General features: G+C 30.6%; 2 protein-coding genes and 1 pseudogene across 4 annotated transcripts; 2 read left to right on the forward strand and 1 right to left on the reverse strand.

Annotated features, from left to right (window-relative positions):
* Positions 1 to 37,590: 37,590 nt before the first annotated feature.
* Positions 37,591 to 40,615, reverse strand: LOC147812556 (uncharacterized; annotated as a pseudogene). The gene is made up of 2 exons (XR_015433418.1): positions 38,535 to 40,615; positions 37,591 to 38,412 (listed from the first exon to the last, which is right to left on the reverse strand). The product of XR_015433418.1 is annotated as an uncharacterized LOC147812556 (transcript).
* A 3,790-nt stretch (positions 40,616 to 44,405) lies between these two features.
* Positions 44,406 to 49,455, forward strand: LOC147812557 (uncharacterized). 2 transcript variants are annotated; one of them, XM_087161916.1, is made up of 8 exons: positions 44,407 to 45,402; positions 45,521 to 45,715; positions 46,812 to 46,914; positions 47,735 to 47,821; positions 48,100 to 48,186; positions 48,467 to 48,550; positions 48,911 to 48,981; positions 49,404 to 49,455. In XM_087161916.1, the coding sequence occupies exons 2-7, from the start codon at positions 45,713 to 45,715 to the stop codon at positions 48,916 to 48,918; spliced, it is 372 nt and encodes a 123-aa protein (XP_087018042.1). In that variant the 5' UTR covers positions 44,407 to 45,402; positions 45,521 to 45,712; the 3' UTR covers positions 48,919 to 48,981; positions 49,404 to 49,455. The 2 variants fall into 2 exon arrangements, with proteins under 2 accessions (XP_087018041.1, XP_087018042.1); XM_087161915.1 differs by lacking the exons at positions 48,911 to 48,981; positions 49,404 to 49,455 and having other exon boundaries at positions 44,406 to 45,402; positions 48,467 to 48,701.
* On the forward strand, positions 49,331 to 50,761 carry LOC147812558 (BEN domain-containing protein 5-like). Its single transcript, XM_087161914.1, has 2 exons — positions 49,331 to 49,629; positions 50,577 to 50,761. Exons 1-2 carry the CDS (start codon positions 49,404 to 49,406, stop codon positions 50,741 to 50,743), a joined length of 393 nt encoding a protein of 130 aa, XP_087018040.1. The 5' UTR covers positions 49,331 to 49,403; the 3' UTR covers positions 50,744 to 50,761.
* Positions 50,762 to 72,089: the final 21,328 nt, after the last annotated feature.

Here is a 72,089-nt window from a genome sequence, read left to right on the forward strand (position 1 = left end):
ATGAAATTAAAGGTAGAAGAATTAAAATATAATGGGATTTCTAAGGATTTAATTACAATGTTGGATTTCACCTGAATTTTCTAAAAAAGTAAACGATGTTGTAATTAATTATTATGCTAATGAATTTAATGATAATGATAAACTTCAAAAGAAATTAGATATAATAAAAATTAAAATGAATGACTTAAAAATAAAAAATGAAAAACATCTCAACCTCATGTTTACAATAATAGAAAAGAATAAAAATGATTCTGATTATCATTATTATGTTATTAGAGGTTTATATAATAAAACTATACGAGATTTAAAATTTAGATAAAAATAGCTCATGAAATTCAATATAATCCGAATGCTATTAATTTATTTAACAGAATAAAAGAAAATATTATACTAAATTTAATAATTTAAAATTAAAAGATTATGATATTGAAAGATTTAAAAATGATTCCTAAATTAGAATAATATTTTTTTCATCTATCCAACTATTAAATTCTTCAGGGTAACCAACCCATTTCACTAATAATTTATTTCCTTTCTTTCTTATTATTTTTTCAATCTTATATGTTTCATTTTTCTTATTATATTTTACTAATTCCTTTTCATAATAAGTTCCTTTAATTTCTTCACCATTTAAATCTTTCACTCTATAAGTTATAGGATCTGTTTTCAATATTTCAGATATTATAAAAATTTCTTCTGTAAATGTAGGATGATAACCTCTGGTAAATGTTTCTTTATATTTTGAAATTCTAACTTTATCGCCTATTTTAAACTTTGGTTTCTTTATTTCTTTTTTAGAAAATAAATTATTGTATACGATACTTTCATTTTCTGTCCGACTGGCTTGTGAGGGTGTCATTTTAATAGATCGATGATAAGAATTATTATAATTACAAACTAATTTATCTAGTACTTCTAAGTATTTATTTGTATTATTTGCTGCCATATATTTTCTTATTTTTCCATTAATTGTTTGATTAAATCTTTCAACAATAGAACATTTTATTTCAACATTTTCAGTAGTAAACCAATGAATATTATTATCTTTGAATAATTTTTGAGTATCTTTATTTATAAATTCCGTACCTTTATCCGTTTGTAGTTTCTCTGGAATTCGTTCTTTAAATATTAACTTGAAAGCATTTGATACTTCTTCGCCTGTTTTTCTTTTTATTGGAATAACCCAAGCATATTTACTAAACATATCAATAACTGTTAAAATATAATTAACTCCACTATTATATTTACTAAATGGTTTTATAAATAATAAATCCGCTTGCCATTGATCATCAATATGTGAAACATAACATCTCCTTCTTCTAAATTTACGAATAATTGGTTTATATCTAGTATAAACATCTTGTTCATGTAAAAAATCTGTAATTTGTTTTTGAGATAAACCTGTTTTTCTTTTTAATTCATTGATACCACAATAACCTTTTTCGGGATCATAATAAACTGTTTTTATGACCCCGTTTTCTTTAAAAAAGTACTTTTTTTAGATCCACAAACTTCACATATACCTTTCCTCGTCAATCTTCCATTTTTAGAAGTTTCTTCATAAACATCTTTAGTATTAGTAAAATTTTTACATTTTAAACAATAAATCATACCCATACCAAATGTTCTTTTGGCTTTGATAATAGGTTTAACAATTCCTCTTTCTATTCTTTCCCTGATTGTAGGATTTGGAATTGTATTTAACTCTTCTATCATATTTTTATCACATACATCATTTCTAGTTTTAGTATCTTTATTTTTAAGGTAACAAACATCATGTTTATATGCAATTTCATCTACTCTGTTAATGGGCTTACTCCATTCTTTATATGTTAAATCATCGTTTAATCTTTTCTTTCCATGTAATAATTGTGTTCCAGGTCCTGTAAATTGATGTCCTGGTAAATGCATTTCAAAGGGTAAATTATTAATTGTTGAATTGATAAAGCCAGATCCTTTTTGACCACATTCTTTACAACAAAACTTGAACTTTCCGTCTTTACTTAATTTTCCAACTTTGAATATATTACTTTTACACGTCATTTATAGGTAATAAAAAATTATATGTATTTGTAGCCATTCAATTGAGTTTTTTTAACGTATTTCTCTAAAGGAAAATATTTCAAACTTTGAATAAAATCAGCCTCTTTTTTATGAATTTCTTCTTCAGTTAATGTATTAGCTTTAAACAAATTCAGTAGTTGTTTATAAAATTTGTAAGTATATTTATACTCTTCTTTTCTTTCGGATATATTTAAAGATCTGTCAACCACTTCAATAACACCAGCTCCTAAACTCAAAGCTGATAAAGGGATTAAAATAAAACCAGATAAGCCAGACGCACTAAATAAAAACTTACTCATAGATAGTGCGATACTAATCTTTTGATAGAAATTATAACTTTTTCTGTGAATAAAAATTCTTTTCTCTAAATATTCTTCCATTACATAAATTCTTTATTTCGGTACCTCATATTAGGATTGACTAAGTCTAAAACTAAAAAATCATATGGTTTTTTGATACAGTTCTTATACATTTTATTAAATTCTTCTTTTGTTAATTGACCATCTATTTCTCGTATTATTTGTTTAATTTCTTTTTGTTTCATATCGAAAAATATAAAATAATTGCTGTTACTTCTGATGGTTATAGGTATTTTATAATAGTACTGACTTATATAGATAAGGGATGTATTTTTCTTTCTTCCTCGTATAAAAAATTCTTCTATAGATTGTTGATCTTTTTCACATATACAATCATCAAATACAACTAAATTCATATAGGAAGGATCCAAGTCATCTACGGTAATAAAATCATCTAGTTTGGAAGAAAACAAAACTTGATCTTTTTTAAATTTTTTATATTCTTTCAAAACTTCTTTTTTATTCTTTAAGCCTTTACATTTTTGAATATCTTCTAATTCTACATCTGTAAATTGAATGTATTTTTCTTGTAATTTTTCATACTTAGATTCAAATATGTCTTTTGTACACATGTAAAGTCTATCAAAGTGTAAATAGTCATAAATTAAATTGATTAATAAGTTCGATTTTCCACTGTTGGAAGAACCATTTATGATTAATCTAAAGGGATGTATAGGCAATAGAGGATGTTGATTTGGATCTTTAAATTCATCTGGTTCATTATAGTCTTTAATTACAATTTTAGAATACATTTATTAATTAAAAAATAATCTACTACGAGTAAAAAATAATCTACTGCGAGTAAAAAACTATTATTAAAATAAAAATATTTTTTTTAAAATAATTTATTCTTTTAATGGTTCATATAGCGGTACTCGTGTATTATGACAAATTTCAGCAAGAAGTATACAAACTATCTTTTCTTTGTTTGAATTATAAAATTCTTCTGGTAATATATTACTTTTATTTTTTATTAAAAGACAGAAATCTATTTTAGAAACAAATTCTATTACAAAGTCTTTATCAATATCTTGATACTGTATAATATAATCCCAATTTACATAATCTTGAAATTTTCTTATAAGGTTCATTGATAATTTTTGATATCTAGATACAACATTCATATTTAAACGGTCAGAATAATTTTCTATAAATCTTAAATCCAATTTTTGGAATCTTGATATTTCATACCAAGTCACTTTATCTAAATGTCTCTCAATAAAACGGATAGATAAGGTTTGGTATCTACATATTTTTTCCCAATCTACATCAGAGGCATGTTTTTCAATAAAAGGTTCATTGAGTTTTTGATATTGAGAAATAATATACCAATCATTTGGCTGCACATATCGTTCGATTAAAACTTCAGATAATTCAGAAAATTGAAACACATATTCCCATTTTAAATAATCTGCTAAACTTATAATTACATCTTCTGAAAGTTTCTTTCTAGAAAAGTCGTTCCAATTAATTTCATTGGCCATTTATTAAGAAGAAAAATTTATCTTTTCAATATGTAAATAAGGCTTTAATTTACAACCTCCTCCTGTTAGCACTGATAATGTTAAAACTTCATTTAACTTTCCATACGCAAACATAGTTATTGAATCTTCATTAACATTTATCTCTTTATCAAGAAGTACTTCTTTCACTTTTTCTAAACGTATTTTAGGCTTTTCATTCATTTTGTCACAGGCTAAAAAGATGGTAATTTTCATATACATGTTTTGTGATAATTTTAAGTTTGAATCTAAAAGTTTTGAAGTAGTTTCGTTGAATTCAAAAGTCTTGTAACCCACACCTGTAAACTGAACAAGTCTATCTGTGGTAGCGCAAAAAGTTTTATTATCAACGTAATATTTATTAGCAACGTCAGTATCATTTATGGGCCATTTTACACTCGATATTCTTTCGTTGTGAGCATAATAACTTATATTAATTTTATCCCACAGTATACAATAATAATCAAGATGTTTTTTGGTAACCACATCGCCTTCTTTTTCAGGTTCTTTTACATTTGATATGATTTTATTTTTAGCATCAAAATTATTTTCATCATGTATTAAACTTTTGTCATCGACATATTTTTTAGTTGAAGCATCATTGTCCTCTAGTGGAGTAGCTATATTTCTAATACATTTATTTCTAGCATTAAAATAACCGTTATTACGAATCAAACACTTATTTTTTAAATCATCTACATATTTTTTAGTTGAAGAATCATTATCTTCCTGAGGATGTAAAACATTCTTTAAAAGTTTACTTTCCATATCATAATTACCATCATTCGTTAATTTAAATCCTACACCTGGTGGTCCTAAAGGTCCTTCTTTTATTTCATTGTCGTAAAGTGGATAATAAGCAGCCATTTATTAAAATAGAAAAAATCCTTTATGTTTTCAGAGTTTTAATCATTTTTATATCCTGAGTTGACATATTCAAGGAGCATTTGTTTCTCTCTTTCAAAATAAAGTAAAAAACATAATTTTTAGTAGTATTATTTCTCAACCTCCAATTGAATTCAATCATTAAATTACTCAAGTTCGTATAATTTTCATGGTTTGCCAAGTTGAAACAAATTATAGGATACTTACTGAAATTTGAATAGTTTATCATACAACCAGTTTCAGAATTTATATTATTCATTCCTGATTCTAAAAGAGCATAATATAATCGATTATAATCATTTTTATTAAAGTCCATCATATAACTTACAGTGGGAACTTTAATGTTATTAATCATTAACCAACATTCTATCATATCCAAGTGATCAAACATCATATTATTTTGATTCATGTTTTCATTTCTTTCATCATATTGAGGAATGACATATAAACTCAAAACTTCATCAGATGTAGCAGGAATAGAATAAGACCCACTGGAATTTTTATAAAATACATTTGATTTGATAATGTTATAATGATCCCAATTTATTTCTATAGGACTATTTGATAATTTTAATTCATTGAATTTTACAGATGCGGAATTTTTAAATCTAACATAAGGTAACCAAAGTGATAAATCTTCAACAAGAACCTTAAAATCTGGATTTTGAATATCTGTATACAACATATTTTTACTATCATTTCTTTGAATTTCTATTTTAACTTGGAAACCTGTCATTACTTTTTTATATTCGTTAAAGAAATCAAATATATACTTTAAAGGAATCCATATTTTTACTGTTTGACTATTTTTAGTAAATTTACATCTTTTTGAAAATCCTTCGTTAAAACTTTCATTTAGTTTAAGGTTTTTAAAAAAATCAGTTATTTTGGTAGTATCTATCAGAGTTCCATTATATTTGAAATTGTTTCTATCTACAGAATCAGTTGTATCTACATAAAAGAACATGTTAGTAGCTTCCGATGTTGAATAATCAGGGGTGAAGTGTATCATCCCTAATACTTGATTCATAATGGCTTTATAATTTATAGTGGATTCAACTTCAGTATTTCCTATAATCAACCTGTTTGAATTAATGAGACCTCCTCCATTCACTAGAGTAACATTTTCATTACTTATTACACCTCCATCTCCTTTTACAATTTTTAATTCTTGTTGCAGATATCCCGCAGAATATAAAATATTAGCATTTGTATCATTGATAAAGAAATTATATGTAGCATTTTCATGAATATTATTTCTATTTTCACTTTTTAATTCTCTATATTCAAAACTTTCGACGTCGTTATTATAATAATAACTAGTGTCTTTCAAATCGTAAATTTTATCCATTTATTTAGGAATAAAAAATTTCAATCCAGTACCATGTTTTTTATTTTTAGAAAATATTTCATTCAATTTTTCTCTCACAAATTCCTTAGATTTATCTTCTACAATAGGACTTATAAAGTCTGAAAAGAAGCCTCTTCCTTGTATTTTTTTACTCTTTCTGTACAATCTTTGTTTATTCATTTATTTAGCAATAAATTTGCACTGTACTTCTTGTTTATTTAAATCAATTAGTTCACCTCTATGATTTGTAATTCTCATTCTAATTCGATTAATAGAATCAGATTTAACCGGAAAAAATATTAGTTTATCAAATTCTTTAGCATATAAACTTCCAGGAGGATTTGATGATGTAAAAGAATAAATAACTTGAGATTGAAACTGATTTATATAAGCACCATCCACTATATCACAGTGAATATAAATATTATCATTACCATTAGCTATATCCGCAATAAATTTACCTTCTTGCTCTTCCTCTTCATATATTTTAGGTTCAAAGCCTAAAATTTTGTACAATTCACTTTTAGATAAATCAATTTTATAATTCTTCTCGAGTTTAATACTAAACCTTTGTCTTTCTTCTATTATTCCAAATAATATAGGTGAATCATTTCTAAAATATTTTACCATATAACGATTCAAACCTCTTATATTGTAATGACCATGAGGAATAATGAAATCTGTCCATTTGACTCCATCAAAATATGAAAATTTATTGTTTTTCTCCGTAATATTATTCCATGAAATATACATTGAAAAAGACTGAAGAGCTATCTCTGTAAAATGAAAAGGTCTCGAATACTCAATGGTGAAATCTTCAGATTTATCCAAGTTTTTCGAATCTAATATAATATACTTCATTTATAAAGAACAATTTTTTCATTTAATTTACTAGGTTCTTGAGTAAATGAATATAAAACTTCAATAGGAGATTTATTTTTATTTCTTTCAGTTATATATTTCATACAATAGAAACCACATCTTACAGAACTCGGACTTTGTAAAAAACTATCGTTATATCTAATTTCTTTTCCAGAAGTATTTAAATAACTTAGTATGTTTTGAGGAAGAAAATCATTTTTTATTATTCTATTGTTATATTTGTATTCTCCAAAAGTATCAAAATATTCAACAAAATTATATTTTGGATCATTATAATAACAAACCCAATGAGTTCCAGGACCTGTAGATACATCTAAATTTATAATTCCGTTTTCAAATTTTCTTATCTTTTTAGGTAACATATCTATAGTAAATATACCTCTAAATCCTTTTTCATTTTTCATATTGTTTTCAATCATTTTGTTGGATATTCCCATGGCTGATAGACTCCCTTTCCACAAGGTTTTTTTTTTTTACCTGATCCAGAAATTTTGTCCAATACTTTTTTAGTACCCCAGCCAGCTGCTCCACTAGCTGCTCCTAATGCTAAAGTAGAAAGTAAAGGTACTAAAAATGGTAAAAACCCTCCATTCTTTTTCAGTTGAGTCTTTGATATTTTAATTCTTTTACCTTTATCAATTTGGTTAATTTGTGTAGCTGTTAAATGTAAATCAAAATTGGGTGTTTTACTTTTATCTATTTGTAAACTAAGTTCTTCACCATTTTTATAAGCTGATTTCAATTTAGAAATCTGACTGTCGCTCAAGTATACTTTTTTTACAATATAATTACTCATTTATATACTAAGAAATTTTCCATAGTATTCCTTTACCTGATCGTTTGTCATAGTTCCCTCTCTTAAAAGTAAATCCAACAAATCTACAGTTTTATTATACAATTTTTTACTTTTAGAACCTTTACAAATTTTATCTGTCAAATCAACTAAGATATTCAGTTTATCTTCTAAACCTTTTCCTGTGTAATGTCTACCTTGTTTAATAGCTGATAAAGCTTCTAAATATCTTTTCATCATATTCATTTTATAATCAGCATTATCAATCCTTTTCTGATACTCATCTTTGTTGTTTGTTAAATTTCTATTTTTGGTTTCATTTCCTTTTTCTCTTTTAAATTGATCTCTTTTTGCTTTTGCCCTTTTAATAACTTCTTCAATATCTTCATCCGTTTTATTCCACATTATTGAAGGTAATTCAAATTCTAATTCTTCTAATAATTCTTTATCTAAATTTTTGTCTATATCTATTTTTAAAAACATACTTCCTACATCTTCAGTATAATCTTCCTCTGACTGATTCTCTATCTGAGGTAAAGATCTATAGGTCTCATTCATAGTGAAAGATAAATTATCAACAGCATCTTTTATACCTAGCAAGTTTTGTTGTCTAGAAGTTCCTAGTTTTTCCATTTGATGAAGTACAGGTTCGTGGAAATCGGCCAATGATTTTTGTATTCCTATATCTTCTTCTAATTTTATTTCATTATTTTTCCTAATTTCTGATTGTAGTTTAACTAATCTTAGATCATTTTTTAATTGCTCTAACAACTTTTTATTTCTCTCTTTTTCAATACTTTCCATTTATAGGTAGTAAAATGTTCGTTATACAAGTGTATGTATTATAGAAATTATATTACAAAAAATGTTTCTAAATAAATGGAAGAATTTAATGACCTCAAACGATTTCCTGAAACATACAAATTAAATGAACTCGAGATAGGTAAATATAATTTAATATCACTGAGAAAAATAAATACAAAATACGGTGACTCTATTATAGCTAGATTAGAAGTAGACAATGATGAGAAAGATTTTTATCTCTCGAAATGTCATGGTGAATTATCTGATAAAACTATAAGAAAAATTAATAGTGGAAAATATATTTTTGATTTTAAAGGTAAAAATAAATATTACGATTATGAATTACATGTAAAATAAAAAACGATATTTTCAATAAGGTTTTAATAAAATAAAAATTATTAATATAAAAATAAGAATTTTTAAATATGCTGATTTTGTTAAATATTTCATAAAAAATGTAAAATATAGGCCTATTTTAATTTTTTTTAATATAAAAATAGGAAATCAATAGTAGTATATGGAAAGGGCAAAAGTGTCCTCTAGCCCCCCCCCCCCCATATACTACTTCTAAGTACGAAAATCTTCTGAATTTTTCAAAGTCAAAACCGTTTGAAAATATTACTAAGTTTGAAATACCATAAAATATTTCTAAGTACGAAAATCTTCTGAAATTTTCAAAGTCAAAACCGTTTGAAAATATTACTAAGTTTGAAATACCATGAAATATTTCGAAATACGAAAACCTTCTGAATTTTTCCAAGTCAAAAGAGTTTGAAAATATTACTTAGTTTGAAATACCATGAAATATTTCTAAGTACGCAAATCTTCGGAATTTTTTAAAGTCAAAACCGTTTGAAAATATTACTAAGTTTGAAATACCATAAAATATTTCTAAGGACGAAAATCTTCTGAATTTTTCAAAGTCAATATTGCTTGAAAATATTTCTAAGTTTGAAATACCATGAAATATTTCTAAGTACGAAAATCTTCTGAATTTTTCAAAGTCAATACCGCTTGAAAATATTACTAAGTTTGAAATACCATGAAATATTTCTAAGTACGAAAATCTTCTGAATTCCCGCACAAAGTTCATTTTCCAAGCGAAGAATTTTTCTCCCGGGCTGTGGCCGTCGACGTCCGCATCCCCGGCCTCTCGCCGAGGAAATTTAAATTTGAACGGCAAACTCATATTGGCCTTTCCGGCCTCGCTCGGGTTTCGTCTCAGACTTCCCGTCGCCGGACTTAGAAGAATTTCCACAATTTTCGAGACTTAGAAAAATTTCGGAAAAAATTGGACTTTGACAAAAAAACACTCTAAAACTAATTAAAAAAAATGTAACTAAAAATTATTATTACATAATTATAATTGAAAATATTATTTATATACATTTATCATATTATATAAATTTCATATTAAAATAATTTAAAATAATTAAAAAAAAAATAACACAAAATTATTATTATATAATTATATTATCAAATTTATATTATATAACTATTATTAAAAATTATATTTTTATACATTATATTATATACATTTTTTATTAAAATATTTTAAAATTTAACTATTATTATACATCTTTTAAAACCAATTTTGATAATAAACACATTGTTTTATATTATAAAGTTTCTTCATTAGTACAATGTCAATAACTAATGTTTTTAGGCAACAATGTTACGATATTTGAAGGGTTTCCGTCTGGTCTAACAGATCTTTCGAGTTTCTTTGCATAAGTGCTTTTAATTGCTTAATTTGCTTTTTTTTTATTTCTAAGTACGAAAATCTTCTGAATTATTCAAAGTCAAAACCGTTTGAAAATATTACTAAGTTTGAAATACCATAAAATATTTCTAAGTACGAAAATCTTCTGAAATTTTCAAGGTCAAAACCATTTGAAAATATTACTAAGTTTGAAATACCATGAAATATTTCTAAGTACGAAAATCTTCTGAATTTTTCAAAGTCAAAACCGTTTGAAAATATTAATAAGTTTGAAATACCACGAAATATTTCTAAATACGAAAATCTTCTGAATTTTTCATAGTCAAAACCGTTTGAAAATATTACTAAGTTTGAAATACCATGAAATATTTCTAAGTACGAAAATCTTCTCAATTTTTCAAAATCAAAACAGTTTAAAAATATTACTAAGTTTGAAATACCATGAAATATTTCGAAAAACGAAAACCTTCTGAATTTTTCCAAGTCAAAACCGTTTGAAAATATTACTAAGTTTGAAATACCATGAAATATTTCTAAGTACGAAAATCTTCTGAATTTTTCAAAGTCAAAACCGTTTGAAAATATTAATAAGTTTGAAATACCATGAAATATTTCTAAGTACGAAAATCTTCGGAATTTTTTAAAGTCAAAACCTTTTGAAAATATTACTAAGATTGAAATACCATAAAATATTTCTAAGGACGAAAATCTTCTGAATTTTTCAAAGTCAATACTGCTTGAAAATATTTCTAAGTTTGAAATACCATAAAATATTTCTAAGTACGAAAATCTTCAGAAATTTTCAAAGTCAAAACCGTTTGAAAATATTACTAAGTTTGAAATACCATGAAATATTTCTAAGTACGAAAATCTTCTGAATTTTTCAAAGTCAAAACCGTTTGAAAATATTAATAAGTTTGAAATACCATGAAATATTTCTAAATACGAAAATCTTCTGAATTTTTCAAAATCAAAACAGTTTAAAAATATTTCTAAGTTTGAAATACCATGAAATATTTCTAAGTACAAAAATCTTCGGAATTTTTCAAAGTCAAAACCGTTTAAAAATATTACTAAGTTTGAAATACCATGAAATATTTCTAAGTACGAAAATCTTCTGAATTTTTCAAAGTCAAAACCGTTTGAAAATATTACTAAGTTTGACATACCATGAAATATTTCTAAGTACGAAAATCTTCTGAATTTTTCAAAGTCAAAACCGTTTGAAAATATTGCTAAGTTTGAAATACCATGAAATATTTCTAAGTACGAAAATCTTCTGAATTCCCGCACAAAGTTCTTTTTCCAAGCGAAGAATTTTTCTCCCGGGCTGTGGCCGTCGACATCCGCATCCCCGGCCTCTCACCGAGGAAATTTAAATTTGAACGGCAAACGCATATTGGCCTTTCCGGCCTCGCTCGGGTTTCGTCTCAGACTTCCCGTCGCCGGACTTAGAAGAATTTCCACAATTTTCGAGACTTAGAAAAATTTCGTAAAAAATTGGACTTTGACAAAAAAACACTCTAAAACTAATTAAAAAAAAGGTAACTAAAAATTATTATTACATAATTATAATTAAAAATATTATTTATATACATTTATCATATTATATAAATTTCATATTAAAATAATTTAAAATAATTAAAAAAAAATAACACAAAATTATTATTATATAATTATATTATCAAATTTATATTATATAACTATTATTAAAAATTATATTTTTATACATTATATTATATACATTTTTTATTAAAATATTTTAAAATTTAACTATTATTATACATCTTTTAAAACCAATTTTGATAATAAACACATTGTTTTATATTATAAAGTTTCTTCATTAGTACAATGTCAATAACTAATGTTTTTAGGCAACAATGTTACGATATTTGAAGTGTTTACGTCTGGTCTAACAGATCTTTCGAGTTTCTTTGCATAAGTGCTTTTAATTGCTTAATTTGCTTTTTTTTTATTTCTAAGTACGAAAATCTTCTGAATTTTTCAAAGTCAAAACCGTTTGAAAATATTACTAAGTTTGAAATACCATAAAATATTTCTAAGTACGAAAATCTTCTGAAATTTGCAAAGTCAAAACCGTTTGAAAATATTACTAAGTTTGAAATACCATGAAATATTTCTCAGTACGAAAATCTTTTGAATTTTTCAAAGTCAAAACCGTTTGAAAATATTAATAAGTTTGAAATACCATGAAATATTTCTAAGTACGAAAATCTTCTTAATTTTTCAAAATCAAAACCGTGTGAAAATATTACTAAGTTTGAAATACCATGAAATATTTCTAAGTACGAAAATCTTCGGAATTTTTCAAAGTCAAAACCGTTTGAAAATATTACTAAGTTTGAAATACCATGAAATATTTCTAAGTACGAAAATCTTCGGAATTTTTTAAAGTCAAAACCTTTTGAAAATATTACTAAGTTTGAAATACCATGAAATATTTCTAAGTACGAAAATCTTCTCAATTTTTCAAAATCAAAACAGTTTAAAAATATTACTAAGTTTGAAATACCATGAAATATTTCGAAAAACGAAAACCTTCTGAATTTTTCTAAGTCAAAACCGTTTGAAAATATTAATAAGTTTGAAATACCATGAAATATTTCTAAATACGAAAATCTTCTGAATTTTTCATAGTCAAAACCGTTTGAAAATATTACTAAGTTTGAAATACCATGAAATATTTCTAAGTACGAAAATCTTCTGAATCCCCGCACAAAGTTCATTTTCCAAGCGAAGAATTTTTCTCCCGGGCTGTGGCCGTCGACATCCGCATCCCCGGCCTCTCGCCGAGGAAATTTAAATTTGAACGGAAAACGCATATCGGCCTTTCCGGCCTCGCTCGGGCTTCGTCTCAGACTTCCCGTCGCCGGACTTAGAAGAATTTCCACAATTTTCGAGACTTAGAAAAATTTCGGAAAAAATTGGACTTTGACAAAAAAACACTCTAAAACTAATTAAAAAAAATGTAACTAAAAATTTTTATTACATAATTATAATTAAAAATATTATTTATATACATTTATCATATTATATAAATTTGATATTAAAATAATTTAAAATAATTAAAAAAAAATAACACAAAATTATTATTATATAATTATATTATCAAATTTATATTATATAACTATTATTAAAAATTATATTTTTATACATTATATTATATACATTTTTTATTAAAATATTTTAAAATTTAACTATTATTATACATCTTTTAAAACCAATTTTGATAATAAACACATTGTTTTATATTATAAAGTTTCTTCATTAGTACAATGTCAATAACTAATGTTTTTAGGCAACAATGTTACGATATTTGAAGTGTTTACGTCTGGTCTAACGGGTCTTTCGAGTTTCTTTGCATAAGTGCTTTTAATTGCTTAATTTGCTTTTTTTTTATTTCTAAGTACGAAAATCTTCTGAATTTTTCAAAGTCAAAACCGTTTGAAAATATTACTAAGTTTGAAATACCATAAAATATTTCTAAGTACGAAAATCTTCTGAAATTTTCAAAGTCAAAACCGTTTGAAAATATTACTAAGTTTGAAATACCATGAAATATTTCTAAGTACGAAAATCTTCTCAATTTTTCAAAATCAAAACTGTTTAAAAGTATTACTAAGTTTGAAATCCCATGAAATATTTCGAAATACGAAAACCTTCTGAATTTTTCCAAGTCAAAACCGTTTGAAAATATTACTTAGTTTGAAATACCATGAAATATTTCTAAGTACGAAAATCTTCGGAATTTTTTAAAGTCAAAACCGTTTGAAAATATTACTAAGTTTGAAATACCATAAAATATTTCTAAGGACGAAAATCTTCTGAATTTTTCAAAGTCAATACTGCTTGAAAATATTTCTAAGTTTGAAATACCATGAAATATTTCTAAGTACGAAAATCTTCGGAATTTTTCAAAGTCAAAACCGTTTGAAAATATTACTAAGTTTGAAATACCATGAAATATTTCTAAGTACGAAAATCTTCTGAATTTTTCAAAGTCAAAACCGTTTGAAAATATTACTAAGTTTGAAATACCATGAAATATTTCTAAGTACGAAAATCTTCGGAATTTTTTAAAGTCAAAACCGTTTGAAAATATTACTAAGTTTGAAATACCATAAAATATTTCTAAGGACGAAAATCTTCTGAATTTTTCAAAGTCAATACTGCTTGAAAATATTTCTAAGTTTGAAATACCATGAAATATTTCTAAGTACGAAAATCTTCTGAATTTTTCAAAGTCAATACCGCTTGAAAATATTTCTAAGTTAGAAATACCATGAAATATTTCTAAGTACAAAAATCTTCGGAATTTTTCAAAGTCAAAACCGTTTGAAAATATTACTAAGTTTGAAATACCATGAAATATTTCTAAGTACGAAAATCTTTTGAATTTTTCAAAGTCAAAAACGTTTGAAAATATTACTAAGTTTAAAATACCATGAAATATTTCTAACTACGAAAATCTTCTGAATTTTTCATAGTCAAAACCGTTTGAAAATATTACTAAGTTTGAAATACCATGAAATATTTCTAAGTACGAAAATCTTCTGAATTCCCGCACAAAGTTCATTTTCCAAGGGAAGAATTTTTCTCCCGGGCTGTGGCCGTCGACGTCCGCATCCCCGGCCTCTCGCCGAGGAAATTTAAATTTGAACGGCAAACGCATATTGGCCTTTCCGGCCTCGCTCGGGCTTCGTCTCAGACTTCCCGTCGCCGGACTTAGAAGAATTTCCACAATTTTCGAGACTTAGAAAAATTTCGGAAAAAATTGGACTTTGACAAAAAAACACTCTAAAACTAATTAAAAAAAATTTAACTAAAAATTATTATTACATAATTATAATTAAAAATATTATTTATATACATTTATCATATTATATAAATTTCATATTAAAATAATTTAAAATAATTAAAAAAAAATAACACAAAATTATTATTATATAATTATATTATCAAATTTATATTATATAACTATTATTAAAAATTATATTTTTATGCATTATATTATATACATTTTTTATTAAAATATTTTAAAATTTAACTATTATTATACATCTTTTAAAACCAATTTTGATAATAAACACATTGTTTTATATTATAAAGTTTCTTCATTAGTACAATGTCAATAACTAATGTTTTTAGGCAACAATGTTACGATATTTGAAGGGTTTGCGTCTGGTCTAACAGATCTTTCGAGTTTCTTTGCATAAGTGCTTTTAATGGCTTAATTTGCTTTTTTTTTATTTCTAAGTACGAAAATCTTCTGAATTATTCAAAGTCAAAACCGTTTGAAAATATTACTAAGTTTGAAATACCATAAAATATTTCTAAGTACGAAAATCTTCTGAAATTTTCAAGGTCAAAACCATTTGAAAATATTACTAAGTTTGAAATACCATGAAATATTTCTAAGTACGAAAATCTTCTGAATTTTTCAAAGTCAAAACCGTTTGAAAATATTAATAAGTTTGAAATACCACGAAATATTTCTAAATACGAAAATCTTCTGAATTTTTCATAGTCAAGAATTTCCGATGTTTTCGGTACTTAGAAGATTTCTGCCTTTTTCGGTACTTTGAAAAGACTCAGAAGTTTTCAGTACTTAGAAAATTTCTGACGTTTTCGATACTTAGAAAATTTCTGACGTTTTCGGTACTTAGAAAAATTCTGCCGATTTCGGTACTTAGAAAAATTCTGTTGATTTTGGTACTTAGAAAATTCTGACGATTTCGGTATTTAGAAAAATTCTGATAATTTCGGTACTTAGAAAATTTCTGACTTTTTCGGTACTTAGAAAATTTCTGACCTTTTCGGTACTTAGAAAAATTCCGACGATTTCGGTACTTAGAAAAATTCCGACGATTTCGGTACTTAGAAAATTTCTGCCGATCTCGGTTCTTAGAAAAATTCTGTTGATTTCGGTACTTAGAAAAATTCTGTTGATTTTGGTACTTAGAAAACATTAATAAGTCTTCGGTACTTAGAAAATTTCTGACGTTTTCGGTACTTGGAAAAATTCTTACGATTTCGATACTTATTAAACATTCAGAAGTTTTCGGTACTTAGAAAAATTCTGCCGATTTCGGTACTTAGAAAACTTCTGTTGATTTCGGTACTTAGAAAAATTCTGATGATTTCGGTACTTAGAAAATTTCTGACCTTTTCGGTATTTAGAAAATTTCAAACGATTTCGGTACTTAGAAAAATTCAGACGATTTCGGTACTTAGAAAAATTCTGCCGATTTCGGTACTTAGAAAATTCTGACGATTTCGGTACTTGGAAAATTTCTGACCTTTTCGGTACTTAGAAATTTTCTGACCTTTTCGGTACTTAGAAAACATTCCGACGATTTCGGTAGTTAGATAATTCTGACGATTTCGGTTCTTGGAAAATTTCTGTCGATTTCGGTACTTCGAAAAATTCTGCCGATTTCGGTACTTAGAAAATTCTGACGATTTCTGTTCTTGGAAAATTTCTGACCTTTTCGGTACTTAGAAAATTTCTGACCTTTACGGTACTTAGAAAAATTCTGACGATTTCGGTACTTAGAAAACAATCAGAAGTTTTTGGTACTAAAAAAATTTCTGTCGTTTTCGGTACTTAGAAAACTTCTGTTGATTTCGGTACTTAGAAAAATTCTGATGATTTCGGTACTTAGAAAATTTCTGACCTTTTCGGTATTTAGAAAATTTCAAACGATTTCGGTACTTAGAAAAATTCAGACGATTTCGGTACCTAGAAAAATTCCGACGATTTCGGTACTTAGAAAAATTCTGGTGATTTCGGAACTTAGAAATATTCTGTTGATTTCGGTACTTAGAAAAATTCTGCCGATTTCGGTACTTAGAAAATTCTGACGATTTCGGTACTTGGAAAATTTCTGACCTTTTCGGTACTTAGAAATTTTCTGACCTTTTCGGTACTTAGAAAACATTCCGACGATTTCGGTAGTTAGATAATTCTGACGATTTCGGTTCTTGGAAAATTTCTGTCGATTTCGGTACTTCGAAAAATTCTGCCGATTTCGGTACTTAGAAAATTCTGACGATTTCTGTTCTTGGAAAATTTCTGACCTTTTCGGTACTTAGAAAATTTCTGACCTTTACGGTACTTAGAAAAATTCTGACGATTTCGGTACTTAGAAAACAATCAGAAGTTTTTGGTACTAAAAAAATTTCTGTCGTTTTCGGTACTTAGAAAAATTCTGATGATTTCGGTACTTAGAAAAATTCTGTTGATTTCGGTTCTTAGAAAACATAAGAAGTCTTCGGTACTTAGAAAATTTCTGACGTTTTCGGTACTTAGAAAAATTCTTACGATTTCGATACTTATTAAACATTCAGAAGTTTTCGGTACTTAGAAAAATTCTGACGTTTCGGTACTTAGAAAAATTCTGATGATTTCGGTACTTAGAAAACAATCAGAAGTTTTTGGTACTAAGAAAATTTCTGTCGTTTTCGGTACTTAGAAAAATTCTGATGATTTCGGTACTTAGAAAAATTCTGTTGATTTTGGTACTTAGAAAATTTCTGACCTTTTCGGTACTTAGAAAACATTCAGAAGTCTTCGGTGCTTAGAAAATTTCTGACGTTTTTGGTACTTAGAAAAATTATTACGATTTCTATACTTATTAAACATTCAGAAGTTTTCAGTACTTAGAAAAATTCTGCCGATTTCGATTCTTAGAAAAATTCTGTTGATTTCGGTACTTAGAAAAATTCTGTCGATTTCGGTACTTAGAAAATTCTGACGATTTCGGTATTTAGAAAAATTCTGATAATTTCGGTACTTAGAAAATTTCTGACCTTTTCGGTACTTAGAAAATTTCTGACCTTTACGGTACTTAGAAAAATTCGGACGATTTCGGTACTTAGAAAACAATCAGAAGTTTTTGGTACTAAGAAAATTTCTGTCGTTTTCGGTACTTAGAAAAATTCTGATGATTTCGGTACTTAGAAAAATTGTGTTGATTTCGGTACTTAGAAAATTTCTGACCTTTTCGGTACTTAGAAAATATCTGACGTTTTCGGTACTTAGAAAAATTCAGTCGATTTCGGTACTTAGAAAACATTAAGAAGTCTTCGGTACTTAGAAAATTTCTGACGTTTTCGTACTTAGAAAAATTCTTACGATTTCGATACTTATTAAACATTCAGAAGTTTTCGGTACTTAGAAAAATTCTGCCGATTTCGGTACTTAGAAAACTTCTGTTGATTTCGGTACTTAGAAAAATTCTGTCTATTTCGGTACTTAGAAAATTTCTGACTTTTTCGGTACTTAGAAAAATTCTGATGATTTCGGTAGTTAGAAAATTTCTGACCTTTTCGGTATTTAGAAAATTTCAAACGATTTCGGTACTTAGAAAAATTCAGACGATTTCGGTACCTAGAAAAATTCCGACGATTTCGGTACTTAGAAAAATTCTGGTGATTTCGGAACTTAGAAATATTCTGTTGATTTCGGTACTTGGAAAAATTCTGCCGATTTCGGTACTTAGAAAATTCTGACGATTTCGGTACTTAGAAATTTTCTGACCTTTTCGGTACTTAGAAAACATTCCGACGATTTCGAAGTTAGAAAATTCTGACGATTTCGGTTCTTGGAAAATTTCTGTCGATTTCGATACTTCGAAAAATTCTGCCGATTTCGGTACTTAGAAAATTCTGACGATTTCTGTTCTTGGAAAATTTCTGACCTTTTCGGTACTTAGAAAATTTCTGACCTTTACGGTACTTAGAAAAATTCTGACGATTTCGGTACTTAGAAAACAATCAGAAGTTTTTGGTACAAAAAAAATTTCTGTCGTTTTCGGTACTTAGAAAAATTCTGATGATTTCGGTACTTAGAAAAATTCTGTTGATTTCGGTACTTAGAAAACATAAGAAGTCTTCGGTACTTAGAAAATTTCTGACGTTTTCGGTACTTAGAAAAATTCTTACGATTTCGATACTTATTAAACATTCAGAAGTTTTCGGTACATAGAAAAATTCTGCCGATTTCGGTACTTAGAAAAATTCTGTCTATTTCGGTACTTAGAAAAGACTCAGAAGTCTTCGGTGCTTAGAAAATTTCTGACGTTTTTGGTACTTAGAAAAATTATTACGATTTCTATACTTATTAAACATTCAGAAGTTTTCAGTACTTAGAAAAATTCTGCCGATTTCGGTTCTTAGAAAAATTCTGTTGATTTCGGTACTTAGAAAAATTCTGTCGATTTCGGTACTTAGAAAAGACTCGGAAGTTTTCGGTACTTATAAAATTTCTGACGTTTTCGGTACTTAGAAAAATTCTGATGATTTCGGTACTTAGAAAAATTCTGTTGATTTCGGTACTTAGAAAATTTCTGCCTTTTTCGGTACTTTTAAAAGACTCGGAAGTTTTCGGTACTTAGTAAATTTCTGACGTTCTGCCTTTTTCGGTACTTTGAAAAGACTCAGAAGTTTTCGGTATTTAGGAAATTTCAGACGATTTCGGTACATAGAAAAATTCAGACGATTTCGGTGCTTAGAAAATTTCGGCCTTTTTCGGTACTTAGAAAGCATTCAGAAGTTATTTGAACTTAGAAAAATTCTGTAGATTTCGGTACTTGGAAAATTTCTGCCTTTTTTGGTATTTAGAAAAATTCTGATAATTTCGGTACTTAGAAAATTTCTGACCTTTTCGGTACTTAGAAAATTTCTGACCTTTACGGTACTTAGAAAAATTCTGATGATTTCGGTACTTAGAAAAATTCTGTTGATTTCGGTACTTAGAAAATTTCTGACCTTTTCGGTACTTAGAAAATATCGGACTTTTTCGGTACTTAGAAAAATTCAGTCGATTTCGGTGCTTAGAAAACATTAAGAAGTCTTCGGTACTTAGAAAAATTCTGACGTTTTCGGTACTTAGAAGACTTCTGTTGATTTCGGTACTTAGAAAAATTCTGTCTATTTCGGTACTTAGAAAATTTCTAACGTTTTCGGTACTTAGAAAAATTCAGACGATTTCGGTACTTAGAAAAATTCCGACGATTTCGATACTTAGAAAAATTCTGGTGATTTCGGAACTTAGAAATATTGTGTTGATTTCGGTACTTAGAAAAATTCTGCCGATTTCGGTACTTAGAAAATTCTGACGATTTCGGTACTTGGAAAATTTCTGACCTTTTCGGTACTTAGAAATTTTCTGACCTTTTCGGTACTCAGAAAACATTCCGACGATTTCGGTAGTTAGAAAATTCTGACGATTTCGGTTCTTGGAAAATTTCTGTCGATTTCGGTACTTCGAAAAATGCTGCCGATTTCGGTTCTTAGAAAATTCTGACGATTTCTGTTCTTGGAAAATTTCTGACCTTTTCGGTACTTAGAAAATTTCTGACCTTTACGGTACTTAGAAAAATTCTGACGATTTCGGTACTTAGAAAACAATCAGAAGTTTTTGGTACTAAAAAAATTTCTGTCGTTTTCGGTACTTAGAAAAATTCTGATGATTTCGGTACTTAGAAAAATTCTGTTGATTTCGGTACTTAGAAAATTTCTGACCTTTTCGGTACTTAGAAAATATCTGACGTTTTCGGTACTTAGAAAAATTCTGTCGATTTCGGTACTTAGAAAACATTAAGAAGTCTTCGGTACTTAAAAAATTTCTGACGTTTCGGTACTTAGAAATATTCTGATGATTTCGGTACTTAGAAAACAATCAGAAGTTTTTGGTACTAAGAAAATTTCTGTCGTTTTCGGTACTTAGAAAAATTCTGATGATTTCGGTACTTAGAAAAATTCTGTTGATTTCGGTACTTAGAAAACATTAAGAAGTCTTCGGTACTTAGAAATTTTCTGACGTTTTCGGTACTTAGAAAAATTCTTACGATTTCGATACTTATTAAACATTCAGAAGTTTTCGGTACTTAGAAAAATTCCGCCGATTTCGGTACTTAGAAAACTTCTGTTGATTTCGGTACTTAGAAAAATTCTGTCTATTTCGGTACTTAGAAAATTTCTGACGTTTTCGGTACTTAGAAAAATTCTGATGATTTCGGTACTTAGAAAATTTCTGACCTTTTCGGTATTTAGAAAATTTCTGACCTTTTCGGTACTTAGAAAATATCTGACGTTTTCGGTACTTAGAAAAATTCTGCCGATTTCGGTGCTTAGAAAACTATCAGAAGTTTTCGATACTTAGATAATTTCTGACGTTTCCGTTACTTAGAAAAATTCTGCCGATTTCGGTACTTAGAAAATTTCTGTCGATTTGGGTACTTCGAAAAATTCTGACGATTTCGGTACTTAGAAAATTCTGACGATTTCGGTTCTTGGAAAATTTCTGACCTTTTCGGTACTTCGAAAATTTCTGACCTTTTCGGTGCTTAGAAAAATTTTGACGAATTCGGTACTTAGAAAACATTCAGAAGTTATCGATACTGAGAAATTTTCTGCCTTTTTCGGTACTTAGGAAAATTCCGCCGATTTCGGTACTTAGAAAAATTCTAATGATTTCGGTACTTAGAAAAATTCTGACGATTTCGGTACTTAGAAAATTTCTGACCTTTTTGGTACTTGGAAAATTTCTGACCTTTACGGTACTTGGAAAATTTCTGACCTTTTCGGTACTTAGAAAATTTCTGACCTTTACGGTACTTAGAAAAATTCTGACGATTTCGGTACTTAGAAAACAATCAGAAGTTTTTGGTACTAAAAAAATTTCTGTCGTTTTCGGTACTTAGAAAAATTCTGATGATTTCGGTACTTAGAAAAATTCTGTTGATTTCGGTACTTAGAAAATTTCTGACCTTTTCGGTACTTAGAAAATATCTGACGTTTTCGGTACTTAGAAAAATTCTTACGATTTCGATACTTATTAAACATTCAGAAGTTTTCGGTACTTAGAAAAATTCTGCCGATTTCGGTACTTAGAAAAATTCTGTCTATTTCGGTACTTAGAAAAGACTCGGAAGTTTTCGGTGCTTAGAAAACAATCAGAAGTTTTCGGTACTTAGATAATTTCTGACGTTTCCGTTACTTAGAAAAATTCTGCCGATTTCGGTACTTAGAAAATTTCTGTCGTTTTCGGTACTTCGAAAAATTCTGCCGATTTCGGTACTTAGAAAATTCTGACGATTTCGGTTCTTGGAAAATTTCTGACCTTTTCGGTACTTAGAAAATTTCTGACCTTTTCGGTACTTAGAAAAATTCTGACGAATTCGGTACTTAGAAAACATTCTGAAGTTATCGATACTTAGAAAATTTCTGACTTTTTCGGTACTTAGGAAAATTCTGCCGATTTCGGTACTTAGATAAATTCTAATGATTTCGGTACTTAGAAAAATTCTGACGATTTCGGTACTTAGAAAATTTCCGACCTTTTCGGTACTTGGAAAATTTCTGACCTTTTCGGTACTTAGAAAATTTCTGACCTTTACGGTACTTAGAAAAATTCTGACGATTTCGGTACTTAGAAAACAATCAGAAGTTTTTGGTACTAAGAAAATTTCTGACCTTTTCGGTACTTAGAAAATATCTGACGTTTTCGGTACTTAGAAAAATTCTGTCGATTTCGGTACTTAGAAAACATTCAGAAGTCTTCGGTACTTAGAAAATTTCGGACGTTTTCGGTACTTAGAAAAATTCTTACGATTTCGATACTTATTAAACATCCAGAAGTTTTCGGTACTTAGAAAAATTCTGCCGATTTCGGTACTTAGAAAAATTCTGTTGATTTCGGTACTTAGAAAAATTCTGTCGATTTCGGTACTTAGAATAATTCTGTCGATTTCGGTACTTAGAAAATTTCTGTTGATTTCGGAACTTAGAAAAATTCTGTTGATTTTGGTACTTTGAAAAATTCTGATAATTTCGGTACTTTATTTCGGTACTTTATAATCTCGGTACTGTTACTTTAGTGAAGAGTACTTTATTTTAATTGTATGTTTGTTTAGCTTCACGGAGTGCAAATTCATTTATAGTGAAGAGTCGGCTAGGCATCTTAAGGAGTATAATATTGAGTAATAATCTATATTTTTGTATGTTTCCATTGATTTATCTTCTAATTAAATAATACAAAGAATAAACCAAAGAAAAAATAGTTTTACTTTGAATAAATTGAAATTAAAAAAAAAAAAGGTTTTCAGCTCTTTTCAAAAGGTGTCCTGTAGCGCCGCCCACTTTTAAAAACTATGCTTTTTGACTGTACTTTCAGTGAGTTCTATCATTTAATAACAATTAAATAACAACAATATTTGTTGCTAAAAATGCACATGACACAGATTCAAATTTGAAGCAATAAAATAATAATCCTTGCCTAAGTTAATTTAATAAATAAAATGAAAATCTCCAATGAATGGAAAAAGACGGTCACCCTCCCAAATACTGACCGCGCCCGATGATGCGCTTCGGTGATCCTTAAGTCCAAGCTTTATATATACTTTACTAAAGTTTTACACTTATTGAATTAAAAAGTTACATTAAATAAGATCTATTCCAAGCATTTAATCAATAATTTCTTTCTATTTATTCAAAATTAAATAATGCTAAAAATATCGAGTCAAGAATGCGTGATGTCAAAGCGCCCCCCCCTGCCCCAAAAAGCTTTGCAATGAAAGCGATGGCGGAACGCGTTTATTGCCAACACTAAAGTGTTTTATAAGCAAACCCCGATTTTTTTTTAAATATTGTGTGTACGAAATAAAAAGTTTTTTTTACTTACTTGTGCAAGAAAGGAACTGCATTTTGAAATCAAAATTATTCAAAGGCCCCCAAAACTCCACAAAAGCGTCAATGTTCGAAATTCGCACACACGATCAAATACTGTTCGAAATTCGCACACACGATCAAATACCGTTCGAAATTCGCACACACGATCAAATACCGTTCGAAATTCGCACACACGATCAAATATTGTCTTTTAAAATAAAAAAAAATTTTACTTAATGATTCGAAAGACTCGATTCAAAGTACGAAATTCGCACACACGATCAAATAAGGTCTTAAAAAAAATTTTTTTTAAAGGTTTTAAAGCTTGAATGAAGCTTTACAAACCTTCCAGTCAGAGGACGAGTCTCAATAGATCGCAGTATGGTAGCTGCTCTACTACGTACAACACCCAGACTAGTACCTAAGTCGTCTACAGACGATTTGGCACCCGTGCATCACACCCACAGGGTTGGGCTCGGAGCCGAGAGCGCGCGGTCTAGGCGCCCCCTAGAGTGCTCCAAATCGAACAGGCCTCGTCGCCGGGGTATTCCGCCCGCAAGGGGCGGTAGTACGCCCCGGCTAACTTTGCCCATCGACGCGACGGATGCGAATGGTATCGTTGCAGTGACTAGACGGGATTCTGAGTTAGAGGCCTTCAGTCATTATCCCACAGATGGTATCTTCGTACCACTGTTCATTCGACCACATCATGTACCAAATGTACCCACACATGTACCAAATGTACCCACACTTTTCCACAAAGGCGAGCCCTCGCCCTTGTCGAGACGAGAGCGTTGCGTTTCTTGAGACACGCTCACTGTGCCTCACATGTATAGTCCAGCACAAAGTTCATGTTCCAAGCGAAAGATTTTTCTCCCAGGCGGTGGCCGTCGACGTCCGCATCCCCGGCCTCTCGCCGAGGAAATTTAAATTTGAACAGAAAACGCATATCGGCCTTTTCGGCCTCGCTCGGGCTTCGTCTCAGACTTCCCGTCGCCGGACTTAGAAGAATTTCCACAATTTTCGAGACTTAGAAAAATTTCGGAAAAAATTGGACTTTGAAGAAAAAACACTCTAAAACTAATTAAAAAAAATGTAACTAAAAATTATTATTACATAATTATAATTAAAAATATTATTTATATACATTTATCATATTATATAAATTTCATATTAAAATAATTAAAAAAAAATAACATAAAATTATTATTATATAATTATATTATCAAATTTATATTATATAACTATTATTAAAAATTATATTTTTATACATTATATTATATACATTTTTCATTATAATATTTTAAAATTTAACTATTATTATACATTTTTTAAAACCAATTTTGATAATAAACACATTGTTGCGAACAACATTATATTTATATTATAATATAAAGTTTCTTCATAAGTACAATGTCAATAAATAATGTTTTTAGGCAACAATGTTACGATATTTGAAGTGTTTGCGTCTGGTCTAACAGATCTTTCGAGTTTCTTTGCATAAGTGCTTTTAATTGCTTAATTTGCTTTTTTTTATTTAAATTATCTAAATGCAATTTTTTTTAAGAATAATGTCTTTTTCAATAAATATTCAATTAAAAACCAAAAAAAATTTTTTTTTTGAATATTTCGGCAAATGAGTGCCAGCGTAATCGGGAACTTTAAATAATTAAATATAATACAAAATATGAGTGTTGACACGATCTGAGCATCGCACGGTGACCAGAGAGAGCTGTTATACCAGTTTAGACACGTCAAAAAATTTTCCCGTTTTCGAAAGTTAGCGATGAAATTCATTTGCATTAAATTGCATGCTAAAATGTAATATTTAGATAGGGACAGAAGGGAATCTCGTTACCCCATTCTTGCGCATCACTAATTAGTTCAGGAGACATCTGGAATCCTAAAGACATTCATAGTATCTCCCGCCGTTAACAAAATTACACGTCCATGCAATCCAACTAGAGGCGAAACGGAGTCTCGTAACTTTTTTTTAAATTAGCCAATAAATGCAATTTTTTTAGAAGCAAGTGAAAGAAATAATCTCTTTTCATTTAATATATATTAAATTAAAAACTAAAAGAAAAAAAAATTTTTTTCTCGAGATTTTTGGCAAATGAGGGCCAGCGTAGTCGAGAACTTTAAATTATTAAATATAAGACAAACTATACAGATTTCCATGATTTGAGCATCGTTTGGTAACCATAGAGATTCCTTATTAGGTTTTTTCATTCCTTATTATTTTTTCTTTCATTTTTAAAAGCTAAAAATAAGAATCTAAAATTTATTATGATTTAAATAATTGTGTGATATTTGCCTCAAAATAATAAATTTAAAATGAAATGAATGAAGAAAGAAAAAAATTTAGAAATTGTCACACACGATCTCAAAACCGTTTAAAAATATTACTAAGTCTGAAATACCATGAAACAATTCTAAGTACGAAAATCTTCTGAATTTTTCAAAGTCAAAACCGTTTGAAAATATTACTAAGTTTGAAATATCATGAAATATTTCTAAGAACGAAAATCTTCTGAATTTTTCAAAACATTCTGCTGATTTCGGTACTTAGAAAAATTCTGACGATTTCGGTTTTTAGAAAAATTCTGGTGATTTCGGATCTTAGAAAATTTCTGACCTTTTCAGTACTTAGAAAATATCTGACGTTTTCGGTACTTAGAAAAATTCTGTCAATTTCGGTTCTTAGAAAACATTCAGAAGTCTTCGGTACTTAAAACATTTCTGACGTTTTAGGTACTTAGAAAAATTCTTACGATTTCGATACTTATTAAACATTCAGAAGTTTTCGGTACTTAGAAAAATTCTGCCGATTTCGGTACTCAGAAAAATTCTGTCGATTTCGGTACTTAGAAAATTTCTGCCTTTTTCGGTACTTTTAAAAGACTCTGAAGCTTTCGGTACTTAGTAAATTTCTGACGTTCTGCCTTTTTCGGTACTTTGAAAAGACTCAGAAGTTTTCGGTACTTAGAAAATTTCTGATGTTTTCGGTACTTAGAAGAATTCTGATGATTTCGGTACTTAGAAAATTTCTGACCTTTTTGGTATTTAGAAAATTTCAGACGATTTCGGTACTTAGAAAAATTCAGACGATTTCGGTACTTAGAAAACATTAAGAAGTCTTCGGTACTTAGAAAATTTCTGACGTTTTCGGTACTTAGAAAAATTCTTACGATTTCGATACTTATTAAACATTCAGAAGTTTTCGGTACATAGAAAAATTCTGCCGATTTCAGTACTTAGAAAAATTCTGTCTATTTCGGTACTTAGAAAAGACTCGGAAGTTTTCGGTACTTAGAAAATTTCTGACGTTTTCGGTACTTAGAAAAATTCTGATGATTTCGGTACTTAGAAAATTTCTGACCTTTTCGGTATTAAGAAAATTTCAAACGATTTCGGTACTTAGAAAAATTCAGACGATTTCGGTACTTAGAAGAATTCTGGTGATTTCGGTACTTAGAAAAATTCTGCCGATTTCGGTACTTAGAAAATTCTGACGATTTCGGTACTTGGAAAATTTCTGACGATTTCGGTACTTGGAAAATTTCTGACCTTTTCGGTACTTAAAAAATTTCTGACCTTTTCGGTACTTAGAAAAACTCGGACGATTTCGGTACTTAGGAAAATTCTGTCGATTTCGGTACTTAGAAAAATTCTGTTGATTTTGGTACTTAGAAAAATCTGACGATTTCTTTACTTAGAAAAATTCCGACGATTTCGGTGCTTAAAAAACAATCAGAAGTTTTCGGTACTTAGATAATTTCTGACGTTTCCGTTACTTAGAAAAATTCTGACGATTTCGGTACTTAGAAAACAATCAGAAGTTTTTGGTACTAAAAAAATTTCTGTCGTTTTCGGTACTTAGAAAAATTCTGATGATTTCGGTACTTAGAAAAATTCTGTTGATTTCGTTACTTAGAAAATTTCTGACCTTTTCGGTACTTAGAAAATATCTGACGTTTTCGGTACTTAGAAAAATTCTGTCGATTTCGGTACTTAGAAAACATTAAGAAGTCTTCGGTACTTAGAAAAATTCTGCCGATTTCGGTACTTAGAAAAATTCTGTCTATTTCGGTACTTAGAAAAGACTCGGAAGTTTTCGGTACTTAGAAAAATTCTGTCGATTTCGGTACTTAGAAAAATTCTGTTGATTTTGGTACTTAGAAAAATCTGACGATTTCTTTACTTAGAAAAATTCCGACGATTTCGGTGCTTAGAAAACAATCAGAAGTTTTCGGTACTTAGATAATTTCTGACGTTTCCGTTACTTAGAAAAATTCTGCTGATTTCGGTACTTAGAAAAATTCTGTTGATTTCGGTACTTAGAAAATTTCTGTCGTTTTCGGTACTTCGAAAAATTCTGCCGATTTCGGTACTTAGAAAATTCTGACGATTTCGGTTCTTGGAAAATTTCTGACCTTTTCGGTACTTAGAAAATTTCTGACCTTTTCGGTACTTGGAAAAATTCTGACGAATTCGGTACTTAGAAAACATTCTGAAGTTATCGATACTTAGAAAATTTCTGACTTTTTCGGTACTTAGGAAAATTCTGCCGATTTCGGAACTTATAAAAATTCTAATGATTTCGGTACTTAGAAAAATTCTGACGATTGCGGTACTCAGAAAATTTCTGACCTTTTCGGTACTTGGTAAATTTCTGACCTTTTCGGTACTTAGAAAATTTCTGACCTTTACGTTCTTTTTCGGTACTTAGAAAATATCTGACGTTTTCGGTACTTAGAAAAATTCTGTCGATTTCGGTACTTAGAAAACATTCAGAAGTCTTCGGTACTTAGAAAAATTCAGACGATTTCGGTGCTTAGAAAATTTCGGCCTTTTTCGGTATTTAGAAAACATTCAACTTACCTAAAGTTTACTATGTATGCCTATGTCAAATAAAGTGTTCTGAGAAGCTTAAAATGAAGAAATAAGACTTCGAAAATGCTTTAAAAATTCAATGACATCTTTTAATGGTTAACTAACGCAACTCGCGATATCAGACCTTAATATTGACCTATAATTTTTTAGTTGGACCAGGTATTATATTACAGGTTAATAGTGTACCCTACTTCGGGAAATATTTAAAGGTCTATTAGGGGGTACACAGCGTGACCCTAAAGTTTACTATGTATGCTTATGTCACATAAAGTGATCTGAGAAGCTTCAAATGACGAAATAAGCCATCTAAGAAGCTTTAAAAATTCAAAGACATTTTACTATGTTAACTAACGGCACGGTATCGGACCTTAATATTGACCTATTATATTTAAGTAGGACCACATATTATATTACATGGTAATAGTGTACCCTACCACGGGAAATATTTATAGGTCAATTAGGGGGTACACATCGTGACCCTAAAGTTTACTATGTATGCCTATGTCAAATAAAGTGTTCTGAGTAGCTTAAAATGAAGAAATAAGACTTCTAAAATGCTTTAAAAATTCAAAGACATCTTTCAATGGTTAACTAACGCAAGGCGCGATTTCAGACCTTAATATTGACCTATAATTTTTTAGTTGGACCAGGTATTATATTACAGGTTAATAGTGTACCCTACCACGTGAAATATTTATAGGTCTATTAGGGGGTACACAGCGTGACCCTAAAGTTTACTATGTATGCCTATGTGAAATAAAGTGTTCTGAGAAGCTTAAAATGAAGAAATAAGCCTTCCAAAATGTTTTAAAAATTCAAAGACATTTTTCTATGTTAACTAGCGAAACGGTATGGTACCTTAATATTGACCCATAACATTTAAATTGGACCAGGTATTATATTACCGGGCAATAGTGTACCCTACCACAGGAAATAATTATAGGTCAATTAGGGGATACACAGCGTGACCCTAAACTTTACTGTGTATGCCTATGTCAAATAAAGTGTTCTGAGAAGCTTAAAATGAAGAAATAAGACTTCTAAAATGCTTTAAAAATTCAAATACATCTTTCAATTGTTAACTAACGCAAGTATGTACTATGTATGTACTACTTTACTTCGGTACTTCGGTAGTTTTCGGTACTAAGTCCCTCTTCACTGTTAGCCCGATTTCGCACCTTAATATTGATCTATAATATTTAAGTTGGACCACATATTATATTACAGCGTAATAGTGAACCCTACCACAGGAAATAATTATAGGTGAATTAGGGGGTTCACTATGTGTATTTAAAATAGTGCCTTAAAACAAGGAAATACGAAGACTCTTTTCAATGCTAACTAACGGCACTGTATCGGATCTTAATATTGACCTATGAAATTTTAGTTGGACCAGGTATTATATTACAAGGTAATAGTGTGCCCTACCCCTGGAAATAATTATAGGTCAATTAGGGGGTACAGAGCGTGACCCTAAAGATCACTATGCCTATGTCAAATAAAGTGTTCTGAGAAGCTTAAAATGTAGAAATAAGCCTTCTAAAAAGCTTTAAAAATTAAAGGACATTTTTCTATGTTAACTAACGGCACGGTATCGGACCTTAATATTGACCTATAATTTTTAAATTGAACGAGGTAATATATTACAGGGTAATAGTGTAATCTGCCACAGGATATAATTATAGGTCAGTTAGGAGGTACACAGCGTGACCCTAAAGTTTACTATGTATGCCTATGTGAAAAAAAGTGTTCTGAGAAGCTTAAAATGAAGAAATATGCATTCTGAAATGCTTTAAAAATTCAAAGACATCTTTCAATGGTTAACAAGCGCAAGGCGCGATATCAGCCCTTAATATTGTCCAATAATATTTTAGTTGGACCAGGTATTATATTTCAGAGTGATAGGGAACCTTACCACAGGAAATAATTATAGGTCAATTAGGGGGTACACAGCGTGACCCTAAAATTTACTATGTATGCCTATTTCAAATAAAGTGTTCTGAAAAGCTTAAAATGAAGAAATAAGCCTTCTAAAAAGCTTTAAAATTTCAAAGACATTTTTCTATGTTAACTAACGTCACGGTATCGGACCTTAATATTGATCTATAATTTTTAAATTGAACCACGTATTATATTACAGGGCAACAGTGTACCCTACCACAGGAAATAATTATAGGTCAATTAGGGGGTACACAGCGTGACCCTAAAATTTACTATGTATGCCTTCCCTATTGGAAAAAATTTCCAATACCAGTATCAAAATGATACTGGAACCAGTATGAATTATACTGGAACCAGTATCATTATACTGGAAATTCAAAACCCAGTACGAAATCATACCAGAAATTTTAAAACCCAGTATGACCCTATACTGGGAATTTCATAACCAGTATGGCACCATACTGGGAATTTCAAAACCAGTATGGCACCATACTGGACATTTTGATACCGGGTTTGAAACATACTGGGAATTTTAAAACCAGTATGGCACCATACTGGACATTTCAAAACCGATATGAGACTATACTGGAAATTTTGATACCGGGTTTGAGACATACTGGGAATTTTAAAACCTGTATGGCACCATACTGGACATTTCAAAACCGATATGAGAGTATACTAGAAATTTTGATACTGGGTTTGAGACATACTGGAAATTTCAGTATCAGGTTTAAAACATACTGGAAATTTTGAAACTGGTATGCAAACATACTGGAAATTCTAAAATCATTTTTTTAACATACTGGACATTTTCATACCAGTTTTGATAGATACCGGTAATTTAAAAACCAGTACAAAATCATTCAGGAAATATTTAAGTAAATCTTTTTTAGATGTGGATAAATGACATAACTAAAACAATGCAGCTTAAGATAGTTTTTTGTCTTTTTATTGATATTATAATCTGTAAAAGCTATTAAAAAATTGAAACACAATATTATTCCAACTCAGGAATATAGAAAAAAGCATACTTTTTCTTCTACAAAAAATTACAAATATAGAATAAAACAAATAATAAATAAACTTTTTATATCGCTAAAGAGATACAAGATATCTATACACTAGTACAGATAGTGAATATAATATAAATTATGTAACTCATGAATGTCATTTTCATACGAATACGATAGGGAAAAATTTTACGTTGGTAAAAATATACACAGATTTTACAATCAGAATGGTAAAATTAAATAAAATGCAAATGAGGCAAATGAGAGAGGCCAGCAGTTAATGGGATTAAAAACAATCAGAATTATTCAACTAATAAAGTTGAAATGAATATCAAATATAAACAATATAAGCAATGGTGATGGCAGATGAGATATGACATAGATGCGGACAAATTTAACAATCAAAATTATTCACCCTCTATAAAAAAAAAGTTGAAATGAATATCAAATATTCTATCTAGGCAATGGTGAAGGCAGCTCAAAGTTGACTTGGAAGCAGGCAGGCATTACAATTAAAATTATTCAAGTCGTATAATAAAGTTGAATTGAATATCAAATATAAACAATATAAGCAATGGTGAAGACAGATGAGATATGACATAGATGCAGACAAATGTAACAATCAGATTTATTCAACTCGTTCAATAAAGTTGAAATAAATATCAATTATAAACAATGGTGAAGGCAGATGAGATATGACATGGATGCAGACAAACGTAACAATCAAAATTATTCAACTCATATAAAGTTGAAATGAATATCAAATAATAACAATATAAGCAATGGTGAAGGCAGATGAGATATGACATGGATGCAGACAAATTTAGCAATCAAAATTATTCAACTCATATAAAGTTGAAATGAATATCAAATATTCTATCTAGGCAATGGTGAAGGCAGCTCAAAGATGACTCGGAAGCAGGCAGGTATTACAATTAAAATTATTCAAGTCGTATAATAAAGTTGAAATGAATATCAAATATAAACAATGGTGAAGGCAGATGAGATATGACATGGATGCAGACAGACGTAACAATCAAAATTATTCAACTCATATAAAGTTGAAATGAAAATCAAATATTAACAATATAAGCAATGGTGAAGGCAGATGAGATATGACATGGATGCAGAGAAACGTAAAAATCAAAATTATTCAACTCATATAAAGTTGAAATGAATATCAAATATTAACAATATAAACAATGGTGAAGGCAGATGAGATATGACATGGATGCAGACAAATGTAACAATCAGATTTATTCAACTCGTTCAATAAAGTTGAAATAAGTATCAAATATAAACAATGGTGAAGGCAGATGAGATATGACATGGATGCAGAGAAACGTAACAATCAAAATTATTCAACTCATATAAAGTTGAAATGAATACCAAATATTAACAATATAAACAATGGTGAAGGCAGATGAGATATGACATGGATGCAGACAAATGTAACAATCAGATTTATTCAACTCGTTCAATAAAGTTGAAATAAATATCAAATATAAGCAATGGTGAAGACAGATGAGATATGACATGGATGCAGACAGACGTAACAATCAAAATTATTCAACTCATATAAAGTTGAAATGAATATCAAATATTCTATCTAGGCAATGGTGAAGGCAGCTCAAAGTTGACTCGGAAGCAGGCAGGTATTACAATTAAAATTATTCAAGTCGTATAATAAAGTTGAATTGAATATCAAATATAAACAATGGTGAAGGCAGATGTGATATGACATGGATGCAGACAAACGTAACAATCAGATTTATTCAACTCATATAAAGTTGAAATGAATATCAAATATTAACAATATAAGCAATGGGGAAGGCAGATGAGATATGACATAGATGCGCACAAATATAACAATCAAAATTATTCAACTTGTATAATAAAGTTGAAATAAATATTAAATATATACAATGAAGACAGTTGAGATATCACATAGATGCAGACAAGTGTTAACAATCAAAATTATTCAACTCATAAAAAAGTTGAAATGAATATCAAACATATATAATAATACAATTATACAATAAAATATATACAATATCAAGTAATACAAATCAGTTGTATCATGTCTTAATCTTTTTCGTGAAAGTTAGGTATTTCACAAACATACAGAAACGAGTCTACCTCGACAACTGCACAGATGTGCCTGATTTTCTCAACTGGAACGAGAATGGAATGTTCCTTAGGAATCAATTTATGCTCCTTTATATGCCTTGGCATATAAGTTGCAGTTGCTACTTGAACAGGGGCTAGCAGCTCTCGACATAGAATGTGACATTGTAAAATGTTATCAACAGTCATAACAACAAATTTTTCAATCTTCACATATTCACTGCCATAATTGGACTGAAGTTTTACGACAGTGTTGTCAGTCCTTCCTGCTCGTGTATATTCTTCGCTGTGATACATGCGAGAATTAAGGGGGGTCAGGACCCTTTAACGCCTTAAACGATACAATGAAATACGATATTTTCGACACACTGTAACTATCTTTGAATTTATCCTAAAGCTATGAAATTTTTTTTATCATTTACTAGCACTATTATCAATATAATTAAATAGCTAAATTCAAAAAAAATCATTCATAAAAAAAATACAGACTTTTTTTAATATAGTGAAATTTTTTTATTTTCGAAAAAGTGAGTTTCATTGCGCGCAAAGCGTACGAGTCAAATATCATCAAAATAATGTCAAACTAATTTTAAATTAAAGTTATAATTACCCTAAACCTGTGTTACCTAATATTATTTTGATATACATATATTTTAATTTTCTAAAAATTAAAAAAGTTTAAGTTTTTCAAATTTCTATATTTTTGGCACATTACACAATTATTTAAAAAAATTTTAAGAGAGTAATGGTTTTTATAGTAGGTACCAGTTGTAGCAAACCATATCATAAAACTTTTCCTAAAGTTTCGTACAATTCTATCAATTAGTTCTTTGTACGCAGTGCGCACAAGTTCAACATATCACATTTTGAGAAAAATGACTTTAAAGTTAAAAATTTGTTTTTTTCGAATACCACTCAATATATTTTTCTAAAAATGCCTAAATAAATAAAATAAATCATTTTACAATACCTACATACAACTTAAACAGTAATACATTAACTAAATTTGACTTATAAACAAAATAAAGTAACATTTCACAACGACTTGTCACATAACGAGCATCGAGTCAAATAGTAATCAACTTTTCAAACATTAGAAATGATTGATACAAAAACCAAACCAACCTAAATGATAGATTTTTGAGATTTATAAAAATCTAAAAGATGATGTTTTAAAATAAATTTTCAAAAGCAAACAAAAGATTTTCAAATTAGTAACTTTTAAAAAATTGTTTATAAAAATGACCACAAAGTTAAAATTTTGATTATTATAACAATATCCATTTTTATGTTTATCTAGAAATCCTAAGTAACCTCAAAGACATAGATATAAAGGAATAAATTTCTTACATTTTATTATTTTATAATAAAATCAATATAAAAAAAAACATTTAAAAATTAAAAGCCACCAGAAATATACATATCCCCCCCTTCACTTTTTTTCATTCTCTCATTTTCACAAATCTTTTTTTGTCGTTTCACTCTACGAGCTACAATAGACTGTTCACTAGCTCGCTTTTCAGCTTTTGTTACGCGGAGTTTATCTTGAGCATGAAAGTTTTGCTTTGCTTTTTTGTTGATTTGTAGCTCCAACAGTTTCATAATAGACATCAAAGACTTTTTTCCATCGTTAAAAACACAAACACCCATACATGCAGCTATTTCGGCAACATTTTTGCCAGCACTAGCAAATTTAGGGCAAAACTTCCATATGAGTGAGTTCAACGACTCATTTGGGTTTTGGGTCTTACCCCCCAAACATCTTTTCAAAAGAGACGGATGAGACAGATCCTTAAATATTGGCTTTATTGCCTCCATAACAACTTTAGAAACCAGCATTGGGTGCTTATACTCATGCACTTTGTTGTTATGCACAGCTTTATTATAGCTGCACCAACTATTTTCGCCTTTCGGACAAAACCAGTGCATCGGCTCTTTATCCGTGCTGCAAGTATGAGCCCATATGGCCCAAATCGCTGTTCGCATGTTGACTGAGTTATTGCTGTTTTGGCGAATTGCATTGCCATAATAACTTGTAATTCTATTTATTGTTACGTCTGTCAGTCTTCCCCGACCACCTATCGTCTTACCATCTGAAAGCCTTTTTTTGCCATATGAAGTTTTGAGTTTTCGCAAACGAGTGCCCATTCTCTTCTGTATGTGTCCCACACACTCCACTTTGGTTATCGAAACATCTTTTCCATATGGCTTTGCCTCACAAATAGCCTGGAAAGTTTTACAATCACCATCGCCAATGTATGTTTCATACTTGACGTCATATTTTTCTTCAGATCTTTGGAAAATCCTCTTCATGCCGTCAACCTCCATTTTTCCAGAAGAGCCGGCATGATTTTTCTGGCACACTGTTTTATGAGAAGATAGCCACTTATGATATCTCAAGCCAAACTTTGGACCCTTGTACGAAGCACAACCTTTGCAGAATGTCGACATTACTTCTATGTCAACAGCTTTTCCTGTCTCGCCGCCTACCAGGGTACATACGCCTATTAAAGACGTATGACCTCTGGTTTTCCAGGTGCCGTCTCCACTGACGGTTAGACTGTTTGGATTATCTGATAGACACTTTTCCTCGTTAACTGCCTGTTCCATGGATGACAAAGCAACTTCTTTTGATACTTCCAATATTTTAGAATTAATTTTATCATAAGATTTCTGAGTTATGGGCTTGGGCAAGCACATCACAGAACAAAATGTCTGCAGACTTGAAAGTCCACCACCAATGCACCGCATTGCAAAAACAGATCTTCTGTTTACTTCTGGAATGTTCTTATTCACTCCTATCAGTTTGCAGCTTTTAAAAACATCCCTTTTCTGACATGCTTGACATGTTATTTCAAAAGAAGACAGCAATCCACACTGGGATTTCTCAGTCATTTTCAAGGAAGCATGACAAATTCCACAAGCAGCTACATTATTGAAAAAACTTATCAAGGAAGCAACATCAATAAGGCGATAACCATCAAAAGTCTCTTTAGTTTCAGTTTCGATATCCTTGAAACTGGAACATGACATCGAAAGCTTTTTCTTAGAAGCACTTTTAAAATCCTCTTTTTCAATAAAAACATTGCAACTGCCCACATTTACACTTTGCCGAAATTGATTTCCACGAAATCTTCTCTTTTTTGGTCTCTGACCAGATCTACGAGGATTATTCATGATTATTTATAATAAATAAATCAAACCGAAACTAGATTTTTGACTAAAATGAAAGCTAATAGACGAATGTACAAATATTAATCTAAGATTAAAAAACGCATGCAATTCGAATATAAACAAATAAAATCTGCAAAGGGTTGGAGCAGAGTTGAGTTGTAGACACTTTAAATCTCAGATTATTATTAGAAACTATAAGATAAGCCCGAAATGAAGCAATTCGCGACCACGCCCACTAAAGCAATTGTTGGTGAGTGACTTGTCTTCTAACCCTTATAACTTTTGAACCAATTGAAAGATTTCGAAATGTAAGATATGAAAATGCGCAGAATAATGCAAGGAATAAAAAAAAATGATTCTTGAAAAATCGATTTTTTGAGAGTTTTAAGGGTCCTGACCCCCCTTAAGAATAACTCTGGCATATTCAGATACCACGTCAGGAACAGCCCCAATTACATCAATGTATGCCTGCCTTTCAGTTGCATTGAAAGTCTTGGAGACTTTCTTCCTGCCAAGTAAATGCACACCATTGCCTAGAGTCCTGCAATTTTTCAATAGATTATAGGAATGTAAGCCCTCATAGAATCTAGAAACTTTTTCAGAATTGTCCTTCTGATTAAACAAGTCCTCAAGTTTCTTTTCCATGGCAAATCTATTTAAAATTTGAAGGGGAACACCTTTGGCTGCAGTTACCAGATGCAACATTTTGCCATTGCCATCTTCAAACACAAAAGCTGAATGAGCCCAAAGAGGGCCCAAGTCCCGCACGCTTGAAGCTAAATGTAGCATTTGATGGCAGCAGTTCCATGAAATATCTCCATCTGGATAACAAATTGTGTTAACATAATGTCTGCACCTCTAATGTCAGCGATTGAAACTGACTCCTTTAAGAGCAAGAAGATGGACTCGGAAAGTAATGACAGATGTTGCAGAAATTTGTCCGGAAGGATACCACGGAGGCATGGTAAAGCGTAGAAAAGGAGCCACGTTTTCCACTCATTAGCTTTCCAATATTTCCTTTCCGTGATAGACCTTGGCAGTCGAGTAAATGCATGAGGTGGTTTGATTTTTAACAAGCGTTTATCAATACACCGCAAATCAGTGGGGGATCCAACATAAAATTGCTCGCCTACACTTGATAAATAGATTTCTGTGATCTGTCGTGTCACATATACTCTGGGCAAATTCCACGAATGAAGTCCAAGCCTTCAGCAAGAATCAAAGGTGAAGACCCTTTAACGCCTTTTATATTGCCTTTGCCTTCATCGAGAACTTTGCTCATAATCTCTACAGTCTGCTCCTCTGTCCTCAACACTGGGTCTTCTTACAATGTGTTATACTTCATGACTCCTTCTATTAATGTTCCAGGATGTAAACACCAGGGACAGCCAAAATAACCCTTAAATTGGTTCATATTCTGAACTGCACATCTGGCCGGAGAGTCAAAACACCCACATACAGTGTACACATGGGATTCGACGTATTTGTCTCCGTTTTTCCATCGAATGCCTTGTTCAGAGAGATCGGTGAGTTCTTTAATGTATACTTCCATGAATAACTTCATGTTTGGATGGCTTTTTCCAAACCAAAGACCTCCAACTATACAATGTGCCCATCTTAGATGAGGAGGGAGTTCATTGATGACAGCCTGAATTAGCCACATACTGGCTCGTGATGATTTGAAAACAGGACTTCCATCGCTGTTCATCATTAAACTAATATCTGCATCTTTAAACATATCTCTTCTTTTTGCCTTATACAGTTCACCATCAGTCAGGTCTGAAACGCTGTTGGGCATATCATAGAGGTTGTCATTAATTTGTTCTAATGATGTTGACAAGGAGTCACGAATTGCATCCATATCAAGCAGGGCTGCAATCTGCTTTCTTATGGATAGGGTGGCAAAGAAGTTTCCTTCCTTTAAGGTTTTGGCACTATGAACTTTCTTGCACAAAACATTGGGACAAACCATAGGATCATTAAATTCTTTGGTAAGTTGGCCTTCAAATTTACCCAAATAATTGTTGCAGTCATTGCAATAGAAATGAAATGACATAGAGTCTGCAGTCCCAAAGATTTTGTTGAAGGAATGCTTGGTCTCAGGAAGCACAGATTGGCCAAAAATTGTATTGAACAATTTCAACAAATCTTCAACTGCAGTCCAAGATAATTTATGCTTCATTGCATAGACCATAATCATTAAAAGAGTTTCAGCAGTAGTAGAAGATGAATCTGGAAACAAAGGCTTCTCGAAACTCTTCAAATTTTCAGCCAAGTGATCAGATCTAAACGTGCGATCATAATAGATCTCATCATCTTCATGCAATTGAGCGCATTCGTCCTCTGAATGCATACCTTCACCATCGAAGCAAGGATCGTCAACATTTAAAGAGTCTTCCTCGTCGTCAGAGCTAAAATCGCCGAAAGCTTGTCCAACCGTTTCAATAACATTTTCTGCTTCCTCATGCCTAGTCTCTTCGGCTAAATTTAATACTTCGTTAGGTACAATCGATGACTGACCTCGCCATACAGATGTTCGAGGTACAATCGCTTTCAGGCCAGTAGCATCAGGCTCCAAATATTTTTTCCTCTTCTTAACTAGATGCTGATTTTCACTCATAATTAAGCTGCTTTAATAATCAAAACAAATAATCAGAAAATAATAATTCGTCTGGATTCGATTGAATAAGATTAAAGGTACAATAGCATTCCTTTTAATCCGCTATAAATCAAAACTATATTTGTTTTGATTTTGGAATAATTTCGTTCATTTCACTTCGTTCTTTTGACAGGCTCCGTTTTTCCTCAAACAGTAGTAGATTACTAATTTATTTTCGTCACACTAGACTATAACGCACAATGCACTTAAGGCGACTGTCTGTCTGGTGACTGTTTTCCCGGGAAACATCTATATAGTTCATATGAGGATATCAGAATTTTGATCCTCAGGAGAAGAGATGGCTCCTACACTATGGTAGCCTGACGACCCGCGCATAAAGTCAGACACTTTAAAGTAGAACAGTTTAACGAGGAACGATACCGTGCACTCTCCGTCCTTACGCAGACTGATCAATGGGTCACCTACTTGCTTACAGATCCTAGCCAGTGATGCTTGACTTGGTGATCTATAAGGAAAACAGGTCTTTATGATCACTCTACTGAGGGACAAATTCTGAAACTGGGGGAGAAAAATCAATTTTCTACTCGAAAACTAATGTTCCTTAAATAATTTGAAAACAGGCCTGCCATCAAATTTTAAACATCTGCAAAGGTGTATCATCGATGAGACATAGGCCTAGAGCAGTGCTGGATTACCCATTAGGCCAGACTAGGCCATGGCCTGGGGCCCCCAATGATTAGGGGCCCCCTTAAAATGGATTTTTTGAAAATAAATTTTAAAAAAGTAAGAAAAACAATAATTTTAAAAAAATCAATTTCAAATATATATTAATAAAATACCATAATTTGTATTAACGTTATTAATTTTGATAACCTAATAGATAAGTTTATTGATCGCAAGAGCAGAAAAAAGATTTTTGAATACCGATCTTAGCGGTGGTTAATTTTGTAAAGTGTAAATAAATTTCACAAAATAATTTAACAACAATGTTAATAATTTAACAAAGTAAAGTAAAATTTAGTTTACGATTACTTATTTTTATTTTAAATATACTTTCTTAAATGAAAAGACGTGTAAATACTTTTATATTTGAATAAATAAAAAATATACGAGAAAAAAAAATTGTATCTAAGGGCCCAAACATTTGAATGGTCTAGGGACGTTCAATCCGGCACTGGTATAAAGGAGATGGAAGTTTGCGTAAGATCAATGTATCTATGATTTTTGTCAGCGATCAACCACAGTACTTTTAATTCCACAGATTTTACGAGATTATTGATTAATTTTGCAGAATTTCGATTTCATCTACAGATTTTCCATTCCTTCTGCAAAATTTTCGGTTCCTTCCACAATTCTTTTTAAGCTCAAGCAATATATTTACGAAGTATATAGTAGATTTCTATCGATGATATGCTAGGTACTTAGTACGAAAATCTTGTTTCTTGCAGCATTTTCATCTATCACTTTTACTCCTTTGCAACCTGCATCCCTCCAATACCTGGATGCCCCATTACGGGGCGGGACAGGGCTAAGCTGCGCTTACTCCCTTGCAAAATACATAAGATTCAATAAGATATCAAGAGATCATGAAATCAAAAAAAATATTAAAACTTGTGCGAAAAAATTATTTTTTCAAAAAAATAGTTGGCATTAAAAAGCCAGGAACAAAAAATATATTAATACAATAGTGAGGGTCATTAAAAAAAATTAAAGCGACAATAAAACTTGTTGCAGAATGGATAATTGGCAACTTCTCTGAGGATAATCCGAAGATCAGCAATTTTGATCCTCAGCAGAGGGGAAGGCTCTTCTGATTTGATAGCCCGGCGACCTGCACTCGAAGTCTAGCACATTACGGTAGAACAGTTTAACGAGGATTGATTCCGCGCACCCTCTGTCCCTGCGCTACCTGATCAAAGGTCACTCACCCGCTTTCTGACAGCAACCAGTGACGCTTGATTTCGGTGTTCGTACTCACGATAATGCGTATACGTATATCGTAGCAATATCATTAATGTATCGTACAATGTAATACGCTTACGATAATATGCTCGTATTTACGATATGCAACTATGTAGCCGTGTATTTACGATCAGACCACTGTGGTAAAGCATATATATATGGGTCATTCTCACGAAAACTGTCATTTTTCAGTTCATAAAATCCCAAAAAAGTAAAGTGAATAAAAAGCTCTGAAACTTTTTATATTAATAGAAATATGTAATGGCATTATAAAGAAAGTATATATCCTATAAATTATACTTAATATTTAAATTAATTAATTTTTTAATAATTAATTTATAATTAATTAATTTATAATAATTAATAATTAATTAATTAATTTAATAAATAAATAAATTAATTTAATAAATTATTTTTCAATAATAATTAATTTAATATATTATTTATTAATTTATTTTTCAAATTAATTAATAAGTAAATTAATTATTTTCACTATTTAAAAAGTGAGGGAATGACACTAATAGTGAGGGAATGATATTTTATTTTAATACATATTTTTATCTAAGTTACATCTACCTAAAGTTTGAAAATGATAACATACTAAGTATATCTAATATTTATTATAATTTAGTCTTATATATTTAATAGTTTTTACAGGTTTGGGAAATAAAATTGGATGGCACGATTGAACAAAAAAAAATTTGATAATATACTCATCCTGAATCATTCCCTCACTTCAGCGTCATTCCCTCACTTTATACACTAGTGAGGGAATGACGAATTCAATAAAATTTAAAAATAACAGTTAGGCCTAATTAATTTTGAAGTCAATCACATACAATTATATTCATACAAGAAAGCAACATATAATTATCCACTTTCTCGATGAAGTTGTATTTTATTTTACTCTAAAAAATGACACGAGGGAATGACAAATGTAAAAAATTTTACCTGGTTTGATTCATTCAAATTTATTCCAAAGCAAACCTTCTTTAAGTTGAAGATGGAAACATACTGCAATTTTGTTCTATGATGCCAGTTGTTAACTTCTGAAGTTTTTATTAAAATATTTTTATTCTAAGAAGATTGCAGGTGATAAGAACATTGTAGTGAGGGAATGACGCGAAACACTGGGGACAAAGTTTAAAATAGTGCTGTGTTAATATTTTTATCAGAAATTAAATTTAAAATTGATTTTCTGAATTCTATATTTCAGTATTCTGAAATAAAAAACACGAATTTGTAAAAAAAAATTTTTTATTTCAGAAACAATTTTTTTCTTGTTTTAAATCAGCAGTGGGGACAAGTGAGGGAATGACATATTAGTATATTTAAATTACCTAAAATAAATAAAAAATAAAAATTGATAATTTTTTTTTTATTCTTTTGTTAGCTTGCATTCTGAAGGACACTTTCTCTGAATTTTTTTCTTTCGTAAGCTGTAAAACAAACATAAAATATACTGGGGACATGAAAATGACTGTTTTTGTGAGAATGACCCATATATATATATATATATATATATATATATATATCAAGGGCGCCGGCAGAATAATATAAAAGGGGGTGCAACTCTCTAGCAAACTAACCCCCCCCCAAAAAAAAATTTAAAATATTCTGTTATTGCATTTTGTTTTGTTATTACATATACTTTCATCTGTTAAATTTTTTCAAGATACATTTCTTCATTTTTAACAAGATATTTAAAAAAAAAGTACTAATTTACGTGGTACGAAATATGGAGGAATAGAGAAAATTCTTATGAATCCTCTAATACATCGATTTAGTTATTGAGGCCACACCGCTTTATCCAGTTGTAACGGAGACAATCAAAATTGGCCTAACTCTTCCAGCTACTACGTGCTTTTAGTACAATGCGACGTATTAAAACAAGAAATCGGTCTACAATGTCTCACGAGAGATTAAGTTAACAAGACGATTACAATTCTTGTTTGATTAATAAAAAAAATAATTGTTATGTATCAATAATTACTTAATTATTTGTTTTTGAATAAAAATATTTTTAATAAAAATTTTTTATGCCCTTTAATTGTTTAAAAAAAAGCCAGGGGGGTGCAAGTGCACCCCCTTGCACCCCGCTGCCGGCGCCTTTGATATATATATATATATATATATATATATATATATATATATATATATATATATATATATATATATATATATATATATATATATATATATATATATATATATATATATATATATATATATATATATATATATATATATATATATATATATATATATATATATATATATATATATATATATATATATATATATATATATATATATATATATATATATATACATCCCCGAGGATGATCCGAAGACACATGCCGTCACAATTCACAATCCTTGATCAGAATCCTGCAGAGGGAATGGCACAGCCTCTTCGGTAGCCCGAAGACCTGTACGCTATATATATATATATATATATATATATATATATATATATATATATATATATATATATATATATATATATATATATATAATGTCATGGATGGCAACACAAAGCCGCGAGCATTTGAAGTTGCTATTTGTGTGTCTGTGGAAAATTTTCTTGTAAAAATGTACGCATTAGTTCAATTTCTAGTTGATAAAGGGAAAGCAATAGTGCCCGTGAAAGATATCAAAAACTTCGATCCGGTTGCGTTAGAAATCGATTTTTCTCGAGCATACGAAATGTTTTGGAAATCTCCACAAGGGGAAGGTACAGGATTCTGGTATGCAGTTGTTCTTCTTGTTGAAGGTAAGTTAATTTTATTAATATATCAACTAAACAACCGCTCTTTCTTCTATCTAAATTAGTATATTTCGTGCTTATTGCATAACTTTTCAACATTTGAGTTTTGTACTAAATATATTTATTAGTACAAATATATTTATTAGAATAAACTAAAGCCGAAATTTTAAATACAAAATGGAATATTTGACGACCTTGATGAATACTTAGAAGCATAACCATTTCTTTAGCTTACTTTACCATTTATATACTTATAAATACTGATGGAAAATGTTCTTCTTTGCTAACACTGGAAAGATATTTTCTGAAACTATGTTGTGGAATTCTTATTATAACTGCACCAATTACCATAGTACCAGTTAAGCATATTGCTGAAATTTAGTAGCGTTATCTATGTACTATGATTTTCCACTGTTACCCAGCATTAATTTTTTCATTTTGCTTTGCTTTTAAACTTTCCTTTTTTAACACACAGCTTAATTTTTTATTTCAATTCATACATGCTACCAATATTAAGTAATCATTACCGCAGACATTCGTTTTTATTTATATGGATTTGAATTAGTATATGACATTTTATAATTTGCATAAAGTAATATTTTTAAGGATCCCATGAATATTTAGGACATTTCATATGTATGCGTAGGTTTTTATGTGTTAAGACAACATTGATTTTTATAGGGTTAGTTGTATCTTTTGTCATTAATTTTCAGATACTGTAGAACTTATTGAGCAGAGAAAGAAGCGGTTTAGATTCCCACCTCCCTAGAGGTTAGAAGAACTTCTAGCTCTGACAATTAATAGTAATGATGTACAAAATGAAAAGGATAAACATAAAAGCAAGGTTAGATTCTATTTTTCAGAAAATTTGAGTGAGGAAACTTTATTGATTGTGTTAGAATCTTTAATTCTAGCTTACAGCATTTTATTTCTATTAAAATATTATTTTCCTTTTTTTTCAGGCCATAGAGGAAAAGCGTGCAGCATGTGAAAAAGAAAAGCTTAAAGCTATTTTAAAATCGAAATTGTCAAAGGGAAAGAAGTCAAGAAAAAGGTCTCCATCTAGAGATGAATCTAGTTCTGAGGATGATTTAGTTTTCAAATCAGATTTAAGACTGCAAAAAATTGAACATCAGAGAGTTTTAAATAAATTGATGGTATGGGTTTTTCAATTTTGTTCTAACTAATCAAAACAATTTAAAAGATGTTACATCTTTACCTTTTTGATTTTGCTGACACATATAAAATTGATTTAACCTCTGTCAAAAACACACATGAAAGAAAAAATACTTTTTAGTATATATGAACAGTGAGTTTATTTTCCATTAGTACATTTATTTGCATTGTTTATTGTTAATGAACCAATACGGGACACTTTTTAAGAAGGCGCTTTAGAGCAAAAGTAAGGTGTTAAAAAGTAACTATTGTAGTAAAGCTGAAAAACTGTAAAAAACCAATTAAAAAGTGATATCATACTGAGGAATCTCAATAAATTTTTTATATTAACTATCCATATTATTCATATTGTTGCTAAATTATATTATTTGAGCAACATGTATGCACACTTTTCATTGGAAACATAAGCCAAGTTGTAAATTTTTGAATTAAATAAGGAATATCAGGTAAATTACTTCAAAATATAAAAAGTCACAAACTCAATACGTGCATATTCAAGTTACCACTTAATATGAGGGAGTGTTGCGTAACGAGCAATTATTTCCAAGTCATGCAATAATTTGAAAAGTTGAATAGAATCTTAAATTTAGTTATTCTGTATGGACTTATTTCACTTTAATAAAATGTTTTTATGATTAATTTTTTTTTAATAAAATTCATTTGATTATTTTAGTTATAAATCATGCTATACTGAATAAATAATTATAAGTATAAAAATAAGTTATTTATCTAAGACTAAAACTGCTATTAACTATTTGTTTTTCTTCTTATTTTACTTTCAAAAATATTATCTAATTTTTTGGAGCATATTATTTAAACTACTTTCTTTTACTTTGGTGGCTGCTCATTGAAGATTTTTTTAATGTCTTTTTCCTTGACAAGATATTGCAGACCATGCTTTACTCTCTATGCTGCATATATGGCTCCTTATTCCTCTAGAGCTGTCAGCTTATTCTTATGATTTACATGTTTTATTACGCGTTGAATATCAATGCAGACTGATATAAGACGTATTATTGTGTCAGGTGATACTTTAATAGTACATAATTATAAAGGAATTACTAATTATTTTTATAGTTAAAGGAAGAAGAGAATATTCTCCTAAAAAAGCAAAATTCTGAACTTCAAGAGTTGAATGTGAGAATGCAGAAGCAGCTGCTATCAATTTTAAGTGCAAATGGTATGTTGTATATATATATTCCAAGTTTTCTTCAATGGTTGACAATTAAGTATGAGTATTAAACACATATTTCAAATTAATAAATCAATTTAAAAAAAACCAGACAAATTTACAGTAAATTTTAAAAAGAGTAGAATTTTTCCAAAATTAAAAATTATTTTTATAGTATGTTAAATATATCTTATGTCTTTTGAAATGACTGACAATTAGGTATATATATATATATATATTAGAAAAGCTTCTTAGAATTGAAAAATATTTCTTATGTTTTGAGAGTAATTGTATATTAATGTAATTATTAAAATATTTCAATGCTAAGATCATATCTCGCATCTTGAAGTTTGGGAAATATCATTAAGTTGTAATGAATAAGGTTTCTATATACCAGTAGAATTTTAAATTTGTTATTTTTATGTTATTTTATTTAATCTTATTGACTTTCAAAAAAAATTTTTATGCTCAGTTGAGTTCTTGGATAGGTGCTGTGAATGCCAAATAACATTTATAAATCACACGTTTTTCAATTACGTGCTTTAATCTAAACAGAATTTCTTAACTAACATTTAATAATTTTTTTTCTCCTTAGAGAAAACTTCAATGTCGACAGCTCCCGACTCCGATAAAGGCAGTGCTTCGGTTGTCAGACCAATTTTTGTTCTATCTATACATTGACTTTTTAGTAATTTTTTCCCCCTGCTCAGTTTAATTCTTGGATACTATGAATGCCAAATAAGATTAATAAATCACACATTATTCAATCATGTGTTTTAATCTGAACTAAATTTCTTTACTACAATTTAATAATTTTTTTTCTCCATAGGGAAAATTTCATTGTCGACAGCTCCCAACTGTGACAAAGGTGATGCTTCGATTGCCGGACCAAGCAGAGCTGTCATGCCCTTAGAAAGTATGTACAGAATCATAAAATATTTTTTATTTATTAAATTAAATTATGCAATTATTCAATATAATTAATAAGTTTTCAACGCTAGTGGAGATTATTATTATTTTTTTTGTCATTTTATCTACACATTGACTTTTCAGTAACTTTTTTTTGCATAATTAAATTCTTGGATACTATGAATGCTAAATAAATTTAATAAATCACATGTTTTTTCAATCATGTGTTTTAATATAAACTAAATTTCTAAACAGCCATTTAAAAAAAAAAATTTTTCTCCATAGGGCAAACTTCATTGTCAACAGCTCCAGACTCTGCCAAAAGCAATGCTTCGGTTGCCAAACCAAGGACTGCAATCACGCCCAAAGAAAGTATGTTCTAAATTATAAAATATTCGATTATGCATTTATACAATATAATTAATAAGTTTTCAATACCAGTATTGATTTATTATTTTATTTTGTTGGTATTTTATCTACACATTGACCTTTCAGTAATTTTTTTTCTGCTCAGTTGAGGATAATACTATGAATGCAAAATAAATTAAATAAATCACACACCTTTCAATTATGTATTCTTAACTTACTAAACTATTAATTATTAAACTTGTATAGTCTTAATTATCATTTTGTAATTTTTTTTCTTCCATAGCTCAAACTTCATTGCCAAACAGTTCGATTCCAGACGAAGCCGACGCTTCGGCTGCCGTACTAAGCTCAGGAATACCTGAAGAAAGTATGTACTGAATCATAAAATATTTGATTGTGCAATTATACAATATTGAATTATAAAATATTTTGTTCTTAAAAAATTATAAGCATCAGGATTTTGCAATTTTCTAGCATTTTTTTTCATGTGTCAGGAGAGTTTTAAAATTTTAATTAAATTTAATTAAAAAAAATAAGATTTTCAAATTTATTTAAGTTCCTCTTTATTAAACTTAAAGTTATTGAATTTAATTTCATAAAATCTGAGTTTTAATTTATTATTATGGTTTTATGATGAAAAGTTAATAATTTTATTATGATGCTATATTTCTGGAAATGCATATTTGTGTTTATGAATGTTCACAATTTTGTTATTTACCTACTTCAGGTAACTAATCTCGTGGCAAAGATGTTTATTTGCACAATGATGGCAATTTAATGATTTGGAATAATGAACAGGTAATAACTATTTAGTAGAGTAGTTAGTTATTTTTAAAAAATTGCCTTATCTGAACTGTGAGATGTAGGCAATTTTTAGTAGGGAAAAACCTTGATTCGGTTTTAAATTTGATTTCTTAATCTTGATTTGATTTGTGGAAAAGATATTTCAAACGATATCTCACATTTCTGAATCTACTAATGGATATATTTCTAAATGGTAATACATTTAGAGCATAACATATAAATTAAATTCAGACTTATAGTCTGGAAATTTTTAAATAATAATTCAATAATTTTTTATTGCTTGAAGTTCTATTGTTAATGTATTTTCCAGTACATTTATGAAAGAATTTGCTTTTTTCCCCTGTAGTTGCAGAAACAGAAATCGTTTCTTTTTAGTAAACTTTACACATCATTTAAGAGTGTCTTATTTTTTGTAGATGGAACTTGCGCCTGGAATTTTTGTAACTAAAGAAAAATGGGAAAAAGTCGTTGCTGGAAAAAATATGAATGCATCCAGGGTGGCCAGAAACCTTGCAGTTAGTCTCTGGGGTTCAGACACCCTATTAGAAAGAAGTGTTACAGGTTCTGCCTGCAGGCGTTTCAAAAAGGATGGCGTTGAGGCCAAGCAGGCCTTAACGCCCATCAAAGTGGATGCTGTACAAAGTTAGTTTAGTTTTAAATATTCTTATTTAGAATACATTTCTAAAGACATTAATTGTAGTTTTCTTCATATAAATCTCAGTCCTCTGTTTCCTAGCTATTAAAGATTATATTTTTACTTGTGACTTTCACTTATTATAATGCAATCCAAGGTTTGAAAACAGCCTTTGTTCTGTGTATTTTATCTCAGTGCTTAATTATTATTATTTTTTATTTATAGAAATTGTTTTTGCACCATTCCCAACATAAAAATTATTGTTGATAAATAACACTTTCCTTGATGTTGCGAATTTAAGTTAAAAGATTCTCTTTAGTGTAGATTACTATTTACATAGTGCATAGCGTTTTTAAAAAGTGCTTATTTTCGATTTTCATTATTTTACATATTTGATAAAAATACTTCTGAGTTGGTATGTGCGTCCACTGAGCTTTGTTCCTCTCATTTGCAACTCTGCTGCATTTTGCAAGATATTCTCAATTTCATAATTCATTTTCCACCCTCTGATATCGAACAGAAAAATCTCTCGATCGTTTTATAACGGCTAATATAATAAAAAAAAGAGTTCTTTGTCAGGAACAAGTTATTTTTGCATGGTCATCTAAAGTCCTTAAAAACTATTTTGCATTTTGTTTGCTTAAAAATATTTTTTGAGTTCTTCCAAAAGTACTTAAAAGGTGCTTATTTTTTGTTGAAGGATTTGACTACGCACCCTGATTTAGAATTCTGGTAATATTTAGTTGTGTCCTTCATTTTTGTTAGCTTTTTACAAGAAAGCGCTTTGTTTTACTGCCTTGATTATGACTGATAAAATGTTTAAAAATAGATTTTGCATTGTTCTTACTGAGCTTCTTTGGAATCATTTAAAATTCTGTACATTATTATTCCTGCTTCCAGATCTATTTGATAATTAAGATTTGACGCTTTATTAAAATTTCTTTTCCTGTTTCAGACGGATTACGATACTGGATCCTAAACAATTTGAATAAAGAAGAGGAAGAAGCAGTTAAGTTGTCTTCAGCTTCTGCAATCAGGAAGATGCTGTCTGACAAAATAATGGACTTGACTAAACAAAAGAAAAAAAATTTAGCCCAATCTTTACAAGAACCCATTGAATAAAATACATTCTTTTTTAATTTTTATGTTTCCTACTTTCAGTTAAAATTTTTAAGCAAATCCTATTTTCCGTAAATATATCTACAATATGCATATGCAATCAGTATTGTATTATAGTTTATTATAGTTCCAGTTTAAGAGTGTAGTTGGTATTGTAGCTGTTTCAGTAATAACTATTATGGTTTGGGTCTATGAAACACTGATTTTGATATAATTCTGGATGTGCTTCTGAAATATTGTATCCATATACTGCTATTTTATGAAACATAAGTTCTACTATGAAATTAGATTTTGTGTCATATTGGAGCCAGTATGCATTATCGTTTCATGAAATGCTGACTCTTGTATAATAAATAGATCTGATATCATAATGGAGCCAATATGCGATCCTAGCCTATGAGAAACCCTTTCCGGTATGATACCGGGATCGGTAACATACTGGGATGCATCTGATACTGGTTTATGAAACACTGGTTCGTGTATGATACTGGTTCCAGTATCATACTGGGTTGCATCTGATGCTGGTTTATGAAACACTGGTTCTGGTACGATACTGGTTCCGGTATCATACTGGGATGCATCTGATACTGGTTTATGAAACACCGGTTCCGGTATGATACTGGTTCCAGTATCATACTGGGATCAATTTGATACCGGTTTATGAAACACCTTTTCCGGTATGGTACTGGGACCGGTATTATACTGGATCCAGTATCATACCGGAACCGTTGTTTCATACCGGAACCGTTGTTTCATTCCCAGTATAAAAAATTTTATACTGGGAATTTTTTCCAATAGGGAGTGTACCCTTTCACAGGAAATAATTATAGGTGAGTTAGGGGGTACACTATGTATATTTTAAATAGTGCATTAAAACAAGGAAATTCGCTGACACTTTTCAATGTTAACTAACGACACGGTATCGGACCTTAATATTGACCTATAATATTTTAATTGGACCAGGTATTATATTACAGGGTAATAGTGTACCCTACCACTGGAAATAATTATAGGTCAATTAGGGGGTACACAGCGTGACCCTAAAGTTTACTATGTAAGCATACGTGAAATAAGTGTTTCTGAGAAGCTTAAAATGAGGAAATTCGCCTTCTAAAAATCTTTAAAAATAGGTAGCGGGAAGTCCCTCTTCACTGTTAACGTAAAGCCCGATTTCGGACCTTAATATTGACCCATAATATTAAAGTTGCACCACATATTATATTACAGGGTAATAGTGTACCCTTTCACAGGAAATAATTATAGGTCAGTTAGGGGGTACATTAAGTATATTTTAAATAGTGCATTAAAACAAGGAAATTCGAAGACACTTTTCAATGATAACTAACGGCACGGTATCGGACGTTAATATTGCCCTATAATATTTAAATTGGACCAGGTATTATATTACAGAGTAATAGTGTACCCTACCACAGGAAATAATTCTAGGTGAATTAGGGGGTACACTATGTATATTTTAAATAGTGCATTAAAACAAGGAAATTCGAAGAAACTTTTCAATACTAACAAACGGCACGATATCTGACCTTAAAATTGACTTAATTCACTATTGCTCAAAACGAGGAAATTCGCCTTCTAAAACCCTTTAAAGATAGGAAGCGCGAAGTCACTTTTCAATGTTAAATTAAAGCCCGATTTCGGACCTTAATATTGACCCATAATATTTAAATTGGACCACATATTATATTACAGGGTAATAGTGTACCCTACCACAGGAAATAATTATAGGTGAATTAGGGGGTTCACTATGTATATTTTAAATAGTGCATTAAAAGAAGGTATTTCGAAGACACTTTTCAATGCTAACAAACGGCACGATATCTAAACGTAAAATTGACTCAATTCACTATTGCTCAAAACGAGGAAATTCGCCTTCTAAAACCCTTTAAAGATAGGAAACGCGAAGTCCCTCTTCACTGTTAACGTAAAGCCCGATTTCGGACCTTAATATTGACCCATAATATTAAAGTTGCACCACATATTATATTACAGGGTAATAGTGTACCCTTTCACAGGAAATAATTATAGGTCAGTTAGGGGGTACATTATGTATATTTTAAATAGTGCATTATAACAAGGAAATTCGAAGACACTTTTCAATGATAACTAACGGCACGGTATCGGACGTTAATATTGCCCTATAATATTTAAATTGGACCAGGTATTATATTACAGAGTAATAGTGTACCCTACCACAGGAAATAATTATAGGTGAATTAGGGGGTACACTATGTATATTTTAAATAGTGCATTAAAACAAGGAAATTCGAAGAAACTTTTCAATACTAACAAACGGCACGATATCTGACCTTAAAATTGACTTAATTCACTATTGCTCAAAACGAGGAAATTCGCCTTCTAAAACCCTTTAAAGATAGGAAGCGCGAAGTCACTTTTCAATGTTAAATTAAAGCCCGATTTCGGACCTTAATATTGACCCATAATATTTAAATTGGACCACATATTATATTACAGGGTAATAGTGTACCCTACCACAGGAAATAATTATAGGTGAATTAGGGGGTTCACTATGTATATTTTAAATAGTGCATTAAAAGAAGGTATTTCGAAGACACTTTTCAATGCTAACAAACGGCACGATATCTAAACGTAAAATTGACTCAATTCACTATTGCTCAAAACGAGGAAATTCGCCTTCTAAAACCCTTTAAAGATAGGAAACGCGAAGTCCCTCTTCACTGTTAACGTAAAGCCCGATTTCGGACCTTAATATTGACCCATAATATTAAAGTTGCACCACATATTATATTACAGGGTAATAGTGTACCCTTTCACAGGAAATAATTATAGGTCAGTTAGGGGGTACATTATGTATATTTTAAATAGTGCATTAAAACAAGGAAATTCGAAGACACTTTTCAATGATAACTAACGGCACGGTATCGGACGTTAATATTGCCCTATAATATTTAAATTGGACCAGGTATTATATTACAGAGTAATAGTGTACCCTACCACAGGAAATAATTATAGGTGAATTAGGGGGTACACTATGTATATTTTAAATAGTGCATTAAAACAAGGAAATTCGAAGAAACTTTTCAATACTAACAAACGGCACGATATCTGACCTTAAAATTGACTTAATTCACTATTGCTCAAAACGAGGAAATTCGCCTTCTAAAACCCTTTAAAGATAGGAAGCGCGAAGTCACTTTTCAATGTTAAATTAAAGCCCGATTTCGGACCTTAATATTGACCCATAATATTTAAATTGGACCACATATTATATTACAGGGTAATAGTGTACCCTACCACAGGAAATAATTATAGGTGAATTAGGGGGTTCACTATGTATATTTTAAATAGTGCATTAAAAGAAGGTATTTCGAAGACACTTTTCAATGCTAACAAACGGCACGATATCTAAACGTAAAATTGACTCAATTCACTATTGCTCAAAACGAGGAAATTCGCCTTCTAAAACCCTTTAAAGATAGGAAACGCGAAGTCACTTTTCAATGTTAACGTAAAGCTCGATTTCGGACCTTAATATTGACACATAATATTTAAATTGGACCACATATTATATTACAGGGTAATAGTGTACCCTACCACAGGAAATTAGGGGGTACACTATGTATATTTTAAATAGTGCATTAAAACAAGGAAATTCGAAGACACTTTTCTATGTTAACTAACGGCACGGTATCGGACCTTAATATTGACCTATAATTTTTAAATTGGAAAACGTATTATATTACAGGGTAATAGTGTAGCCTACCACAGGAAATAATTATTGGTCAATTAGGGGGTACACTATGTATATTTTAAACAGTGCATTAAAACAAGGAAATTCGAAGTCACTTTTCAATACTAACAAACGGCACGATATCTGACCTTAAAATTGACTTAATTCACTATTGCTCAAAACGAGGAAATTCGCCTTCTAAAACCCTTTAAAGATAGGAAGCGCGAAGTCACTTTTCAATGTTAACTTAAAGCCCGATTTCGGACCTTAACATTGACCCATAATATTTAAATTGGACCACATATTATATTACAGGGTAATAGTGTACCCTACCACAGGAAATAATTATAGGTGAATTAGGGGGTACACTATGTATATTTTAAATAGTGCATTAAAACAAGGTATTTCGAAGACACTTTTCAATGCTAACAAACGGCACGATATCCGACCTTAAAATTGACTTAATTCACTATTGCTCAAAACGAGGAAATTCGCCTTCTAAAACCCTTTAAAGATAGGAAGCGCGAAGTCACTTTTCAATGTTAACGTAAAGCTCGATTTCGGACCTTAATATTGACACATAATATTTAAATTGGACCATATATTATATTACAGGGTAATAGTGTACCCTACCACGGGAAATAATTATAGGTCAATTAGGGGGTACACTATGTATATTTTAAATAGTGCATTAAAACAAGGAAATTCGAAGACACTTTTCTATGTTAACTAACGGCACGGTATCGGACCTTAATATTGACCTATAATTTTTAAATTGGAAAACGTATTATATTACAGGGTAATAGAGTAGCCTACCACAGGAAATAATTATTGGTCAATTAGGGGGTACACTATGTATATTTTAAATAGTGCATTAAAACAAGGTATTTCGAAGTCACTTTTCAATACTAACAAACGGCACGATATCCGACCTTAAAATTGACTTAATTCACTATTGCTCAAAACGAGGAAATTCGCCTTCTAAAACCCTTTAAAGATAGGAAGCGCGAAGTCACTTTTCAATGTTAACTTAAAGCCCGATTTCGGACCTTAATATTGACCCATAATATTTAAATTGGACCACATATTATATTACGGGGTAATAGTGTACCCTACCATAGGAAATAATTATAGGTGAATTAGGGGGTACACTATGTATATTTTAAATAGCGCATTAAAACAAGGTATTTCGAAGATACTTTTCAATGCTAACAAACGGCACGATATCTGACCGTAAAATTGACTTAATTCACTATTGCTGAAAACGAGGAAATTCGCCTTCTAAAACCCTTTAAAGATAGGAAGCGCGAAGTCACTTTTCAATGTTAACGTAAAGCTCGATTTCGGACCTTAATATTGACACATAATATTTAAATTGGACCACATATTATATTACAGGGTAATAGTGTACCCTACCACATGAAATAATTATAGGTGAATTAGGGGGTACACTATGTATATTTTAAATAGTGCATCAATACAAGGAAATTCGAAGACACTTTTCAATGTTAACTTAAAGCCCGATTTCGGACCTAAATATTGATCCATAATATTTAAATTCGACCACATATTATATTACAGGGTAATAGTGTTCCCTACCACATGAAATAATTATAGGTGAATTAGGGGGTACACTATGTATATTTTAAATAGTGCATTAAAACAAGGAAATTCGAAGACACTTTTCAATGTTAACTAACGGCACGGTATCGGACCTTAATACTAACCTATAACTTTTAAATTGGACCACGTATTATATTACAGGGTAATAGTGAACCCTACCACAGGAAATAATTATAGGTCAATTAGGGGATACACAGCGTGACCCTAAAGTTTACTATGCATGCCTATGTCAAATAAAGTGTTCTGAGAAGCTTACAATGAAGAAATAAGCCTTCTAAAAAGCTTTAAAAATTCAAAGATAATTTTCTATGTTAACTAACGGCGCGGTATCGGATCTTAATATTGACCTATAATTTTTAAATTGGACCACGTATTATATTACAGGGTAATAGAGTACCCTACCCAAGGAAATAATTATTGGTCAATTAGGGAGTACACAGCGTGACCCTAAAGTTTACTATGTATGCCTATGCGAAATAAAGTGTTCTGAGAAGCTTAACCCACTGACGGTTCTGCACGTAAAAAGTCGCATTTTAACCTGCAGTCTTCTCTGCATAGCAAAACCGGTTTTCCCATGTTAACTAATAGGGGAAATGTGTCTAGGGGAGAAACATTCTCCCAATTTTACCCATTTCCTTAACCGCCAGTGGGTTAAAATGAAAAAATAAGCGTTCTAAAATGCTTTAAAAATTCAAAGACATCTTTCAATGGTTAACTAACGCAAGGCGCGATATCAGACCTTAATATTGACCCATAATATTTAAATTGGACCAGATATTATATTACAGGGTAATAGTGTACCCTTTCACAGGAAATAACTATAGGTCAATTAGGAGGTACACTATGTATATTTTAAAAAGTGCATTAAAACAAGGGAATTCGAAGACACTTTTCAATGATAACTAACGGCACGGTATCGGACCTTAATATTGAAATATAATATTTTAATAGGACCAGGTATTATATTGCAGGGTAATAGTGTACCCTACCACATGAAATAATTATAGATGAATTAGGGGGTACACTATGTATATTTTAAATAGTGCATTAAAACAAGGAAATTCGAAGACACTTTTCAATGCTAACAAACGGCATGATATCTGACCTTAAAATTGACTTAATTCCCTATTGCTCAAAAGGAGGAAATTCGCCTTCTATAACCCTTTAAAGATAGGAAGCGCGAAGTCACTTTTCAATGTTAACGTGAAGCTCGATTTCGGACCTTAATATTGACCCATAATATTTAAATTGGACCACATATTATATTACAGGGTTATAGTGTACCCTACCACAGGAAATAATTATAGGTGATTTAGGGGGTACACTATGTATATTTTAAATAGTGCATCAAAACAAGGAAATTCTAAGACACTTTTCAATGTTAACTAACGGCACGGTATTGGACCTTAATATAGAACTATAATATTTTAGTTGGACCAGGTATTATATTACAGGGTAATAGTGTACCCTACCACAGGAAATAATTATAGGTGAATTAGGGGGTACACTATGTATATTTTAAATAGTGCATTAAAACAAGGAAATTCGAAGACACTTTTCAATACTAGCAAACGGCACGATATCTGACCTTAAAATTGACTTAATTCACTATTGCTCAAAACGAGGAAATTCGTCTTCTAAATCCCTTTAAAGATAGGAAGCGCGAAGTCACTTTTCAATGTTAACGTAAAGCTCGATATCGGACCTTAATATTGACCCATAATATTTAAATTGGACCACATATTATATTACAGGGTAATAGTGTACCCTACCACAGGAAATAATTATAGGTGAATTAGGGGGTACACTATGTATAATTTAAATAGTGCATTAAAACAAGGTATTTCGAAGACACTTTTCAATGCTAACAAACGGCACGATATCTGACCGTAAAATTGACTTAATTCACTATTGCTCAAAACGAGGAAATTCGCCTTCTAAAACTTTTCAATGCTAACAAACGGCACGATATCTGACCGTAAAATTGACTTAATTCACTATTGCTCAAAACGAGGAAATTCGCCTTCTAAAACCCTTTAAAGATAGGAAGCGCGAAGTCACTTTTGAATGTTAACTTAAAGCCCGATTTCGGACCTTAAAATTGACCCATAATATTTAAATTGGACCACATATTATATTACGGGGTAATAGTGTACCCTACCACAGGAAATAATTATAGGTGAATTAGGGGGTACACTATGTATATTTTAAATAGTGCATTAAAACAAGGTATTTCGAAGACACTTTTCAATGCTAACAAACGGCACGATATCTGACCGTAAAATTGACTTAATTCACTATTGCTCAAAACGAGGAAATTCGCCTTCTAAAACCCTTTAAAGATAGGATGCGCGAAGTCACTTTTCAATGTTAGCGTAAAGCCCGATTTCGGACCTTAATATTGACCCATAATATTTAAGTTGGACCCCATATTATATTACAGGGCAATAGTGTACCCTACCACAGGAAATATTTATAGGTCAATTAGGGGATACACTATGTATATTTTAAATAGTGCATTAAAACAAGGAAATTCGCAGACACTTTTCTATGTTATCTAACGGCACGGTATCAGACCTTAATATTGACCCATAATATTTAAATTCGACCAGGTATTATATTACAGGGTAATAGTGTACCCTATCCCAGGAAATAATTATAGGTCAATTAGGGGGTACACAGCGTGTCCCTAAAGTTTACTATGTATGCCTATGTGAAATAAAGCGTTATGAGAAGCTTAAAATGAAGAAATAAGACTTCTAAAATGCTTTAAAAATTCAAAGACATCTTTCAATGGTTAACTAACGCAAGGCGCGATATCAGACCTTAATATTGACCCATAATATTTAAATTGGACCAGATATTATATTACAGGGTAATAGTGTACCCTTTCACAGGAAATAGTTATAGGTCAATTAGGAGGTACACTATGTATATTTTAAAAAGTGCATTAAAACAAGGAAATTCGAAGACACTTTTCAATGATAACTAACGGCACGGTATCGGACCTTAATATTGAAATATAATATTTTAATTGGACCAGGTATTATATTGCAGGGTAATAGTGTACCCTACCACATGAAATAATTATAGATGAATTAGGGGGTACACTATGTATATTTTAAATAGTGCATTAAAACAAGGAAATTCGAAGACACTTTTCTATACTAACAAACGGCACGATATCTGACCTTAAAATTGACTTAATTCACTATTGCTCAAAACGAGGAAATTCGCCTTCTAAAAATCTTTAAAAATAGGAAGCAGGAAGTCCCTCTTCACTGTTAACGTAAAGCCCGATGTCGGACCTTAATATTGACCCATAATATTAAAGTTGCACCACATATTATATTACAGGGTAATAGTGTACCCTACCACAGGAAATAATTATAGGTCAATTAGGGGGTGCACTATGTATATTTTAAATAGTGCTTTAAAACAAGGAAATTCGAAGTCACTTTTCAATGATAACTAACGGCACGGTATCGGACCTTAATATTGACCTATAATATTTTAATTAGATCAGGTATTATATTGCAGGGTAATAGTGTAACCTACCACAGGAAATAATTATAGGTCAATTAGGGGGTACACAATGAGTTCCTGTATTTTACTATGTGTGCGTATCTAAAATAAGTGTTCGGAAGAGCTTAAAATGCGGAAATTCGAATTCTAAAGCCCTTTAAAGATAGGAAAGCGAAGTTTCTCTTCAATGTTAGCGTAAAGCCCGATTTCGGACCTTAATATTGACCCATAATATTTAAGTTGGACCCCATATTATATTACAGTTCAATAGTGTACCCAACCACAGGAAATATTTATAGGTCAATTAGGGGGTACACTATGTATATTTTAAATAGTGCATTAAAACAAGGAAATTCGCAGACACTTTCCTATGTTATCTAACGGCACGGTATCAGACCTTAATATTGACCCATAATATTTAAATTGAACCAGGTATTATATTACAGGGTAATAGTGTACCCTATCACAAGAAATAATTATAGGTCAATTAGGGGGTACACAGCGTGACTCTAAAGTTTGCTATGTATGCCTATGTGAAATAATGTGTTCTCAGAAGCATAAAATGAAGAAATAAGCCTTCTAAAATGCTTTAAAAATTCAAAGACATCTTTCAATGGTTAACTAACGCAAGGCTCGATACCAGACCTTAATGTTGACCTATAATATTTTAGTTGGACCAGGTATTATATTACAGGGTAATAGTGTACCCTACCACAGGAAATTATTATAGGTCAGTTAGGGGGTACACAGCGTGACCATAAAGTTTACTATGTATGCCTATGAGAAATAAAGTCTTTTGAGAAGCTTAAAATGAAGAAATAAGCCTCCTAAAAAGCTTTAAATATTCAAAGAAATTTTTCTATGTTAACTAACGGCACGGTATCGGACCTTAATATTGACCTATAATTTTTAAATTTGACCACGTATTATATTACAGAGTAATAGTGTACCCAAAAACAGAAAATAATTATAGGTGAATTAGGGGGTACACTATGTATATTTTAAATAGTGCATTAAAACAAGGAAATACGAAGACACTTTTCAATGTTAACTAACGTCACGGTATCGAACCTTAATATTGACCTATAATATTTTAATTGGACCAGGTATTATATTACAGGGTAATAGTGTACCCTACCACGGGAAATAATTATAGGTCAATTAGGGGGTACACAGCGTGACCCTAAAGTTTACTATGTATGCCTATGTGAAATAAAGTGTTCTGAGAAGCTTAAAATGAAGAAATAAGCCTTTTAAACTGCTTTAAAGTTTCAAAAAAATTTTTCTATGTTAACTAACGGCACGGTATCGGACCTTAATAATGACCTATAATTTTTAAATTGGATCACGCATTATATTACAGGGTAATAGTGTACCCTACCTCTGGAAATAATTATAGGTCAATTAGGGGTTACACAGCGTGACCCTAAAGTTTACTAGGTATGTCTATGTCAAATAAAGTGTTCTGAATAGCTTAAAATGAAGAAATAAGCCTTCTAAAAAGCTTTAAAAATTCAAAGACATTTTTCTATGTTAACTAACGGCACGTAATCGGAGCTTAATATTGACCTATAATTTTTAAATTGGATCACGTATTATATTACAGGGTAATAGTGTACCCTAAAACTGGAAAAAATTATACGTCAATTAGGGGTTACACAGCGTGACCCTAAAGTTTACTAGGTATGTCTATGTCAAATAAAGTGTTCTGAGAAGCTTAAAATGAAGAAATAAGCCTTCTAAAAAGCTTTAAAAATTCAAAGACATTTTTCTATGTTAACTAACGGCACGGTATCGGAGCTTAATATTGACCTATAATTTTTAAATTGGATAACGTATTATATTGCAGGGTAATAGTGTACCCTTTTGCCGGAAATAATTATATTTCAATTAGGGGGTACACAGCGTGACCCTAAAGTTTACTTTGTATGCCTATGTGAAATAAAGTGTTCTGAGAAGCTTAAAATGAAGAAATATGACTTCTAAAATGCTATAAAAATTCAAAGACATCTCTCAATGTTTAACTAACGCAAGGCATAATATCAGACCTTAATATTGACCTATAATATTTAAATTGGACCACGTATTATATTACAGGGTAATAATGTACCCTTCCACAGGAAATAATTATAGGTCAATTAGGGGGAACACAGCGTGACCCTAAAGTTTACTTTGTATGCCTATGTGAAATAAAGTGTTCTGAGAAGCTTAAAATGAAGAAATAGGATTTCTAAAATGCTATAAAAATTCAAAGACATCCTTCGATGGTTAACTAACGCAAGGCGCAATATCAGACCTTAATATTGACCTATAATATTTTAGTTGGACCAGGTTTTGTATTATAGGGTAATAGTGTACCCTTCCTCGGGAAATAATTATAGGTCAATTAGGGGGTCCACTCTGTATATTTTAAATAGTGCATTAAAACAAAGAAATTCGAAGACACTATTCAATGTTAACTAACGCCACCATTGAAAGATGTCTTTGAATTTGTAAAGCATTTTAGAAGGCTTATTTCTTCATTTTAATCTTCTCAGAACACTTTATTTTAACATAGGCATACATAGTAAACTTTCGAGTAGCGCTGTGTACCCCCTAATTGATCTATAATTATTTCCTGTTTTAGGGTACACTACTACCCTGTAATATAATATGTGGTCCAATTTAAATATTATGGGTCAATATTAAGGTCCGAAATCGGGCTTTACGTTAACATTGAAAAGTGACTTCGCGCTTCCTATATTTTAAGGGTTTTAGAAGGCGAATTTCCTCGTTTTAAGCAATAGTGAATTAAGTCAATTTTAAGGTCGGATATCGTGCCGTTTGTTAGCATTGAAAAGTGTCTTCGAATTTCCTTGTTTTAATGCACTATTTAAAATATACATAGTGTACCCCTAATTCACCTATAATTATTTCCTGTGGTGGGGTACAATATTACCCTGTAATATAATACCTGGTCCAACTAAAATATTATAGGTCAATATTAAGGTCTGATATCGCGCCTTGCGTTAGCTAACCATTGAAAGATGTCTTTGAATTTTTAAAGCATTTTAGAAGTCTTATTTGTTCATTTTAAGCTTCTCAGAACACTTTATTTCACATAGGCATACATAGTAAAGTTTAGGGTACCCCCTAATTCACTTTTAATTATTTCCCGTGGTAGGGTACACTATTATCCTGTAATTTAATATGTGGTCCAACTTAAATACTATAGGTCAATATTAAGGTCCGAAATCGGGCTAACAGTGATGAGGGACTTCGCGCTTCCAATCTTTAAAGGGTATTAGAAGGCGAATTTCCTCATTTTAAGCTCTTCCGAACACTTATTTTAGATTTGCACACATAGTAAAATACAGGAACTCATTGTGTACCCCCTTATTGACCTATAATTATTTCCTGTGGTAGGGTACACTATTGCCCTGTAATATAATACCTGGTCCAATTAAAATATTACAGGTCAATATTAAGGTCCGATACCGTGCTGTTAGTTAACATTGAAAAGTGTCTTCGAATTTCCTTGTTTTAATGCACTATTTAAAATATACATAGTGTACATCCTAATTGACCTATAATTATTTCCTGTGGTAGGGTACACTATTACCCTGTAATATTATATGTAATCCAACTTAAACACTATAGGTCAATATTAAGGTCCGAAATCGGGCTAACTGTGAAGAGGGACTTCGCGCTTCCAATCTTTAAAGGGTTTTAGAAGGCGAATTTCCTCATTTTAAGCTCTTCCGAACACTTATTTTAGATACGCACACATATTGAAATACAGGAACTCAATGTGTACCCCCTAATTGACTTATAATTATTTCCCGTGGTAGGATTCACTATTACCCTGTAATATAATACCTGGTCCAACTAAAATATTATAGGTCAATATTAAGGACTGATATTGCGCCTTGCGCTAGTTAACCATTGAAAGATGTCTTTGAATTTTTAAAGCATTTTAGAAGTCTTATTTCTTCATTTTAAGCTTCTCAGAACACTTTATTTCACATAGGCATACATAGTAAACTTCAGGGACACGCTGTGAACACCCTAATTCACCTATAATTATTTCCTGTGGTAGGGTACACTATTACCCTGTAATATAATATGTGGTCCAATTTAAATATTATGGGTCAATATTAAGTTCCGAAATTGGGCTTTACGCTAACATTGAAAAGTGATTTCGCGCTTCCTATCTTTAAAGGGTTTTCGAAAGTGAATTTACTCGTTTTGAGCAATAGTGAATTAAGTCAATTTGAAGGTCAGATATCGTGCTGTTTGTTCGCATTGAAAAGTGTCTTCGAATTTCCTTGTTTTAATACACTATTTAAAATATGCATAGTGTACCCCCTAATTCAACTATAATTATTTCCCGAGGTAGGGTACACTATTACCGTGTAATATAATATGTATTCCAACTAAAATATTATAGGTCAATATTAAGGTCCGAAATCGGGCTAACAGTGAAGAGGAACTTCGCGCTTCCTATCTTTAAAGGGTTTTAGAAGGCGAATTTCCTCATTTAAAACTCTTCCGAACATTTATTTTAGATACGCACACATAGTAAAATGCAGGAACTCATTGTGTACCCCCTAATTGACTTATAATTATTTCCAGTGGTAGGGTTCACTATTTCTCTATAATATAATACCTGGTCCGATTAAAATATTATAGGTCAATATTAAGGTACGATACCGTACCATTAGTTAGCATTGAAAAGTGTCTTCGTATTTCCTTGTTTTAATGCACAATTTAGAATATACATAGGGTACCCCCTAATTAACTTATAATTATTTCCTGTGGTAGGGTACACTATTACCCTGTAATATAATACCTGGTCCAATTTCAATATTATGGGTCAATATTAAGGTCTGATATCGCGCTTTGCGTTAGTTAAACATTGAAAGATGTCTTCGAATTTTTAAAGCATTTTATAACGCTTATTTCTTCATTTTAAGAATCTCAGAACACTTTATTTCGCATTGGCATACATAGTAAACTTTAGGGTCACGCTGGGTACCCTTTAATTGACCTATAATTATTTCCCGTGGTAGGGTACACTATCACCCTGTAATATAATATGTGGTCCAATTTAAATTTTATAGATCAATATTAAGGTCTGAAATCGGGCTAACAGTGAAGAGGGACTTCGCGCTTCCAATCTTTAAAGGGTTTTAGAAAGCGAGTTTACTCATTTTAAACTGTTCCGAACACTTATTTTAGATACGCACACATAGTAAAATACAGGAACTCATTGTGTACCCCCTAATTGACCTATAATTATTTCTTGTGGTAGGGTACACTATTACCCTGTACTATAATACCTGGTCCAATTTAAATATTATGGGTCAATATTAAGGTCTGATATCGCGCTTTGCGTTAGTTAAACATTGAAAGATGTCTTCGAATTTTTAAAGCATTTTAGAACGCTTATTTCTTCATTTTAAGCTTCTCAGAACACTTTATTTCGCATAGGCATACATAGTAAACTTTAGGGTCACGCTGTGTACCCCCAAATTGACCTATAATTATTTCCTGTGGTAGGGTGCATTATTACCCTGTAATATATTACGTAGCCCAGTTAAAAATTATAGGTCAATATTAAGGTCCGATACCGTACCGTAAGTTAACATAGAAAAATGTCTTTGAATTTTTAAAGCTTTTTAGAAGGCTTATTTCTTCATTTTAAGGCGACAAAGGGCTTTCAAATTTTTTTTTTGAAATTATAAAGGGATTTGCTTGAAATTTTCAGGATACATTTATATTGCTAAAAACAGCTTTTATACAAAATTTCAAAAAAATATTTCAAAATTTAAGAAATTTAAAAATTTAAATTTTTCAATTTTTTATGTTTTTTTATATTGCTCCTCGCGTCTGAAATTTTGTCAAAATGACAAAATTCTTTTAAAATATTACATATTAGGTAATATTGAAAAAATTGTTGGAAGTACTTTTTTTATTTTTTATTATAGAAACAAATAACATTAAAAAAACAGTAAAAAACCTACATTTTTAGAAAAAAATCATGATACCTCTATAAAATATCATGCATAAAAAAAATACTATTCAGTTAATTCAAAAAAATTTTCCAACAAAATGTTAATAATATTCATAAATATATAACATTAAATTCTCAGGTCAATAGAATGAAAATTCATTACGCTGGAACAGTTTGAAAATTGTAAATTTCTCAAAAAAGACATTTTGAGAAAAATGACTTTTAGTACTTTTTCATTGCAAATTTTACATCTGAACAAATATTTCTTGTTTTTAATATAAATACCTATAAATATTGTCTAATGAACTAGTTTAATAATTATATTCTTTAAATTTTTTTAAAAAAATTAACAAAATATTCATCTAATTTTAAATTAATTTTAAACTAAACTAATTTTAACAGTTACCTGCAGACAAAAAAAGGTGAAAAAGGGGCGTGGTCAGAACTGAAATGGCCATAACTTCATCAATTTTGCTCTTATTCCAGAAATTTTTTTTTTAAAATGTTCAGTTAAATGCCTAAATTTCAAAAATATAAAATGTAAAATATCGATTTTTTGACAAATTTTTGCTTCTTTGAAAGTCCCTTGTCACCCATTTTAAGCTTCTCAGAACACTTTATTTGAAATAGGCATACACAGTAAACTTTAGGGTCACGCTGTGTACCTCCTAATTGACCTATAATTATAACCTGTGGCAGGTTACACTATTACCCTGTAATATAATACCTGGTCCAATTTAAAATTTATAGGTCAATATTAAGGTCCGATACCGTGCCGTTAGTTAACATAGAAAAATGTCTTTGAATTTTTAAAGCTTTTTAGAACGCTTATTTCTTCATTTTAAGCTTCTCAGAACACTTTATTTGACATAGGCATACATAGTGATCTTTAGGGTCACGCTGTGTACCCCCTAATTGACCTATAATTATTTCCTGTGGTAGGGTAAACTATTTTCCTGTAATATAATATGTGGTCCAATTTAAATATTATGGGTCAATATTTAAGGTCTGAAATCGGGCTTTACGTTAACATTAAAAAGTGACTTCGCGCTTCCTATCTTTAAAAGGGTTTTAGAAGGCGAATTTCCTCGTTTTGAGCAATAGTGAATTAAGTCAATTTTAAGGTCAGATATCGTGCCGTTTGTTAGCATTGAAAAGTGTCTTCGAATTTCCTTGTTTCAATGCACTATTTAAAATATACATAGTGTACTCCCAAATTGACCTACAATTATTTAACGTGGTAGGGTACACTATTACCCTGTAATATAATATGTGGTCCAACTTAAATATTATGGGTCAATATTAAGGTCCGAAATCGGGCTTTACGTTAGCAGTGAAGAGGGACTTCGCGCTTCCCATTTTTAAAGCTTTTTAGAAGGCGAATTTCCTCATTTTAAGCTTCTCAGAAACACTTATTTCACATATGCATACATAGTAAACTTTAGGGACTCGCTGTGAACCCCCCAATTGACCTATAATTATTTCCTGTGGTAGGGTACACTATTTCCCTGTAATATAATATGTGGTCCAATTTAAATATTATGGGTCAATATTAAGGTCTGAAATCGGGCTTTACGTTAACATTGAAAAGTGACTTCGCGTTTCCTATCTTTAAAAGGGTTTTAGAAGGCGAATTTCCTCGTTTTGAGCAATAGTGAATTAAGTCAATTTTAAGATCAGATATCGTGCCGTTTGTAAGCATTGAAAAGTGTCTTCGAATTTCCTTGTTTCAATGCACTATTTAAAATATACATAGTGTACCCCCTAATTCACCTATAATTATTTCCTGTCGTAGGGTATACTATTAACCTGTAATATAATAACTGGTCCAATTAAAATATTATAGGTCAATATTAAGGTCCGATACCGTGCCGTTAGTAAACATTGAAAAGTGTCTTCATATTTCCTTGTTTTAATACTCTATTTAAAATATACATAGTGTACCCCCTATATAACCTATAATTATTTCCTGAGGTAGGGTACACTATTACCCTGTAATATAACATGTAGTCCAATTTAAAAATTATAGGTCAATATTAAGGTCCGATACCGTGACGTTACTTAACATAGAAAAATGTCTTTGAATTTTTAAAGCTTTTTAGAAGGCTTATTTCTTCATTTTAAGCTTCTCAGAACACTTTATTTGACATAGGCATACATAGTAAACTTTAGGGTCACGCTGTGTACCCCCTAATTGACCTATAATTATTTCCTATTTTAGGGTACACTATTAGCCTGTAATATAATACCTGGTCCAACTAAAATATTATAGGTCAATATTAGGGTCTGATATCGCGCCTTGCGTTAGTTAGCCATTGAAAGATGTCTTTGAATTTTTAAAGCATTTTTGAAAGCTTATTTCTTCATTTTAAGCTTCTCAGAACACTTTATTTCGCATAGGCATACATAGTAAACTTTAGGGTCACGCTGTGTACCCCCTAGTTGACCTATAATTATTTCCTGTGGTAGGGTACACTATTACCCTGTATAATAATACGTGGTTCAATTTAAAAATTATAGGTCAATATTAAGGTCCGATATCGTGCCATTAGTTAACATTGAAAAGTGTCTTCGAATTTCCTTGTTTTAATGCAATATTTAAAATATACATAGTGTACCCCCTAATTCACCTATAATTATTTCCCGTGGTAGGGTACACTATTACCCTATAATATAATATGTGGTCCAATTTAAATATTATGGGTCAATATTAAGGTCCGAAATCGAGCTTTACGTTATCATTGAAAAGTGACTTCGCGCTTCCTATCTTTAAAGGGTTTTAGAAGGCGAATTTCCTCGTTTTGAGCAATAGTGAATTAAGTCAATTTTAAGGTCAGATATCATGCCGTTTGTTGGCATTGAAAAGTGTTTTCGAATTTCCATGTTCTAATGCACTATTTAAAATATACATAGTGAACCCCTTAATTCACCTATAATTATTTCCTGTGGAAGGGTACACTATTACCCTGAAATATAATACCTGGTCCAATTAAAATATTATAGATCAATATTAAGGTCCGATACCGTACCGTTAGTTTACATTGAAAAGTGTCATCGTATTTCCTTGTTTTAATGCACTATTTAAAATACACATAGTGTACCCCCTATTTCACCTATAATTATTTCCTGTGGTAGGGTACACTATTACCCTGTAATATAATATGAGGTCCAACTTAAATATTATAGGTCAATATTAGGGTCCGAAATCGGGCTAACAGTAAAGAGGGACTTCGCGCTTCCTATATTTAAAGGGTTTTAGAAGGCGAATTTCCTCGTTTTGAGCAATAGTGAATGAAGTCAATTTTAAGGTCAGATATCATGCCGTTTGTTTGCATTGAAAAATGTCTTCGGAAATCCTTGTTTTAATGCACTATCAAAAATATACATAGTGTACCCCCTAATTCACCTATAATTATTTTCTGTTTTAGGGTACACTATTACCCTGTAATATAATACCAGGTCCAATTAAAATATTATAGGTCAATATTAAGGTCCGATACCGTACCGTTAGTTAACATTGAAAGTGTCTTCGTATTTCCTTGTTTTAATGCACAATTTAAAATATACATAGTGAACCCCCTAATTCACCTATAATTATTTCCCGTGGTAGGGTTCACTAATACCCTGTAATATAATATGTGGTCCAACTTAAATATTATAGGTCAATATTAGGGTCCGAAATCGGACTAACAGTAAAGAGGGACTTCGCGCTTCCTATATTTAAAGGGTTTTAGAAGGCGAATTTCCTCGTTTTGAGCAATAGTGAATGAAGTCAATTTTAAGGTCAGATATCATGCCGTTTGTTTGCATTGAAAAATGTCTTCGGAAATCCTTGTTTTAATGCACTATCAAAAATATACATAGTGTACCCCCAAATTCACCTATAATTATTTTCTGTTTTAGGGTACACTATTACCCTGTAATATAATACCAGGTCCAAATAAAATATTATAGGTCAATATTAAGGTCCGATACCGTGCCGTTAGTTAACATTGAAAAGTGTCTTCGAATTTCCTTGTTTTAATGCACTATTTAAAATATAAATAGTGTACCCCCTAATTGACCTATAATTATTTCCCGTGGTAGGGTACACTATTACCCTGTGATATAATACCTAGTCCAATTTAAATATTATGGGTCAATATTAAAGTCTGATAACGCGCCTTGCGTTAGTTAACCATTGAAAGATGTCTTTGAATTTTTAAAGCATTTAAGAAGGCTTATTTCTTCATTTTAAGCTTCTCAGAACACTTTATTTCACATAGGCATACATAGTAAACTTTAGGGTCACGCTGTGTACCCCCTAATTGACCTATAATTAACTCCCGAGAAAGGGTTCACTATTACCCTGTATTATAATAGCTGGTCCAACAAAAACATTATAGGTCAATATTAAGGTCCGATTCCGTGCCGTTAGTTAACATAGAAAGAGTCTTCGAATTTCCTTGTTTTAATGCACTATTTAAAATATACATAGACAAAGACATAGTAATAATACATAGACATAGATAAATATACATAGACAATATAAATATACAAAGACATCTTTCAATGGTTAACTAACGCAACCGCGATATCAGACCTTAATATTGACCCATAATATTTAAATTGAAGCAGGTATTATATTACAGGGTAATAGTGTACCCTACCTCAGGAAATAATTTTAGGTCAATTAGGGGGTACACAATTAGTTCCTGTATTTTACTATGTGTGCGTATCTAAAATAAGTGTTCGGAAGAGCTTAAAATGAGGAAATTCGCCTTCTAAAACCCTTTAAAGATGGGAAGTTCGAAGTCCCTCTTCACTGTTAGCCCGATTTCGGACCTTAATATTGACCTATAATATTTAAGTTGGACCATATATTATATTGCAGGGTAATAGTGTACCATACCACGGGAAATAATTATAGGTCAATTAGGGGGTACACAGCGTGACCCTAAATTTTACTATGTATTCCTATGTGAAATAAAGTGTTCTAAGAAGCTTAAAATGAAGAAATAAGCCTTCTAAAATGCTTTAAAAATTCAAAGACATCTTTCAATGGTTAACTAACGCAACCGCGATATCAGACCTTAATATTGACCTATAATATTTAAGTAGGACCACATATTATATTACAGGGTAATGGTGTACCCTGCCACGGGAAATAATTATAGGTGAATAAGGGAGTACACTATGTATATTTTAAATAATGCATTAAAGCAAGGAAATTCGAAGATACTTTTCAATGTTAACTAACGGCACGGTATTGGACCTTAATATTGACCTATAATATTTTAGTAGGACCAGGTATTATATTACAGGGAAGCAGTGTACCCTCCCAAAGGAAATAATTATAGGTCATTTAGGGGGTACACAGCGTGTCCCAAAAGTTTACTATGTATGCCTATTTCAAATAAAGTGTTCTGAGAAGCTTAAAATGAAGAAATAAGCCTTCTAAAAAGCTTTAAAAATTCAAAGACATTTTTCTATGTTAACTAACGTCACAGTATCGGACCTTAATATTGACCTATTATTTTTAAATTGGACCACGTATTATATTACAGGGTAATAGTGTACCCTACCACAGGAAAAAATTATAGGTCAATTAGGGGATACACAGCGTGACCGTAAAGTTTACTATGTATGCCTATGTCGAATAAAGTGTTCTGAGAAGCTTAAAATGAAGAAATAAGCCTTCTAAAAAGCTTTAAAAATTCAAAGACATTTTTCTATGTTAAGTAACGGCACGTTTTCGGACTTTAATATTGACATATAGTATTTAAATTGGACCAGGTATTATATTACAGGGTAATAGTGTACCCTACCACAGGAAATAATTATAGGTCAATTAGGGGGTACACAAGAGTTCCTGTATTTTACTATGTGTGCGTATCTAAAATAAGTGTTCGGAAGAGCTTTAAATGAGGAAATTCGCCTTCTAAAACCCTTTAAAGATAGGAAGCGCGAAGTTCCTCTTCACTGTTAGCCCGATTTCGGACCTTAATATTGACCTATAATATTTAAGTTGGACCAAATATTATATTACAGGGTAATAGTGTACCCTAATACGGGAAATAATTATAGGTGAATTAGGGGGTACACTATGTATATTTTAAATATTGCATTAAAACAAGGAAATTCGAAGACACTTTTCAATGTTAACTAATGGCACGAAATCGGACCTTAATATTGACCTATAATTTTTAAATTGAACCACGTATTATTACACAGAGTAATAGTGTACCCTACCACAGGAAATAATTATAGGTCAACTAGGGGGTACGCAGCGTGACCCTAAAGTTTACTATGTATGCCTATGTCCCTAAAACCCTTTAAAGATAGGAAGCGCGAAGTCACTTTTCAATGTTAACTAACGGCACGGTACTGGACCTTTATATTGACCTATAATATTTGAGTTGGACCAGGTATTATATTACAGAGCAATAGTGTACCATACCACAGGAAATAATTATAGGCGAATTAGGGGGTACACT

Source organism: Parasteatoda tepidariorum, chromosome 4 (assembly GCF_982258835.1).
Source record: "Parasteatoda tepidariorum strain Cologne lab strain chromosome 4, Ptep-v5.0, whole genome shotgun sequence".
NCBI lineage: Eukaryota > Metazoa > Arthropoda > Arachnida > Araneae > Theridiidae > Parasteatoda > Parasteatoda tepidariorum.

Coding starts and splice junctions, on each gene's coding strand:
- LOC147812557 (XM_087161915.1), top strand. Junction 46,915..47,734: donor ATCAATTTTAAGTGCAAATG/GTATGTTGTATA, acceptor TTTTCTCCATAG/GGAAAATTTCATTGTCGACA. Junction 48,187..48,466: donor TGCAATCACGCCCAAAGAAA/GTATGTTCTAAA, acceptor TTTCTTCCATAG/CTCAAACTTCATTGCCAAAC.
- LOC147812558 (XM_087161914.1), top strand. CDS start 49,404: ATGGAACTTGCGCCTGGAATTTTTGTAACTAAAGAAAAATGGGAAAAA. Junction 49,630..50,576: donor CAAAGTGGATGCTGTACAAA/GTTAGTTTAGTT, acceptor TTCCTGTTTCAG/ACGGATTACGATACTGGATC.